General features: G+C 42.3%; 4 protein-coding genes across 4 annotated transcripts in view; 2 read left to right on the top strand and 2 right to left on the bottom strand.

The window, feature by feature from the left end:
- Positions 1-1085: 1085 nt before the first annotated feature.
- Positions 1086-10602, bottom strand: LOC137095648 (vomeronasal type-2 receptor 26-like). Its single transcript, XM_067462410.1, has 4 exons — positions 10213-10602; positions 4620-4844; positions 2528-2651; positions 1086-1993 (listed from the first exon to the last, which is right to left on the bottom strand). Exons 1-4 carry the CDS (start codon positions 10600-10602, stop codon positions 1086-1088), a joined length of 1647 nt encoding a protein of 548 aa, XP_067318511.1.
- A 10987-nt stretch (positions 10603-21589) lies between these two features.
- On the bottom strand, positions 21590-30152 carry LOC137095647 (vomeronasal type-2 receptor 26-like). Its single transcript, XM_067462409.1, has 3 exons — positions 29763-30152; positions 22620-22743; positions 21590-22494 (listed from the first exon to the last, which is right to left on the bottom strand). Exons 1-3 carry the CDS (start codon positions 30150-30152, stop codon positions 21590-21592), a joined length of 1419 nt encoding a protein of 472 aa, XP_067318510.1.
- A 1132-nt stretch (positions 30153-31284) lies between these two features.
- LOC137095646 (gilatoxin-like) lies at positions 31285-53044 on the top strand. Its single transcript, XM_067462408.1, has 5 exons — positions 31285-31327; positions 43958-44111; positions 50571-50851; positions 51301-51443; positions 52521-53044. Exons 1-5 carry the CDS (start codon positions 31285-31287, stop codon positions 52686-52688), a joined length of 789 nt encoding a protein of 262 aa, XP_067318509.1. The 3' UTR covers positions 52689-53044.
- A 5563-nt stretch (positions 53045-58607) lies between these two features.
- LOC137095449 (gilatoxin-like) overlaps positions 58608-60948 on the top strand; it is a 13529-nt gene continuing 11188 nt past the window's right edge. Inside the window, exon 1 of the mRNA XM_067462129.1 lies at positions 58608-58714. Within this exon, the coding sequence (XP_067318230.1) occupies positions 58663-58714 (52 nt within the window). The 5' untranslated portion in view covers positions 58608-58662. The remainder of the gene's footprint in view (positions 58715-60948) is intronic.

The raw sequence follows: 60948 nt of genomic DNA, 5'->3' as shown, positions 1-60948 counted from the left end.
TGAAATGATGAACAATTTTTACCAACATAAAAGAACATTATTGGGAATGGTGGGCTTGCTTTTGGCTGATAAGATAGTCAAGTTAATTCAGATTATTGTTGTTGTTTTTGTTGTTGTTATGTGACTTGAAGTTGTTTCAGACTTAGGTTGACCTTAAGTCTAAAGTTTAGACCAGGGGCCGCCCAGTTTACCTGTCCGAACGCATCTCTCCCTATGAACTATCTAGGCGCTTAAGATCGTCTGGAAAGGCCCTGCTCGCAGTCTCGCCCCCTTCGCAGATGCGATTGGCGGGAATGAAAGACAGGGCCTTCTCAGCAGTGGCCCCTCAGCTATGGAACACCCCCTCCCTCCTAACATTTTGAAAGAGAGTCAAAACCTGCCTGTTTGAGCAGGCATTTGCAGTCACGGTGTAACAGACTAATTGAGATCCACGGAATGATTGGACGATGGGACGGAAAATGACTTTAGTGATGAGACGCTGAGGACTTGTGTTTTATGGCTTTTATTGGTTTATTGTTATTATAAGGTTTATTTTATATGTAATGTTTTAAACTGTATTTTATGTTGTTTGGGGGCATTTACTGCCAACTGTAAAGCACCTCGAGTCACCTTCGGGCTGAGAGGGGCGGTATGTAAATATGGTAAATAAATAAATAAATAACCTTGGAGGGCCACATCTGGCCCACAGGCCTTAGTTTGAGAACCCCTGGTTTAACCCATTGCACCACCGGGGGCTCCTAGTCAATGAAATGAGAGTGGGAAAGGGAAAATGAGATATCATGACCTATCATGTCAATGTTTTGCTCCCACGTTGAGCTGCAGTGAGAAACAGTTATGACATTTCATTCACTTATAGCAGGAGATCCATATTTTAATTCAATTAAATGTGCAGAAGAAGTCTCAACAGCAATAAAACAATGAAACACATTTTGAAGAATTTGAAAAAAATACAGAGAACATTTTAAAAGCTTCACCACCATAACTGTCAAGATTTGAATGTAACTTAACAATTCACATTATTTGAACCTCTTTCCCCACTTGAACTTCATTACTAAATCAGAATGTTTCAGATCCATTTCTCTTTATTATTTGTGGAAATATTTGCTAGTTATTTGCACTTTTTGGTTCCTATCTAGATGCAGTAGAATGACATAAGACTTAGGTAGAAAGATGCAGCCAAGTAACCCAACTCCAGAGGTCAAAATAGAGAAGATCTCCACAGCCACCATATATTTCCCCTTAGTGCTGAGGTATGTTGGGATGAAGGCCATCCAGACAGTGCAGAAAACCAACATGCTGAAAGTGATGAACTTGGCTTCATTGAACCTGTCAGGGAGCTTCCTGGCAAGGAAAGCCACAATGAAGCTCACCAAAGCCAAGAGACCCATGTAGCCCAGAATGGAGTAGAGTGCAGCAGGTGAGCTTTCATTGCACTCCAGGATGATGTGTCCAGGCTCTGAGTAGAAATCAGCATCTGGGAATGGAGGGGAGGTTCCCAACCACACAATGCAAATGACAGCCTGAATAAGAGAACAGACCATTATAAAGAAATATGAAAGTCTAGGTCTCAGCCATTTCCGTGTACCGCTGCCTGGTTTTGTGGCCTTGAAGGCCAGAACCACGGTAATGGTTTTGGCCAAGATGGTAGCAAGAGAGACAGAGAAAATGATCCCAAAGGCTGTCTGTCGAAGAAGGCAGGTCATTTTCCTTGGTTGACCAATGAAGAGCAAAGAACAGAGGAAACACAGCATGAGGGAAGAGAGGAGGATATAGCTGAGATGTCGATTGTTGGCTTTGACTATGGCAGAATCCCTGTGCTTAATGAACATTGCAAGTACCAAGGCAGAAAGGAGGAAGGAATATAGAGCAATAGACACTGAAACTATTCCCAAAGGTTCTGTGTAGGATAGAAAAGTGATGCTTTTGAGTATACACTTATTTCTTGCTTTGTTTGGATAGAAGTCCTCTTTGCACTTCATACAGAAATCCATATCTAAAAGAAACAAATCAGATAACATTTGACCCAGACCTGTAGCCAGGATTTTGATTTGGGGAGGGGGGCTGAGTTTGATTTCAGGGAGGTGGGCTGAGGATCTACCCTAGCAAATCTTTTGTATCATTATCCCAATACCCCCATGCATATGGGATATATTGATCATGGTGATCAGATCATGATATGAATAAACATAACAGTTTAATAATGTACCAGTAAGGCCTTCTCATGGACCACCCTGAGAATTTGGGAGGGGGGTCTGAAGCCCCTCAAACCCCCCCCCCCCCCCCCCCCACAGCTACATGCATGTTTGACCTTTTGTCTTTGCACATTTCCCTTGGCTGAGATATTCACAATTACATATCACATCTATGTATGAAACTGTGTCATGTCTTCTTTGTCATGTTATTTGGTGGGAATTGTAATAATAATAACAATAACTATTTTTGTATCCCACCACCATCTCTCTGAAGGGACTCGGGGCGGCTTACATGGGGACCAAGCCCAATTGTAGCGCTCTCTAGTAATGCCTACCTGACTGGTTGGATATTGCTCCTTTAGGGCATTCAGTACACTGGAAGCAACACTTTGGGTTGGCCTTTAAAGGCATCTTGTGGAATCCAGGTAAGCATTTATTGCTGCACACAGAATGAGGTGGCTATACAGATTCAATATTAACAAGTTATCAAAAATATATAAACAATGCTTTTCATCCTAAACATGTTTAAAAGCAATGCTTTTGGGTTTAGAAAGATTAGCCGTTTACAAGAAACGGGGATGCCCTACTGTATTTACTCAATCTTCAAGGAGGCTCTTTCCGTGTCCCCCAGAAAGAGCCTCCTCTTCAGCTACTAGAAAGATAACCAGCTGAAGCCTAGCCTTGCCAAGACACAAGGGTGTGCTTTCCACCTATGGAACGTTGAAAGTTACCTGGGAAAGTCAAGAGACATTGTTACCATCGTAAATATCTTGGTGTCACCTTAGATCAAGCATGAACATTTAGGGAACACTGCATGAACACCAAGCACAATAACCAGATAACAATTACCAGATAACCCAGTATTGTGAATGAATATGGAATGGCTTAACGATGCAAATGGACATGGATTTTAACCCGAAAATCATTGATTTTTTTTTTTTAGTTTTAAACTGTTTTATTATGGGTTGTTGTAGATTTTTCGGGCTATATGGCCATGATCTAGAGGCATTCTCTCCTGACGAAAAACCTACAACAACCCAGTGATTCCGGCCATGAAAGCCTTCGACAATACATTGTTTTATTATGAATTTTATTATGTGATTTAACCTGTTTTAAATGATGTATTTATGTGTGTTTGGCATCTAATATTGCCAGTCTGTTTGCCACCCTGAGTCGCCTTCGGGCTGAAAAGGGCGAGATAAAAGTGTAGTAAATAAATAGTAAATAAATAACATCCTGTGGAAACTTACTGGCAGCACATAGGAAGTGGACCCAAAATAAGAACATCACCCTGGCCTGGTCTTGCTCAAATGCTAAGTATGGCTGCCTTGTTTGACACAAGTCTGTCCAGACGAGCAGGTGAACATAGCACTGAACAAAACATTCAGAATAAAAACAGGATGTCTCAAACCTACACCTGTTGATAGACTCTACAAGCTAGCTGGCATTGTCCACCACCTCTGACGGGAAGTTGCTGCTAACTGTGAGAGAAATAAGGTTGAACACTGTGAAAGCCATCCACTGCATGGCTATCAGCCTCTTCCCAGTAGACTCAAATCAAGGAAATGCTTCATAAGAACCACCACTCCTCTTAACGTACTCCCAGCAAGAGCAAGAGCATCCCTCTGGGCAGCTAAACCAAGAAATCCCAATTGGATGGCTCCTCACAAGGGTCTGTCTCCAAGGGCAAACCAAGAATGAGCAAATTGGAAGTTCCTGAACAGACTCAGAAGTATAGTGGGCAGATCAAAAAACAACCTGGCAAAATAGCAGTACCTAGAAGGATCCTCCACTTTGTGCGGCTATGGGGCAGAACAAACAACCCCACACCTGAATGGTTGTCCACAATCCCCTGGCTCATGTACAAAGGAAGAATTGTTTAAAGTTACAGATAATGCGGTTGCTGTTGCCCAGTTTTGGTCAAAAATTATTTAATCACTTGTGCTCTTTCTATTTTTATCAGTTTTATACTTCTGTATGCAATGATTTTGACACAAAATAAATAAATCTTTAACATTAAAACTGCTCCCGGACCAACACTTTTTTTCTGAGTGGTTTTGATAAGAGAAGTTCTTATGAAGGCACAATAGAAAAGCCCCTTTTATCGCATTTGCAATTTGCAATTCCTTCTTTAGCTATACATTTTGGCTACCACTGATGTATACTGTACTTTCCAGTGTCAACTCAAAATATTTTATTTCCTAGAGAAATTTAACTTATTTGTATCACCACATTGTGTGTCCTGCTGGTAGAGGATTTTAAAATCCAATAATGTTTATATATTTGTGTATCTAGTATTATTTTAATCACTTTAACATTGTTCCCCACTCTTAGACCCATTTTTTTTGGGTGAATGACATTACATTGTAATTTTAAAATAACCTCCTTCCTCAAAGTCTAATGGAGATTTTCTTGGAAACATCTCACCTGGATGAATTTGCCATTCCATAAAGTCATCTTTTCATTAATGGCGATACTATAGTTTTTTGTGGAATGGAGAGTGACTTCCCCAACGTTCACACTGACCAAGGAGCCATTATCAAGCTGGATCCAATTTAAAATATCATACATTGCCAATTCTCCAGTCCCATTTAAAAAGGCATCCTCAACAGCACTGTTGTTGAAATGTGTTTTCTTAAGGACACTGTGGATCTGAACACAACAGAGAATGTGAGAGCATGCTGTAATGACTAAACTGTGGCAAAACGAAAATCATGCATAGTTCACATCTTTAGCAATCCGCACACTGTCTTGCTAGAGAAAAAATATGCCACGCAGATGATCAGTAAAGAATAAAGTGTTTACTCTTTGTTATGCAGAGCAACATATATACAGTCATGAGAACAGTTGCTTTGACTCATACAATATCCTTTGAGAGAGATTCAAATGGTCCTTAGGTATCCAAGGATCTTCTTTCAGCAGCCAAAAAGCAAAAATACAAACTGTCTTGGCAAGCTCCTGCACAGAAAACTTACTCATGTAACTGTTGCCAAAATTCCTACGCTCAGCTAGCTTCTCAATATGGCCCAACCAGCCAACTTTGAGCTTTGCATTTTTCAGTTAACACACTCGCCAACTGATTTTTACATGCTCCAACATAAGCCATCATCAACTTTTGGTTGGAAGAAAACTCTTAGGTTCTCAAATCCCACATCTTTCTGGATGAAGAGATCCTTCTAGAGTTTCACTGTCTGGTAGCCGCCCAGAACCGTTTTGAAGGCATCCAGGAGAAGAGAACCCAGCATCTCTCTAGTCAATTGACTCCATTATGGAACTGCTCTTACCACCAATATGTTCCTTCTAAACTTCAATCAAAATATACATGTAACTAAAAATCTTTATACCTTCTCTTAACCATTGGAGCAGCAGATAATGTATGCCCTCCTTTCTGTGACTTCTCTGTAGATATTTAAAGAATTCAGTCATGCCACCCTTGTTGAAATAACCAAAACAGAGTTTTTGGTTGAAGACTTAGAGTAGCGTTTCTCAACCTGGGGGTTGGGACCCCTGGAGTGGGGGTCATGAGAAGGGTTTCAGAGGGGTCGCCAAAGACCATCAGAAAACACATATTTCTGATGGTCTTAGGAACCTCTTTGGCAGAGAAGGCTGAAGATCTCTCTTGTCTGTCCTTCTCTTCCTTTTTGAAAACAGACGACGAATCCTCCCACCAAAAGCCCTCCTTCTGCTGTGATTGTAAGTAAGCTATAAATCCCAGCAACTACAAGTCCCAAATGTCAAGGTCTATTTCTCCCAAACTCCACTAGTGTTCACATTTGGGCATGTTGAGTATTTCTGCCAATTTTGGTTCAGATCCATCATTGTTTGAGTCCACAGTCCTATCTGGATGTAGGTGAACTACAACTCCAAAATTCAAGGTCAGTGCCCACCAAACCTTTCCAGTATTTTCTGTTGGTCATGGGTGCTCTGTGTGCCAAGTTTGGTTCAGTTCCATCGTTGATGGCGTTCAGAATACTCTTTGATTGTAGGTTAACTATAAATCTCAGCAACTACAACTCCCAAATGACAAAATCAATCCCCCCTCCCAACCCCACCAGTGTTCAAATTTGGAGGTATAACAGATATTTACATTATGATTTCTAATAGTAGCAAAATTAAAGTTATGAAGTAGCAACGAAAATAATTTTATGGTTGGGGGTCACCACAACATGTGGAACTGTATTAAGGGGTCATGGCATTAGGAAGGTTGAGAAACACTGACTTAGAGCAATAGCAAAAAAGTAGGGGAAAATATATTGTAGAAAATCCAGCATATTAAGCAAATTGTCTTAACGTTTCACCTTGACATTTTTATAGAAGTACTAAAAGATGGAAAATAATTTCCTTCCCTCCAAAAAATAAAAATCATAGATCGTCGTCTGCTTGCCCGCAGAAAACTGTTTGTAATCATCTAGAACTGATGTGATAGTAGTAATCTTTTGTGGGTAGTCAGCCTCTCCCCTCCTGACATCCCCATTACCTCGGTACTATGGACCTCATCACACTAGAGAGAAAAATCCACTTAAAATCCAGCTTCAGCCTTCTGCAGAATTCTGGGGTCAGTAGTTTAGGGAGGGGCCTTTAACAGCCTAATTAAACTACAATCCCCAGAATTCTGCAGAAGGCAGAAACCAGATTTTAAATGGACTTTTTTCTCTAGTGTGATGAACTCTTATAAGAAGTTTTTGTGAGACTAGTCACTCTCGTTGCTGTGTGGTTTTGAGGCAATGGTGTAGTAATGGTGAGGCCATGGACCGTATTTTCGTTCTTGCGGACCACAGATTGGGAACCACTATCTTAGGGCAAGGGCTGTCTTGTTTCTTATTGCTGTTACATGTCAAAGATTCTGGAATCCTTTTCCCCCACAAAGGAAGGGGTAACATGCTTCAAAATAAACAAAATTTTCTGTGTCTACAAACTGCTAGATCAGGGATCCACAAACTTTTTAAGCAGAGGGCCAGGTCACAGTCCCTCAAACTGTTGGAGGGCCGGATTATAATTTGAAAAAAGCAGGAATGAATTCCTATGCACACTTAAAAACAATACAATAATTAAAATGAAGTACAATTTTAACAAGTATAAACTTATTAGTATTTCAATGGGAAGTATGGGCCTGCTTTTGGGCAATGAGATGGGATTGTTGCTGTTTTTATTGTGTGTTTTCAAGTCGTTTCAGACTTAGGTTGACCCTGAGCGAAGGCCAGGTAAATGACCTCGGAGGGCTCTATCCGCCCCCCGGGCTATAGTTTGAGGACCCCTGGTCTAGATCCCTCAACACACTGGCTCCCTGGCTTCAGGGATAGGGGTCCTCCTTTCCCTGAAGTACAGTGGTATTGTTGCAGAGAATGCACTCACCTGCCAGTGAGGGATGTTTCCACGTCTGAGGCTATGTCTCCTTTTTTTATGCTCTGACCTGCCTTCAGATAGATTGTGCAATGCTTTAGCCACCCCAAACACAGCTTTGCAGATACTATAGCTCAGAGGGATCATGTTAACCTCAAAGTGGGATACATCCAGCTTCTCTTCTCCAGTACACAACTTAGCTCCAAATATCCTAAACTGTGAATAGGGAGGAGGCAAGTTGCAATTAAATTCTTGACTCCAGAAATTCTTAATGAAAATGTCATTGGGATATTTATTCGGAGTCACAGACTGCAGAAAAAACTGGAATCCTGGAATCTCTTTCTTTTGAGAGCCAAAGGACAAAGCACCAGGGAACGGTTTTGTATCGATAGACATATCATTTTCCCATTTAGACATGGTTAGCCACACTTTTCCTGCCAATATGATGTGAGAATGTTTGTGTATGATGGTGAGGAATTTGCTGTCGCCATAGACAAAGACAACTTTGCTTGAGGACTTCCTCAACTCTTTTTCTCTCTGCATCAATTCCATTAGAAATTTAAACTGGTCCCGGAACAAAATTACGTATTCATGACAGACCCCACTCTTCTGCATTTCATCTTCCAGATTATGGATAAAGTTCTCACTTCTGCCATATATAGCAACCATAAGTCCAATCCAAGTCCAACCAAAGTGGAGAAGCAATTGAATGACACCTTCAAGTTGAAGATCATCACTTGGATATATCTGATACATGGAGGGGAATTTGATTCGATCACCTAAGACAGGGTCAGAGGAGCCATAACTGATCTGTGAAAACACAGAGTTCTCAGATACTTTAACAAAATTACTATAACAAGAATTCAGCAAGAGAGCCAGTTGTGGTTAGGTTTTAGGCCAGGAGGTGGAGTACAATAGTCTCCATTGAACCATGTATCTTGGATCAGTCACACACTCTCCATCTGATGTGCTTCACAGAGTTGTTTTCAGAATAATAGTAAAGGAAGGAGACTTGTGGCTACCATACAGGAGCATAAAAGGAAAGGTGAGATATAAATGTAATTAATAATAATAATAATAATAATAATAACAAAACAATAATAATATACTTTATTTATATTCTGCTTTATCTCCCTGAGGGGATTCAGAGCAAATTACAGAATATACATGGCAAGTATGCAATGTCGTTATACAAGTAACAAAGACAGACAGTACATAGACAGAGGCAAGGCTTCCCTCTTTTTCATCTCAGCATCTGGAGGCTGTGCTCGACTTTGCCATGGAGATGTGCTATTGTTCCATTTTTCCATGCCAAGGAGCCTGTTGTCCACGGACGCCTTCCTGATCGAATTGCCGGCATGTTTTTAGGGGCGCCTTTTACCTCCCCACCAAAGAGATACCTGTTTATCTACTCATATTGCTGGTTTTGAATAACTAGGAAAGCAGAAGATGGGGCTGGCGGTGGGAACTCACCCCAACCCATGGCTTGAACTGCCAACCTTCCAGTCAGCAAGATTTTCTGTAGCTGGTGGTTTAACCCGCTGTGCTAAGCTCTTAATAAGTGCATTCAGAGGAATTGCAGATCACAGGATTTCCAGAGCTTGCTCCAAAAGTCTGAGATTTTACAAGCGACAATAGATTAGAAAGCTATACCTCTAGTTTTTGCATAAGGAAGTAATTGTAAGACCTTGTGAAACAGAGAGAAATTTTCATCACACTAGAGTTGAAAAATCTACTTACCCCTATTTTGTATTTTCAGCAGCTGTGTGGAGCATTTATTTACCTAGCACGATACCACTATAAATAGCACTAAAAAAACTACCAACAATAAAATGCTTAGGTAATAAAAATAAAGCAATTCAAAATACACAAATAAAAGTCATCAGATACTACCCACCAGTAAAAAGTTTATTTTAAAAGCCACAAACTTTACTGAATTGAAATACCTTAGTTGGTCCAAAGAAACAAAAGAGTTAATTTCTTTTTTTGTGGTAGGAAATCCAAGAACCCAGAAGCCATCCCAAAAAGGCCTTCTGCAGTGTAATCATCTAAGGGCCATATAACCCAGGATATCAAGGCAGATAATCCACAATATCTTCTTTGACTGGATTATCTGAGTCCACACTGCCAGTATTTTCTGTTGGTCATGGGAGTTCTGTGTATCAAGATTGGTTCAATTCCATCATTGGTGAAATTTGGAAAGCTCTTTGATTGTAGGTTAACTATAAATCCCAGCTACAGCTCCCAATGACAAAAATCAATCCCTCCAACCAACCCTACCAGTATTCAAATTTGGGTGTATTGGGTACTAGAAATACATTCTGCATATCAGATATTTACATTACGATTCATAACAGTGCCAAATTTAAGTTATGAAGTAGCAATGAAAATAATGTTATGGTTGGGGGTCACCACAACATGAGGAGCTGTATTAAGGAGTCGCTGCATATAGAAATTAGGAAAATAGCTTGGAACAAAATTGCTTAGGGATATATGGCAGAGCAAAAGTGGGCAATATGTATGCTTTCCGATGTGGGACTGCAACTTCCACTCTCAATCAACAATATCTGGAATCCTATGGGCTGCCCATCTTTGGCATAAAGAGACGCCTTTAAAAGTATCTCCATGAAAGTCCACTTGGAATCATTTAAACAGAGATTTACATTTACTGAACTCTTACCTGTGGTAACTTGTAGACATCCAGCATGTTGGCCATCTGCACAGATGACTCTGATGTCAGCCCCCCAATGACAGCCACCATCTTCTTGTGGCCTTGGCAATTGTAGTTGGGAAATATTGTGACCTTCTCTGCATCCTCTGTGCCCATCATGTTATAAGATGGCTGCCCATAACCATAGTAGGACTCATATCCATAGAGAGGAGGAGGAATCAGAGTGAGCTTGTCCCTTTCAGACAGAAGGCTAATGACATTCTCATAGGTTTGGCCTCCATTATAATTGTTGTCATAGAGCCGGAATCCCAGTGAAATGTTGGGTAAGAAATGGGGATCCTTGTTGATTTTCTCCACAGCAAATACAAGTGCCAAGACTTGCTGGTAGTTCTTTGACATTAGTCTGTTGGGAGAACAGCAAAACATTTCTGCAATGAAAAACTACCCAGTACAACACACAGTGAAAATGCTTTAGTCAGAACTGTTCCCGGTCATTCCACCACTTGGATCAAAAGATGAAATAGTACTGGGTTGCTGCCAGTTTTCCGGGCTGTATGGCCATGTTGCAGAAGCATTCTCTCCTGATGTTTCATCCACATCTATGGCAGGCACCCTCAGAGGTTGTGAGGTCTGTTGGAAACTAGGCAAGTAAGATTTATATATCTGTGGAATGTCCAGTGTGGGAGAAAGAACTCTTGTCTGTCTGAGCTAAGTGTGAAGGTTTCAATTGGCCACCTTGATCAGAGTTTCTCAACGTGGGGGGTCGGGACCCCTGGTGGGGTTGCAAGTGAGTGTCAGAGGGGTCACCAAAGACCATCAGAAAACACAGTATTTTCTGTTGGTCATGTGGGTCCTGTGTGGGAAGTTTGGCCCACTTCTATCATTGGTGGGGTTCAGAATGCTCTTTGATTGTAGGTGAACTTTAAATCCCAGCAACTACAACTCCCAAATGTCAAGGTCTGTTTCCCCAAATTCCACTGATTTGGGCATATTGTGGATTTGTGCCAAGTTTGGTCCGGATCCATCATTGTTTGAATCTACAGTGCTCTCTGGATGTAGATGAACTACAGCTCCAAAACTCACCACCACCAGACCATTCCAGTGTTTTCTGTTAGTCATGGGAGTTCTGTGTGCCAAGTTTGGCTCAATTCCATCATTGCTGGAGTTTAGAATGCTCTTCGATTGTAAATGAACTATAAATCCCCCCAACTACAACTCCCAAATGAGAAAATCAACCCCCCCCCCCCCATCCCACCAGTATTCAAATTTGGATATTGGATACCCGTGCCAAATTTGTCCTACATATCAGATACCATAACAGTAGCAAAACTACAGTTGTGAAGTAGCAACAAAAATAATTTTATGGTTGAGGGTCACCACAACATAAGGAGCTGTATTAAGGGGTCGCGGCATTAGGAAGTTTGAGAAACACTTCTAGTAGTTCTTCACATAGTTCCCAAGCACTCCAGTAACATTTCCAGAATGCAAATTGGAGGCTGGTCCTACACTTTTAATGGCAGTATTGAATACTGAATTTTCAAAGGAGAAGCAGCCATTAACATGCAACACATGCTGAAATTGTTGTTTCTACCAGATTCATTTTGGCTGCCCTACACCTCTCTTTGTATCCAGGGTTTCTAATCGGTTTCAATCATCCACAGCCTGGACAAAGAAAACCTTAAGAACAAATCTAATCCTATGCACATTTTCTAGTTTGAACAACCTGCTGTCAACAGGCACCATCCCATCTCTCTTTATCCTCCCATTTTATGTACAGAAGAAACAAAATACTTACAATGTTTTAACCGTGTTAGGAGAAACCTTCTTAGGATGATCTTTATAATTACTCCTTGGAATAATTTGCTGAGACAGCGACAGCACTCCTCCAAGAATAAGATCCCCATCTTGGTAGTAACCTTCTGCATAGGATCTCTCCAGATGACAAAGAGATGTTGCCTCCTTGCCTGCCACATGGGGTAGAAGCAATATGATAAAAACCAGGAAGAGCATGGCAGGAGCATCTTCCAATGATGACAGCTCAGGTATCATCTTCTATTCAGATGAATTCTCATTTTCAATGTTGTGGAAGTCTGAAGAAAAGAAATGAACCAGAGTACTTGTACTTTGAGACCTTAATTAACCAAAGTACTTTCCCCAATTCCTTAAATGGAACTCAGATCGGAGAACACCTATGCACCTAAAGGATGTCCTAACTGCTCTGTTTTCCTGCTTATTTTTCAGGTGGTTGCACAACATTGCCCCAAGCACATGGACAAAGAATAATAATAATGATTGCACTGGTCCCCTGGCAGATGTTGATTTCAGAGGTTTTGTTCTGAACTTTTCTCTCCCAGGGGTTATTGACATGGACAAACATGTGGATGTTTGTCCATGTCGATAACCCCTGGATTTGCCCATCTGCTAGAAGTAAATGCATGCTGTGTGATTCCTGAATCCCTCTGTCTCTTTATGACTCCAAGGCACTAGGCATTCGTTCTTTTTTTTATGCTGAGTCTGGTCCTTGTCATTGTTTCTGTTGCACCTCAGCAGGAATTCACCTTGCTCACAGCACTCGCCAGGAAACCAGATGTGATAATAAACAGTTTATTGATAAAACTCATATAAGAAGGGGCCAAAGACACCTTAATCAAATAATAGGGTAAAAATCAAAGTGTGAATAAAGATAGCAATTCCCAAAAGCAATATATAAATCCAAAAAATAAGAGTTAAAACATGTTACAGTAAGTTGTAGCAGGAGCAAGTTTGTGTGTGTGTTGAAGAAAAACCTTATGATGGTAATTATTATGGGCAGCTGGTAATGTAGGTCAACCAGCAATCTTGGACCACACCCGATAGGGTATAACTGTATTGGTTTTTAGAATACAGTTCTGGAGAGCCTTTTCTCTGAGGAGATCTAATCTCAAAGGCTCTGCTCTGAGGAGCAGGTTGGAGAGAAGCCGTTATGCTGCTCTAAAGGAGGCTATGGTGGAATAGCTGTTTGCTCAAGGTTTATGTTTTGCTTTCTCATTTGAATTAAGATGAAGATGCCTTATTTTGTGTTACTTACAAAGACTATGTAAGTTTCTTGCACTGTTTGTTTTTGTATGCAACATTGCAAGTTTGTGTTTCATCTCTGCTATTAAGGAGTAAAGATTTTTCTGTTCATTTCTACTCGTGTCTGCGAGTCAAGTGCATGGGACATGTCTAAGATCCACTTGCTGTGCAACAAAACATAAACATTAATCTAGAAAACAAGGAAGAAAACAAGAGCATAGGTAAATCCATAAAGCCAGAAGCAAAAAGAAGAGACAAGTGGAGTGCCTCAGGGTTCCGTCCTGGGCCCGGTCCTGTTCAACATCTTTATTTTTTTTAAAAAAATATAATCTTTATTCAATTTTCCATACATAAAATTAAAAGAAATCGTTGCAGATAAAACCAATGGGGGACAGAGGTGAAAAGGAGGAGAGGAGAGAGTGTGGGTAAGGTAGGGTTGGGGACTTGGTTAGGGGGGGGGGGGAAGGTAATAGAGTATAGATAAAAGTAGGAGGTTAGATAGAAGTGCAGGAAAGATATATAAGTGTGTTAAAAAGGGTTAGGAGCCACAAGATGAGGTTCCCCTCTTCCTTCGGTCTGTCTTCCTGGTGTCTTTGGCGGGAGGCATCCTTTTCTTTCTTGCCCGTCTTCAATTTCTCTTTCGGTTCTTTTACTTCTTCTTTGGTCTGTGGAATCTTCTTTCCTTCCATTTTTAGTTCCGAATCATTTCTTTTTAAAATATTCCTCTACTAGTGTCCAGTCCGTTTCGTTTTCTAATTGTCCTTTATATTTTTTAATTAAGTACCCTAGTCTGTCCATATTTTTTACTTCCATAAGTTTTATTTCCCATTCATCCATCTCCGGGATCTTCTCATTTCTCCAGTATCTAGCGAGGCAGATTCTTGCTGCTGTAACGGCCAAAAATATAAGCTTGTCCATGTTTCGGTCCATTGTCTCTTCCGTTATCCCTAAGAGGAATACTTCTGGAGATAATGGTATTTTTATCTTCAAAATGTCTTGTAATCTTTCTTGAATCCCCCTCCAATAGCCTTTAACTTTTTTACATTGCCACCACATGTGAAAATGGGTGCCTTCAATCTCTCCGCACTTCCAACATTTGTTATTTAGGTGACTATAAATTTTCCCTAATTTTTGTGGTGTTAAGTGCCATCTGTAAAATAGCTTAATCCAATTTTCTTTTAAGTCGTATGCTTTTGTATATTTTAATTTCTTTGTCCATATATTCTCCCATTCCGCCAATCCTATTGATCTCCCAATGTTTTTGGCCCACTTTATCATGCATTCCTTTATTTTTTCCTCCTCCGTGTTCCATTCTAGCTGTTCAACATCTTTATTAATGACTTAGATGAAGGGCTAGAAGGCATGATCATCAAGTTTGCAGACGACACCAAATTGGGAGGGATAGCCAATAGTCCAGAGGACAGGAGCAGAATTCAAAACGATCTTGACAGATTAGAGAGATGGGCCAAAACTAACAAAATGAAGTTCAACAGTGACAAATGCAAGATACTCCACTTTGGCAGAAAAAATGAAATGCAAAGATACAGAATGGGGGACGCCTGGCTCGAGAGCAGTACGTGTGAAAAAGATCTTGGAGTCCTCGTGGACAACAAGTTAAACATGAGCCAACAATGTGATGTGGCGGCAAAAAAAGCCAATGGGATTTTGGCCTGCATCAATAGGAGCATAGTGTCTAGATCTAAGGAAGTAATGCTACCCCTCTATTCTGCTTTGGTTAGACCACATCTGGAATATTGTGTCCAATTCTGGGCACCACAATTCATTGACAAGCTGGAATGTGTCCAGAGGAGGGCGACTAAAATGATCAAGGGTCTGGAGAACAAGCCCTATGAGGAGCGGCTTAGGGAACTGGGCATGTTTAGCCTGAAGAAGAGAAGGCTGAGAGGAGATATGATATCCACGTATAAATATGTGAGAGGAAGCCACAGGGAGGAGGGAGCAAGCTTGTTTTCTGCTTCCTTGGAGACTAGGACGCGGAACAATGGCTTCAAACTACAAGAGAGAAGATTCCATCTGAACATTAGGAAGAACTTCCTGACTGTGAGAGCCGTTCAGCAGTGGAACTCTCTGCCCCGGAGTGTGGTGGAGGCTCCTTCTTTGGAAGCTTTTAAGCAGAGGCTGGATGGCCATTTGTCAGGGGTGATTTGAATGCAATATTCCTGCTTCTTGGCAGGGGGTTGGACTGGATGGCCCATGAGGTCTCTTCCAACTCTTTGATTCTATGATTCTATGAAAACTAGACCAGAAATCTTGGGCCTTGAGCTAAAGAATCAGTGAGGAACAAGACAGGAGTTTCTCTCTCCAGTAGCGACAATGTTGCTTGATCTAAACTCCCAACAGCCCTCTCTCTAATTTATGGGCTGCAAAACGTGAACACATTCCTTTGACCTTGAGAGATCAGCTTCTGCCTCTCTTTCCCATTGTTTTTCTTGCACCTGAATTGTACATGCCCCTGGGTCCCTTCATAATTATCAAGATTTGAAGCTGAAATTTAGTTTTTTAAGGGTCACAGATAATGGGGGCCCATTACCTGGTGCGATCTGCTAACTGCCAATTTTCTAGGGGGAGACTAGGACCCACCAGGTGAAGGCAAACGACAGAGGCTTTATTCAATCTGCAGAAGGGATGCAATGTACTGCAATGGATGCATAAATGTACAAGCATAAATAATATGGGATATGCAGTCAGTTTTATACAAAAGAAATCCCATGCATTGACATTGTCTAGTTTTGAAATTCCCTCTCCTTGCTCCTGATTGGCTTAGCACAAGAAGTCAGTTGGCACCTCCTCCACACCTGATTGGCTGAGGGTCAGGCTTAGGTGAGCTTGCGCTGTGGTTGGTCCGAGCCCCAATAATGTGGCTGGGAATCCCCTGCCAGCTGGGTGGGGAAGTCCTGGGGCTTCCAATCAGCTGTTGATGCATCTCTTGGGGTGGAGAGGACTTCCAGAAGCTGTACCCATTTCTGGGAGCTCAAGATGGAATTTTGGAGACAAGGTGTTGGGACTATTGGTGACAATTCCTTACATACATTCCCAGACTGAATAAACAAAGAGTGTGTTTCCAGATGTCTGTTGGTCTAGTAGAACAATCATATTTCTTTTGTCCATGTCTTTGTCTGTCTGATGTCTTGGGTCTCACTGGAAGTGGAACCTGGATGACCGTCATAAGAGCATATGCTGAGTTGCAGGAAGATAATGTCCTGATGATAATCGTCCTTGCTGCACCATTGGCTCGAGATGTTGGAGGAAATTCCAGGATTGTTGACTCTGCCCAAGAGTCTGTCAGAGGTTAAAATAGTTAATTGAAGTTTGCCCTTTATTTAATACTAGTTGTACCCGCCACACGTTGCTGTGGCCAACCTTCCCTCCCTTTTTCTCTCCTTCTTTCTTTCTTTCTCTCCTTCCTTCCTTCCTTTTTTTCCTTTCCTTTTCTTCTTCCTTCCTTCTCTTCCCTTCCTCGCCCCCCCCCCACCTTTTCTTTCCCTTCCTCTTTCTCCCTGTTCTTCCTTCTCTATCTATTCTTGGACTGCAACTCCAGGCAGTCCTCCTGATCAATCTACCTACCTACCTACCTACCTATCTATCTCTATGTAATCTATCTATCTGGAGGATTGCTGGGAGTTGCCGACAGGAATAGGAAATTGGAAATATGTGGGGATTGGGATGCTCTCAAAGAAATCCAAGGAGAAAAAAAGCTTGCATCTTGGAAACAGTGCATTTAGATCATCCTCCTCTCCTAAAGGGCCTGGTCTAGGAGAGGCTGGGAGCTATAGTCCAGAAGAGAGTGTGGATATGCTATTGTGTGTGGAGGTGTGTGGTTTTTTTGTTTTGTTTTTTGCTGGGGAACTCGTTTTTGCTCATGCGCTGTAGCATCTTTTTGCTTTTTTGGCTTTTAAGTCCCTTCCACTGTGTTTTTCAATATTTTATGAGTGGTGGTCATTCATTGGCCTGATAGGTGTATTGTGTCCAAATTTGATGTCAATTTGCCCAGTGGTTTTTGAGTTATGTTAATCCAACAAACTAACATTACATTTTTATTTATACACTAGCTGTACCCGCCACGCGTTGCTGTGGCCAACCTTCCCTCCCTCTTTCTCTCCTTCCTTCCTTCCCTCTTTTTCTTTCCCTTCTTCTTTCTTCCTTCTCTTCCTGTTTCTTTTCTCGCTTCCTTTGCTCTTTGGTTCCATCCTGTCTTGTCTCTTTCCTTCCTTCCCTCCCTCTTTCTCTCTTTCGTTCCTTTTCTCCTTCCTACCCTCTTTCACTTTTTTATTTCATTCTCTCCCTCCTTCTCTCCTTCCTTCCTTCTTTACCCTTCTGTCTTTCCTTCTTTATCTCCTTCCCTCCTTCTTTCCTTCCTTCTCTCCTTCCCTCTTTCTCTCCCTCCTTCTCTCCCCCCTTCCTTCTCTACCCTTCTTTTTTCCTTTCTTCTCTCCTTCCCTCCTTCTTTCCCTTCTTCTCTCCCTCTTCCTCTTCCTCTTCCTCTCCCTCCTTCCTTCTCTACCTTTCTTTCTTTCCTTCCTTCTTTCCTTCCCTCCTTCTTTCCCTTCTTTTCTCCCTCCTTCCTTCTCTACCCCTCTTTCTTTCCTTCCTGCTCTCCTTCCATCCCTCCTTCTCTTCCTTCCTTCATCCTTTCTGTGTATGTGTTTTGTGTGTGTGTATGCATATATGTGTGTTTGTGTATATATATGTGGTTTTGCACATGCATTGTAATGTTGTTGTTGTTTTGTTTTTAAGTCCCTTCTGCTGTGTTTTTCAGTGTTTTATGAGTGCTGGTCACGTGTTGGCTTGAGAGGTGTCTTGTGTCCAAATTTGGTGTCAATTCGCCCAGTGGTTTTTGAGTTCTGTTAATCCCACAAAAGAACATTACATTTTTATTTATATAGATAAATATTTACAGGAATAAAAAGAAATAAAATAACATAAGATGAAATCAAACACAATTCATAGCCAGGAGAGAAGCAAGGGTCTGGGGTGGTCAAAACGACTGCACGGTGGTCATGCATGAGAAGGGTTATTTCCTTTTTCTTTTCTATTGCCTGGCCCGTGAGCCATGTGCATATCAGCACTGGAAAAGAGAGAAATTGAGACATAGAGTAGAATCAGGGAAGGAAGGTGTTATGAAGTCCTTGAAGAGAGATACATTGTAGTATCATAGGATATGTTTTATTTGAGTTAGCATGTCTCTAGAGACACCTCTCACCGTAGCAAGGGTCTATGAAACAAGCACTGGCATGGACTAGTGCTGGTTAAAGAGCCAGGGCTGGTTCCATGAGATCAAAGCCGGCACCAGGCGCCTGTTAAAGATTCCTGGATCCAACAAGAGAGACTCTCAGTTAGACCCAAATCCATGAGATCCATAGTCGACCCTAGCAGGTGCACACTAAAAAGGACCTGGCTCCCTGCAAACATGTGCTGATCCAGAACAGCACAGATTAAAGCGTGTGGTCAAAAAGTGTAAAATAGGAAAATGGACTTCTTGGAAATATGGTTGCTGCTGGTCCATGGCAGGCTGGGGTGGGGAGACTTCATGTACAGGGAAGGGCACTGCTGTAATTCATTTCTGCCCCTTGCCCGTGGAGAACTATACATCCTTTTTATTTGATGCGGGGGTTACCGTGTACAATAACAATTGCAAGGTTAAAGAAAGATAAGAGAGAAGTGTGTCAATGGAAGTAATGCTGGAGGGTAAGAATGGGGTAAAACAATAAAATGAATTTTTTAAAATTTATTTATTTATTTATTTATTATTTAAACTTATATGCCGCCACTCCCCTGGGGCTTGGAGTGGCTTACAAGAATGGCTAAAATCTATCAAAATTTAAAAGCAATTTAAAACAATTTTAAAACAGCAATATCAAACATTAAAAGCCTGTCGAAACATGGAGGTAATGCCAGAACTATCAATCAATCAAAACTTTATTACAGCCCAAAGACTCAATTGGCTCAGTGGTAAAAGGTGCACAACTACAAACAGAATAATAAACTGATAAAACTAATTAAACATAGGAGGACATGCAATACAAGATGCAAACGAACAAGGGTAAGGACACACTGGACAAGTTTCAGCCTGTGTCTAATATAGGAAGTTGTCTTATCTTGGCTACTTCAGAGAGAAACTTGGCAACAGACAAGGTCACATCGGGGAATTGGCTCCTAGTAAAAACTTGACATGAAATTGGGCTGATCTATGGGATAAGTTTCTCAGTAGTGAGTTTGTAATATGTAGCCAAGCCTGTAGGATGATAAGTTGTGATAAGTAAAGGTAAAGGTTTTCCCCTGACAATAAGTCCAGTCGTGTCTGACCCTGGGGGTGTGGTGCTCATCTCCATTTCTAAGCCGAAGAGCCAGCGTTGTCCATAGACACCTCCAAGGTCATGTGGCTGGCATTACTGCATGGAGCACCGTTACTTTGCTGCCGGAGCAGTACCTATTCCCTAAAGAAGTAAAAACAGCCCCCATCCTCCTTTCCTTTAAGAGACTTCTAAAACACACCTATGCACTTTAGTGTATGGAGAGGAGGAGGACTAAGACACTTTAACTACTTGGAATGCTGGCAGGTCCCACTTGTACTATATAACTGCCATGTTACATTTCTAATGGCGCCAGCCATTTTTCACATAACTGTATTTTAAATTGCTTTTGGGGTATTTGTTGTAATGTTTCCTTATGCTTTAGTTAACTATGTCTTATTGGATTGTTTTGTTTTATTTTTTCATCACAACGCTAAATTCTTTGTCGTAAGCTCACTGTTATTACTGTTGCTTTATAGTGTATTATTTTGTTATGGAGCGCATAGTGGTGCAATGGGTTAAACGCTTGTGCCATCTGAAGATTGACAGGTCGGAGGTTCGAATCTGGGGAGAGCACAGATGAGCTCCTTCGATCAGCTCCAGCTCCCCATGCGGGGACATGGGATTAGCCTCCCACAAGGATGATAAAACATCAAAACATCCGGCCATCCTCTGGGCAACGTCCTTGCAGACGGCCATTTTCTCACACCAGCAGCGACTTGCAGTTTCTCAAGTTGCTCCAGACACGAAAAAAAAATTGATATGTTTGTACTCACCTGAGGCATTGAATGCTTGCCATTTCGTATGTGTAAACCATCCTGAGTTCCTTCAGGCAGAGAGGGTGATCTAGAAATATATTATTATTATTATTATTATTATTATTATTATTATTATTATTAGAAACACAACAAGATGAGTCCACAGCAAACAAGTTCACTATCCTGGGTGTTGTACTGGATCACACGTTGGACACTTCCCAAGTGTCTAGGACTGTGTGATGTATCGGCGAATAATGTGTGCAGATCCCAGTAGGGTGGCCTTTTGCAGCTGGCAGATGGTAATTTTGTCAGCGCCGATGGTGTTTAAGTGCAGGCCAAGGTCTTTAGGCACTGCACCCAGTGTGCCGATCACCACTGGGATAATCTTTACTGGTTTGTGCCAGAGACTTTGCAGTTCGATCTTTAAATCCTCATAACGTGTCAGCTTTTCCAGTTGTTTCTCGTTAATCCTGCTGTCACCTGGGATTGCAACATCAATAATCCATACTTTGTTTTTTAACACGATCGTGAGGTCAGGAGTATTATACTCCAAAACTCTGTCTGTCTGAATCCGGAAGTCCCAGAGGAGTTTGGCATGTTAATTCTCTGTAATTTTTTCCGGCTTGCGATACCATAGGTTCTTTGTCGCAGGCAGATGGTATTTTTGGCACAAGTTCCAATGAATCATCTGAGCAACGGTGTTAATGCCTCTGCTTGTAGTCTGTCTGCACAATCTTCTTGCAGCAGCTGAGGATGTGATCTATTGTTTCATCTGCTTCCTTGCAGAGTCTACACTTGGGATCTGTCATCGACTTTTCGATTCTGGCTTTGATGGCATTGGTTCTAATGGCTTGTTCTTGGGCTGCAGGAATTATTATTAATATTATTATTATTATTATTATTATTATTATTATTATTATTATTATTATAAACACAACAAGATTAGTCCACAGCAAACAAGGTCACTATCCTGGCTGTTGTATTGGATCACACATTGGACACTTCCCAAGTGTCTAGGACTGTGATGTATTGGCGAATAATGCGTGCAGATGCCAGTAAGGTGGCCTTTTGCAGCTGGCAGATGGTAATTCTGTCAGCACTGATGGTGTTTAAGTGCAGGTCAAGGTCTTTAGGCACTGCACCCAGTGTACCGATCACCACTGGGACCACCTTTACTGGCTTGTGCCAGAGTTTTTGTTGTTCTTGTTGTTGTTGTTGTTGTTGTTGTTGTTGTTATAGTCTATGCTTTCTGTCCTTTTATTATCAGTGGAAATATTTGTTGCTTATTTGCACTTTTTGGTTCTTATCTAGATGCAGTAGAATGACATAACACTTAGGTAGAAAGATACAGCCGAGTAATCCAGCGCTAGAGGCCAAAATTGAGAAAATCTCTACAGTCACCATATATTTCCCCTTTGTGCTGAGATAGGCTGGGATGAAGGATACCCAGACAGTGCAGAAAAGCAGCATGCTGAAAGTGATGAACTTGGCTTCATTGAAGCTGTCAGGCAGCTTCCTGGCAAGGAAAGCCACAATGAAGCTCACCAAAGCCAAGAGGCCCATGTAGCCCAGAATGGAGTAGAGTGCAGCGGGTGAGCCCTCATTGCACTCCAGGATGATGTGTCCAAGCTCTGAATAGAAATCAGCATCTGGGAATGGAGGGGAGGTTCCCAACCAAACCATGCAAATGGCAGTCGGAATGAGAGAACAGACCATTATAAAGAAATATGCAAGTCTAGGTGTCAGCCATTTTCGTGCACCGCTGCCTGGCTTTGTGGCCTTGAAAGCCAGAACCACCGTGATGGTTTTGGCCAAAACTGTAGCAAGAGAGGCAGAGAAAATGATCCCAAAGACTGCTTGCCGAAAAAGGCAAGTCATTTTCCTTGGGCGTCCGATGAAGAGCAAGCAACAGAGGAAACAGAGTATCAGAGTGGATAAGAGAATATAACTGAGATGACGGTTATTGGCTTTGACTATAGGATGCCCTCTGAACTTAATAAAAGTTCCTAGCACCAGGGCAGCAAAAACTGAGAAAGAAAGAGAAGTGGAAGCTGAAATAATTCCCAAAGGTTCTCCATAGGACAGGTAGATGATGTTTTTGGTGATACATGTATTTCTTGCTTCATTTGCATAGAGATGTTCTTCACACGCCACACAATGGTCCATATCTGAAAGAAGGAAATCAGTTCACCCTATTACTTTTCAGGTTTTATAGGTTAACTTTGGCTGAAACATTTGCACCATCCATACATTAGGTTAGGAAAACAATGTGGGCTTTTCTCATCCTGCCTACCTGTTTGGTTGGAGATTTCCCCATTGGGACATTCAGTGCAGTGGAAGCAACAACTGGGTTTGTCATCAAGAAGGACTTTCCGTAATCCAGGGGGACAGTTATTGCTGCACTTAGAATTAGGTGGCTATGAGGAAGCAAGGAGGAGAAATTTAAAGTTTATTACAGAATATGTTTTTAATCATAAAACACCTTTATTACCTATCTGACTATTAATATAGAATATATTAATTCAGAACAACATATTTACAATCATGCTATCAGTTGCATCGACTCACATGTCCTTTTATGAGAGACGTAAAATGCTCTTTCTTTGTCCATGTGGATAATCTCCTTTAGCAGCTCATGAAGCAAGAGTACACTCCAAACTCTGTTTGCTTGTCTCCTGTTTCTCTGCAAGCACATGCACAGCTCAAGCCTGATAAATGTAACAGTATCCAAAAGTCCTAGGCTCAGCTATCTCCTCAGGTGTTGTCCAGCCAATCAGCTTCTTGCATCTTATTTTACAGTTGACACACACACACTAACTGACCTCTTGTATGCTTCAACAATTTACCTGGCACCAGTTAGATTGCATGTTAATAAATTTTATATGCTGGTGAATTTTATATGTTTTTTTTCTCATTGCTACATGTCTTTCACATTATGTTATTGTTTTGGCAATTGATAACCTACTCTTTTATCACACTAATTGTTTTGAATAATCTATTATTTTTAGTGCTGACATATAACCTTTTATTATGGTATAGAACCACAAGAACCATCCTTATATATTTAGTAGAGCAGCAGTGGTGCAATGGGTTAAACCCTCATGCTGACTGAACTGCTGACCTGACGGCTGGCAGTTCGAATCTGCGAGATGGGGTGAGCTCCTGTCTGTCAGCTCCAGCTCCCCATGCGAGGACATGAGAGAAGCCTCTCACAGTATGGTAACACATCCCCTGGACAATGTTTCTGCAGACAGCCAATTCTCTCACACCAGAAATGACTTGTAGTTTCTCAAGTCACTTCTGACACAATATATATGCATATGTGTGTGTGTGTGTGTGTGTGTGTGTGTGTGTATATATATATATATATATATATATTCAGTACACTAGTTTTAAATCATCAAAATAAAATACCTTCTGGATGGGACTGCCTTGTATGCACCTTACCTGGGCAAATTTTACATCCCATAGAGTCATCTCTTCTTGGATGGTGACACAATGGTTTGCTGCATGATGAAGGGTTACCTCCCCAACTCTTATGCTGACTAAGGAATGATTGGGGAGCAAAATCCAATTTAAAATCTCATAGGTATTTGTGTCTCCAGCCCCATAAAAAAAGGCATCCTCTGCAACACTGTTATTGAAAAGTACTTTTTCAAGATAGTGGTGATACTGCACAAAAGAGAGAGTAGATTTTAATATGATTACCATTTCATATATTATATATTATATATATATATATTAATAATTTATATATTATTCATATATATATATATATATATATATATATATATATATATATATGGCTGAAGTCTTAGGATGCTTCCTGAGAAGCATATTATCATCTAGTTGAGTTTTGTGGATTGGGGGCTACTTTTCTCCAAATGTGTGTAATATTGTTTAACTAATAGCATCCCACTGGAGCACTGCAGCACACCCAAATACCCAGGAGTTACCCTGGACCGTGCTCTGACCTACAAGAAGCACTGCTTGAATATCAAGCAAAAGGGGGTGCTAGAAATTATCCTATGAAAGCTGACTGGCATAACCTGGGGAACACAACCAGACACAGTGAAGACATCTGCCCTTGCATTTTGCTACTCTGCTGCTGGGTACACATACCCAGTGTGGAACACATCTCACCATTCTAAAACAGTGTATGTATCTCTTAATGAGACATGCTACATTATGACAGGATGTCTACACCCTACACCACTTGAGAAATTATACTGTTCAGCCAATATTGCCCCACCTGACATCCATTTGGAAGTAGTAGCCAGTAGGCCTGGGTAACAACGGAAAAATTTGTTTCTAAAATCGATTCGTTTTTTGGGGTTTTTTGCGTTTCGATATTTAAAAGAATTCCAATTTTTTTTTTAAAAAAGATAGATATTTACAAAATTTCGTAAATGGTAAAAAAAATTACAAAACAATAACAAAACAATAACGAATCAATTCGTTAATGGCGGACGCGACCGCACAATACTCTAAAAAACCTCCAAATGGGACAGGGGGAACTTCTGAAGCTTCCCTTTCCCTCTGTTGTTGACTGTTGGTGTGATATTATATTTTTTTTCACTAATTAAACAAAAAACAACTATAAAACTTGCCCCAGACATGCGGAAATAATAACGAAACGACCTCAAACCAATAACAAAACGAATACATAACGAAATACAAAGCATTTATGAAACGAATTGAAAAATTCGTTTCGTTTTTAAGTTGCTCCAGAATGGTTCGTTATCGCTTCGTTAACAAAAAAATAACGAATTTTTAACGAATTATGAATTAACGAAACGAAACCGCCCAGCCCTAGTAGCCAGTAATGAAAGGACCAAAGCAGTGACATTTCTGGCCCATCCTCTGTTCGGATATCAACCAGCATGTCAATGGCTTAAATCAAGAAACAGCTTCCTAAGATCAAGAAAGATACTTGCAGAAACACCTCAGCAAGCAAGAATCCAAAAGTGGCAGGTTGAAACCCAGCACCTTAATCAGTTGCTGAGACCGGATGAGAAACTCTCTCCTGGGCACACAGATGATTGGGCCACCTGGAAGGTGCTGAACAGGCTGAGCTCTGGAACCATGAGATACACAGGCAACCTTAAGAAATGGGGCTACAAAGTGGAGTCCACGACATGTGAGTGTGGAGAAGAGCAAATCACAGACCACCTACTGCAATGCAACCTGAGGCTTGCCACATGCACAATGGAGGACCTTCTCACAGAGACACCAGAGGCACTCCAAGTGGCCAGCTTCTGGTCAAAGGGCATTTAGCATAATGTCAAGTTTTTAAATTTGGTGTTTTTAAATACATGTAGACTGCACCCTCAACTCACTTCTGACAGGATAAATAAATAAATGGAATCTATGATGAAATTAATTTTAAAGATTAGTTGAGAAACCTTTTCTTCATTAGGAATCATGAACAGAATCATCAACATCCACACCAGGTATATTTCATGGTAGTCACCGAAATAGAAACATATGCAGCAATAACATAATATTTACCGACAGCAACCGATCAAAATAAACAAACATAAAAACCAAAAGTAATAACAAAAAAAATATTAAGCAGCAAAAGTATGGGAAGGGAGAATTATGAGGATATGTGGTATGACTGTGGGAGTATCAATCAGCAAATGGCATGAATGGAGAGTGATGCTATATTGGGGGTGTTCATGTTGATATGTAGCCGTTATTAGTAATTGCGTACCTGTTGTGAAATGGCATTTTGTGTGATTACCTCATCACAAAGGGGCTAAATTTGGTGAAATGGTTTAGCCCAGGTCACCCACAGAGCCCACTTGATCCTATCAAATGATGCTGGTACAGCTCTGTAGGTGAAGGAGGACGGAGCTGGTGCATGCCACTGCTATGGCAACATGGGAGGCATCTAAAATGGAGTGCAACTAAAATGATCAAGGGTCTGGACAACAAGCCCTATGAGGAGCGATTTAAAGAGCTGGGCATGTTTACCCTGAAGAAGAGAAGGCTGAGAGGAGACATGATAGCCATGTATATGTGTGTGAGAGGAAGTCATGGGGAAGAGGGAGTAAGCTTGTTTTCTGCTTCCCTGGAGACTAGGATGTGGAACAATGGCTTCAAACTTCAGGAAAAGAGATTCCATCTGAATATTAAGAAGAACTTTCTGACTGTTCAGCAGTGGAACTCTCTGCCCTGGAGTGTGGTGGAGGCTCTTTCTTAGGAGGCTTTTAAACAGAAGCTGGATGGCCATCTGTCAGAGGTGCTTTGAATGTGATTTTCCTGCTTCTTGGCAGGTGGTTGGACTGGATGGCCTACGAGGTCTCTTCCAACTCTATGATTCTATGATTCTATGATTCTATCCCATGCTGTCATTACAAGAAATGGGGGAACCACACATTCTCCACGTTTTCCTCTATGGGATCAGCTGGGTGACAAGGTGGGTGATGTGGGACATGGGGTGCCAAATTCCCCACACCGCCTGACAACACGGAGCAACAACACACAACTCCGACAACACCATATGACAAGGTCAAAAGTCAAGAAAACTCAAATTACCTGCCAGAGAGGGATCTTTCCAAGCCCTAGATTGTTTTTCTTTTGTTTGTGTTCCAAACTGTCAAGAGTTAGTTTGTGCAGCGCTTTGGCCACTTCAAAGACCGCTTTGCAGATACTGTAACTTTGGGGACTCATGTTCATCTCAAAATGGGAGACATATGGGCCGTCCAGGTTTTCCTGCCCAGTACATTGCCTGACTCCGAGCATTGGTGGCCGCGAACGGGGAGGAGGTAAGTTGCAATGAAATTCTTGGCTCCAGAAATTCTTAATGAAAATGTCATTGGGATATTTGTTCAGAGTTACAGACTGGAGAAAAAACTGGAATCCTGGAATCTCTTTTTGATGGGAACCAAAGGACAAAGCCCCGGAGAATGATTTTGTGTTTATATGCAGATCAGAATCCCACTTTGCTGTGGTCAACCACACTTTCCCTGTCAATATCCCACTAATGAGGTCGAATATAATTGAAAGGAACTTGGCATCACCATGCATAAACACTATCTTGCTTGAAGACCATGACAACTCTTCTCTTCTCTGTTGCAGTTCAAGGTAAAAAAATGCATAGGGTTGGTACAATAGTGTGAATTCCCAACAAATCCCATTCTTCTGCATTTCATCTTGTAGGTTAAGGAGGACGTTCTCACTAGTGCCATATTTTGGAGCAACAAGACCAATCCATAACCAGTCAAGGTAAAGGAGCAACTGGACAATACCCACATGCTGGAGATCATCACTTGAATGTATCTGATACAAACCAGGGGATTCAATGTTGTTGCCTAAAACAGGATTATACGTGCCGTAACTAACCTGTGAAAACAGACACAATTCCCCAATGTTGTTACATAGTCAATGCAGTAAGAATTAAAGAAGGGATAATTACCGGTTAAAAATGAGAGAGGAGTTACAAAATTGTGTTGGGCATTTGTGGCTATTTAATAGTATGTGACTGCGCTGCTTATTGCACAACATCATGGCACACTGGGGTTGCAATCTTTTTTGTGTGTGTCAGGAGCGACTTGAGAAACTGCAAGTTGCTTCTAGTGTGAGAGAATTGGCCGTCTGCAAGGAAATTGCTCAGGGGATGCCAGGAAGTTTTGATGTTTCACCATCCTTGTGGGAGACTTCTCTCGTGTCCCCGCATGACGAGCTGGAGTTGACAGAGGGAGTTCATCTGCACTCTCCCTGGATTCAAACCTGCGACCTGCCAGTCTTCAGTCCTGCAGCACAAGGGTTTAGCCCATTGTTCCACTGGGGGCTCCATCATATAATAATGGAAGCACAGAGTTGGAAGAGACCATGAGGGCCATGCAGACCAACCTGCTTCCATGCAGGAAAACAGAATCAAAGCACTCTGACAGGTAGTCCCTTGTTTGGAGACAGCTTTTAATCCAGGAGGGAAATCCATGAACAGATTCCTAAAAGTGCTTTATTCCACTGTTGAAGTGGAGCAGTAAGTAACTAGCTCTGCTGCCATGATGTTGAGTGGAGCCACGTGGTGGCGTGATTGTGTCGTGGGCATATATTTTCAGCACTCCACTATTCTGTTCCCAAGCTGTGGCTATTCAGTTTCTGATAACCATATAGAGAGGATATCCAGTTGCTTGTAGTGCAAAATAGACTGCTGAGATATAGAATAGAATAATAGAATCATAGATTTGGAAGAGATCTTGTGGGCCATCTAGTCCAACCCCCTGCCAAGAAGCAGCACAATCGCATTCAAAGCACCCCTGACATATGGCCATCCAGCCTCTGCTTAAAAGCCTTCAAAGAAGGAGCCTCCACCACACTCCAGGGCAGAGAGTTTCACTGCTGAAAAGTTCTCACAGTCAGGAAGTTCTTCCTAATGTTCAGGTGGAATATCCTTTCCTGTAGTTTGAAGCCATTGTTCCGCATCCCAGTCTCCAGGGCAGCAGAAAACAAGCTTGCTCTCTACTTCCTATGACTTCCCCTCACATGGCCATCATGTCTCCTCTCAGCTTCGTCTTCTTCAGGCTAAACATGTCCAGTTCTTTGAGCCACTCCTCACAAGGCTTGTTCTCCAGATCCTTGATCATTTTAGTCACTCTCCTCTGGACACATTCGAGCTTGTCAACATCTCCCTTCAGTTGTGGTGCCCAGAATCGGACACAGTAACCCAGGTCTGGTCTGACCAAGGCAGAATAGAGGGGTAGCATGACTGGATCTAAACACTATACTCCTATTTATGCAGGCCAAAATCCCATTGACTCTTTAAACCACTGTATCATTGTTGGTTCAAAAAAGCCATATCTTTTGAAAATGTTACTATTTCATGTGTTGCCATTTCATCCTTTATAGCAAGTAACAAAATAGCTTGGATCAGAGCTACCCATGGATATTTGGGAGAGCAGAAGTGGGAAATATGTAGCCTTTCAGATGTTGGACTGCAACTTGCAATCTCATCAGATGGGTGGTTTCCCATCTCTGCACACTGCCGACATTCTGCCAGGATGGAGTCCGCCAGAGCCCATCTAATGACGCAGGCCTACTTCCGGTGGAGCTCTGTGCTGGCAATGTGTCAGTAGAATGCAGAGACAGAGCCCTGAGGAGTCGGGTGACTAACTGACTCCTCATAGAAGAAGCTGAGGACAGCATGGACCGAAGTCAGGGACAGTGGGGAAATATTGTTGGATGGCAGCCAATGACCCACGATGCTAAGGGAAGTGGAACGCTTTCCCACAATTTCCCCCACTGTCCCCCGCTACCCCTTGGCTTCTGGACCTCCATCTGATAAGGTCGTTCCACACTTTATCAACAATATTTGGAAGCCTATGGGGTTGTCCATCTTTGGCATAGAAAGACCCTTTCAAGAGCATCTCAATGAAAGTCCACATGGAAAAGTAAAAGCCAGGATTTACATTTACTGAGCTCTTACCTGTGGTAACTTGTAGATCCCCAGCACGTTGGCCATCTGCATGGAGAACTCTGATGTCAACCCTCCAATGACAGCCACCATCTTCTTGTGGCCTTGGCAATTGTAGTTGGGAAGTATTTTGACTTTCTCCTCATTCTCTGTGCCCATCATGTTGTAAGATGGATACCCATAACCATAGTAGTACCCATATCCATAGGGAGGAGGAAGAATTGGAGTGAGTTTGTCCCTTTCAGACAGAAGGCTAATGACGTTCTCATAGGTTTGGCCTCCATTGTAATAGTTATCATAGATACGGAATCCCAGAGAAATATTGGGTAAGAAATGGGGATCTTTGTTGATTTTCTCCACAGCAAATACAAGTGCCAAGACTTGCTGGTAGCTCCTTGACATTGGGCTGTGTGAAAAGAACAGAGGAAACATTTCCCATGCCTCAATTACCTAGAAAGGTGGATTAGCTTCAGATGACATTTAGCCCCAAACAATCTGCTGTTTGAGACAAAGGACAACATGACACTGTTATTAAGAGTTTCTGAATGACAGCGTTCCACCCTAAGAGTTGACAATAAGTAACTTTATTAAAAAATGAGGAGAAAGAACATACAGGGAGACATAGCTTCCTGGTATTGATGAAATGATAATAATATATTGATAATTAAGTTTAAATTAGAGAAAAGTAGCCCCACCCTACATTTGAGTGGTTGTAATTTGGTTGAGACACTAGCACTCTTTGGTAGAAACAGATAAAAACTTGTGAAACTACAACTCCTATAGCTTTGAGCCATAAAATGGTGTCAAGCTGCATTACATTTGTAGTGTAACTCTACCCCTACTCCATACATGAACTCTTTATTGGCAAGCTTCTTACAGAATTAGAAACATAAAGTTTGTGGACATGAAAAGAGATTTAAAATGGGCTTAAAGCCAATCTTAAAACTGTGGCATAGACACCGAGAAATGGGAAGCACTCTAACGGGAGGTCAGCTGTGACCAGCAGTGCTGCAGAATTTGAAGAGGGAGAAACGCGCCAAGAGGAAGGTGCATCAAGCCAAGCCTGACCGGTACCACCTTCCACCTGGAAACTGATGTTCTCACTGCAGGAGAACAAGTGGATCAAGAATAGGGCTCCACAGCCACCTATGAACCTACCGCCAAGACACCAGACTTGGAGGACCATCATCCTTGGGCTACGAGGGCTCACCTAAGTAAATCTTACAGTTATATCTAAACTGGTTCTGAAGTAATAGTATTTCAAATATCAGAAACCATCAACTACAGGACTTCCCTTTCTAGTGAGTATAAAGTTCCACACAATGACCCACATTTGCTCCAACAGCCAGAAAAAGATGAAAAAAGAGGTTTAAGGCACCCTGGGCTTCCACATTTGATCAACTGAAATCCAAAACAAAAGGGAGCAATTCAAGGAAGGTCAATATCAATTAAAAATAAGAATAATGCATTTAAGAGTGAACCTCCTTCCATAAGTGATACTCATTTGTTATGGCACAGCTTTGCCCTGTAGACCATGGCTGGCTGGTCAAAAGTACAGAGAGCTGTTGGCAGAAAAGGTAAGCCATCAAATTTGGATATTTCCATTTTTCTTGGCATCTTTTCAGTTTGTCCGCTAAGAAATAGGGAGCTTACGTTGTTTCAGAGTTGTATGGGGAAATCTCCTTAGGTCGAGCTTTAAAATTTTTGCTAGGAATCTCTTGTTGAGTCAGAGATAACACTCCACCAAGAATAAGATCCCCATCTTGGTAGTAGCCCTCTGTGTAGGTTCTGTCCAAATCACACATTGTCCTTGCCATCCTACCAGCAGCATGTGGGAGAAGTAATGTGATGAAGAGCAGAGAACACATAGCAGAAAGATCTGAGGATGATGATGATGATGATGATAATAATAATAATAATGTTTTATTTGTATCCCGCCTCCTCTCCCAAAAGGGACTCAGGGTGGCTTACAACAAAAATACAATATACATAGTAATAATCAGAAACCAAAGCAACACAAATCTTCAGATGATGATAACTCAGATATCAACCGCTGGTTAGAAGGATTGTCCTCTTCTGAAGCTCTGCTCCTCTGGATGTGACATGCAAGACAGTGGCCAATAATGAAATTCATTCTCTGTAGCTATTCCAAGCATCTCTTGTAAGAGACTCTGTTCTTAATGACAGATACATATCTGTAGAAAATCTCAATCATAACTATTGTTAGTTTTTGTTTCAGAGTGTAACCACAGGCAAGCATAATCATAGTAATTGCTCTAATCCCCTATTGTCCTCCGCGCTGTAGTTCTTTGCTGCTCCCCAGTTGGGGTTATTGACATCATACAAAGATGACAAATATTTTTGTACTGCCTGTTTCACTTAGTGGTGAGCACTGATTGTATGCTGTGCTTTTTCTAAATGCACACGTGTCAAAAGCACCATCCTGTAGTTTGCCCTTCTGCTAGGACCTCTTGATTCCTCTTGACTGTTTTATTGATGTTACTTACTTACTTAGGTGATCTCTCGTTATCCAAATAGGATAGTCCTCCAAGGTCAGTGTACTGGTGGGTCCGTAGGTGACTGTGGAGCCCTATTCTTGATCCGCATCTTCTCCTGCAGTGAGGGCATTGGTTTCCAGGTGGAAGGCAGTCTCGGTCAAGATTGGCATGATGCGCCTTCCTCTTGGCACATTTCTCTCTTTCACCCTTCATTCATGCCGCTTCAAATTCTACAGCACTGCTGGTCACAGCTGGACCTCCAGCTGGAACGCTCAAGGGCCAGGGCTTCCCAGTTCTCTATGTCAGAGTTTTTAAGGTTAGCTTTAAGCCCATCTTTAAATCTCTTTTCCTGCCCACCAACATTCTGTTTTCCGTTCTTGAGTTTGGAGTAGAGCAACTGCTTTGGGAGACGGTGGTCGGGCATTTGGACAATGTGGCCAGTCTAGTGGAGTTGATAGCGGAGGATCATTGCTTCAATGCTGGTGGTCTTTGCTTCTTCCAGCATGCTGACATTTGTCCGCTTGTCTTCCCAAGAGATTTGCAGGATTTTCCAGAGGCAGCACTGATGGAATCGCTCCAGGAGTTGCATATGACGTCTGTAAACAGTCCACGTCTCACAGGTGTATCGAATGGTTGGGAGGACAATAGCTTTATAAACAAGTATCTTGGTGTTAAATTCAACATTTAAATATAGAATCATAGAGTTAGAAGAGACTCTGTGTGCCACCCAGTCCAACTCCCTGCCAAGAACCAGGAAAATAACATTAAAAGCACCCCCAATAGATGGCCATCCAGCCTCTATTTAAAAGCCTCCAAAGAATGAACCTCCACCATACCACAGGGCAGAGTGTTCCACTGCTGAACAGTTCTCACAGTCAGGAAGTTCTTCTTCATGTTCAGGTGGAATCTCCTTTCCTGTAGTTTGAAGCCATTGTTCCGTGTCCTAGTCTCTAGGGTAGAAAACAAGTCTGCTCCCTCCTCCCTATGACTCCCCCTCACCAGGGGCAGCTCAACTCATTATGCAATGTAAGCATTTGCAGTATAGTTGATTTTGCCCAGGGGCGCTCTTGAGGCTCTCTTGGGGGAAAATAGACCTTAACATATGCGAGTTGTAGTTACTGGGATGTATAGTTCACCTACAATCAAAGAGCATTCTGAACTCCACCACTGATGGAATCGAATCAAATATGGCACACAGAACTCCCATGATAACAGAATATATATATTAGTGAGTGGTTGGGAGGGGCGCCAAAATACTGATTGCTTACCATTGAAAATTATCTAGGGCCGCCTCTGCCCCTCACATATTTATACATGGCCTTCATCATGTCTTCTCTCAGCCTTCTCTTCTTCAGGTTAAACATGCCCAGCTCTTTAAGCCACTCCTCATGGGGATTGTTCTCCAGACCCTTGATCATTTTAGTTGCCTTTATATGGACACATTCCAGCTTGTCAATATCTCCCTGCAATTGTGGTGCCCAAAACTGGATACAGTATTCCAGGTGTGGTCTGACCAAGGCAAAATAGAGGGGGAGCTTGACTTCCCTGCATCTAGACACTAGACTCCTACATATGCAGGCCAAAATCCCATTGGCTTTTTAAGCTGCCGCATTACATTGGCTCACGCTCACCTTCCTTTCCACTAGGACTCCAAGATCTTTTTCACACGTACTGTTCTTGAGCCAGGAGTCCCCACTCTGTATCGCTGCATTTCATTTTTTCTGTCTAAGTGGAGTATTTTGCATTTGTCCCAGTTGAACTTCATTTTGTTAGTTTTGGCCATTCATCTCTCTAATCTGTTAAGATCATTTTGAATTCTGCTCCTGTCTTCTGAGATATTGGCTATCCCTCCCAATCTGATGTCACCTGCAGACTTGATGATCATGCCTTCTAATCCTTCATCTAAGTCATTGATAAAGATGTTGAACAGAACTGGGCCCAAGACGGAACCCTGCGGCACTCCGCTCGTAACTTCTTTCCAGGATGAAGAGGAAGCATGGAATATGTTGCTTTCCTTCTCTCCACATGTACCAAATCAGGGACTTAATTTATAAACAACAAAGGAGTACACTTATGAACAATTCTTACACATCACACCAAATGACTGTCTAGGAGAGGACCTACACTAATACAATAAACCAGGGCCAGTCAGGCATGCCTTATGCTGGATGAGCCCCAGGATGGATCAGGCAAGTAAGTGTTGCAAACAGTAAGGAAAAGTTTTCAATTTATAAAAAGTAAAGATGCACTGTGAAATTACTAGCCTTTTCCTATTTTGTGCATTCTGCAAAGAGGGAATGTACTTTTGATTGGTAAACCTTGTTTGGGGCTCCACAGGCATGCGCAAACTTTATTTTTTGCCAAACAGACAGAGGAAGTATTGCAAACAGTAAGAAAATGCTCAATCACGAGCGGGAAATCCCTATCAGTGCCTGAATTATGCTATCAGTGCCTAATTCAACTAACTGGGCAGTTATCTGAATTTTTTAAAAAGCAGAAGCAAACAAGGCAAAAGCAGGAAGCAAGTTCTTGCTTTGCAACCAGAGGTATTCTTGGGCTGCGTGCTTGAAGTAGCAAGCAAGTCTGGAGATGGGAAAGTGAAGTAATTGAAAGTGATGCCTTCAAGACTCCCACAGTCACATGTCACTGTCCCCAAACTTGCTGCAGAAGCTCTTTGAACTTATGGCAGGATTGGAAGAAGATCTTTAGAAAACATTGATAAAGTCAACAGAAGACATTTAACTCTTTGAGATGCTTTCTGAAGCCTAAGAACAAGAGTTTCCCATTTATGAAAAAATACAGCCTACAAATAACTTTAAGTGCTTTGAGGTGGCTTGACAATGACAATGACATAAGCCCTAAACGGTTCCGGCCCAAAATACCTTGCAGACCGCATCTCGGCCTATGAGCCCACGAGGGCCTTGAGATCGTCTGGGGAGGCCCTTCTCTCGATCCCGCCTGCTTCACAGGCACGTCTGGCGGGGACGAGAGAGAGGGCCTTCTCGGTGGTGACCCCCCGGCTGTGGAACGCCCTCCCTGTTGACATCAGACAAGCGCCCTCCCTTATGTCTTTCCGTAAGAGCCTAAAGACATGGCTATTTGAGAAGGCATTTAACTGAGTGCTACATTAACTGGTAACGACAACTGGAACGGAATATGGTTTACGAGATTTGTTATGATTCTATGATATGACGGAGCGGATCATTTAGTGTAATTATATTATTGTGTATTAGTGATATTGCTTTATTGTAAATTGTTTTTATATGTTGTACACCGCCGTGAGTCGCCCTAGGGCTGAGAACGGTGGTCAACAAATGCAGCAAATAAATAAATAAATAAATATGACTTCATCAGAATGTATTTATTTGTTTGTTTATTTAAAGCATTTATATTCCGCCCTTCTCACCCCACAGGGGACTCAGAGCGGAGCACAACATATATACGGCAAACATTCAATGCCGGGACATAAAACCATAAATATATACAAACATTAAAATCACTTATATTCACATTAAAAGTTGGTTAAAAACCATCTCAGGACACCATTTTGCCTCATTGCACTGCTCCAAAGGAAATGGAGCCCTAAACACCTGATGAAGTCACATATCATTGTCATATCACCTTGAAGCACTTGGAAACAGAGCCCCATGGGAGTCCCATAGAGGCCATCACATGATGTAAGGGTACTTCTGGTGGGACTCAATGGGCCTCAGTTTTCACAGAACATGGAAACAGAGCCCTAAACAGGTTCTTGTGGGGGGGGGGGGTTCGGGCTATATGGCCATGTTCTAGAGGCATTTTTCCTGACGTTTCGCCTGCATCTATGGCAAGCATCCTCAGAGGTAGTGAGGTCTGTTGGAATTAGGACAATGGGTTTATATATCTGTGGAATGACTGGGGTGGGGCAAAGAGCTCTTCTCTGCTGGAGCTAGGTGTGAATGTTTCAGCTGACCACCTTCATTAGCATTTGAAGGCCTGGCTGAGCCTGGAGGAATCTTTTGTTGAGAGGTGTTAAGATGTGCCTGGTTGTTTCCTCTCTGCTGTTTTGCTGTTGTAATTTTAGAGTTTTTTAATACTGGTAGCCAGATTTTGTTCATTTTCATGGTCTCCTCCTTTGTCCCACCCCAGTCATTCCACAGATATATAAACCTATTTTCCTAATTCCAACAGACCTCACTACCTCTGCGGATGCTTGCCATAGATGCAGGCGAAACGTCAGGAAAAATGCCTCTAGAACATGGCCATATAGCCCGAAAAAACCCACAAGAACCTAGTGATTCCAGACATGAAAGCCTTCGACAATACAGAGCCCTAAACAACTTCTGATGAAGTCATATTTCATTGTCATACCACCTTGAAGTACATGGAAACAGGGCCCCATCGGAGTCCCGTAGGACATCACATGATGTAAGGGTACTTCTGGTGAGACTCCGTGGGGCTCAGTTTCCACAGCACATGGAAACAGAGCCCTACACCTGTCTTCAAGAGTCATATGTTATCCATCTCCAAAGGAAGAAAAATGGGAGACGGGTAGGGGGAGCACATCTACACAGTAAGGATGTGGGATAGCTGGCCATCCCACAAGACAGAGAAAGAAAGTAAGCAACGGTGTAAGACAGTTCGCTCTGCTTTCCTCATGCTCATGGAATGAAGTTCCTAGTGCAGTGATGAGTATTTCAATTCATTGTTAAAGTGCTCATAATTCATGCTGCAAGCCTCATGTGATTGTTGTCTTACTGATACCTCAGAACCCTCACCAAAGTATGAGAAACAGCAAACATTTAGGTTCTTGTGGGTTTTTTCGGGCTATAGAGCCATGTTCTAGAGGCATTTCTCCTGACGTCAGGAGAAATGCCTCTAGAACATGGCTCTATAGCCCGAAAAAACCCACAAGAACCTAGTGAGTCCAGCCATGAATGCCTTCGACAATACAGCAAACATTTATTTATTTATTTATTTATTTATTTATTTACTATATTTATATCCTGCCCTTCTCTACTCCAGAGGGGACTCAAGGTGGCTTACAGTTAGGCAATAATATACAATTAAAATTAAAATCAAAATTAAGTACATTAAAACATTATAAAATATTATAATCATCACTTCCCCCCTGAAATATCCCTTCTCCGTCATTTGAAAACACCACATTTCTGAAACTATAGAAGTCACTGAAAATTACAGTAGGACCCTAAACTGGGATTACCCATATATACTCAAGTATAAGCCGACCCTAATATAAACCGAAGCACCTAAGTTTACCACAAAGAACTGGGAAAACTTATTGACTTGAGTATAAGCCAAGGGTGGGAAATACAACGCTACTGGTCAATTTCAAAATAAATATAGATACCAATGAAATGACATTAATTGAGGCATCAGTAGGTTAAATGTTTTCGAATGTTTACATAAAAACTGTAATTTAAGATAAAGACTGTCCACAATGTGCTTACCTATCCTTAAAATAATCACCATAGTTTATTTTAACTATACATTTTGGGGGAAATGCTGTATGTGTGTATGAATAAGAAAAAGTGGGAAAGACTGGCACTAGGAAAGGAGGAGAGGAAGGCACGCACTGTGCCAAGAGAGGAGGAGAGGAGGAGAAGAAGGAGAGCTGAGTTGCTGTGTAGGACTTTTTCAGCCTTAAAAAGGGTTGAAAATTAGGCTTATACTTGAGTATATACAGTAATTTATCCCTTGTTACATTGCTGTTCAGATATAATATTATAGCCACATTGTATACTATAGCCATAATATTGCATAAATCATGTAATAAAACTGTAATGTAGCATACCTTATATTGCCATAATATAATCTACCTCAATCAGTATTAGAAGAATTATTGCAGGTGATAAATTAGATGTAATTAATTCTGCAAGTTCTCTTCCACATTTGTCTGCTGATTGGGGGGCATCAGATGGAAAGCACCAAACTGAAGTGTTACCTAATTCATTTTTATTAGTAAGTCCAGTTCTTTATATATAACCAGACGGTTAGGTAATGGTAAAGGTTTTCCCCTGACATTAAGTCCAGTCGTGTCTGACTCTGGGGGTTGATGCTCATCTCCATTTCTAAGCTGAAGAGCCGGAGTTGCCTGTAGACACCTCCAAGGTCATGCGGCTGTCATGACTGCATGGAGTTTTGTTACCTTCCCGCCTTGATCTACTCACATTTGCATGTTTTTGAACTGCTAGGTTGGCAGAAGCTGGGGCTAACAGCAGCAGCTCACCCTACTCCCCGGATTCAAACCGCCAACCTTTTGGTCAGCAAGTTCAGCAGCTCAGTGATTTCACCTGCTGCACCACTCGGGGACTCCAACCAGATGGTTATGGTATCTAAACCTTCATATGCTGTTACTATTTTTGTACATTCCCATGAATGTGGTCAACCTTCCATGATTGCCTCCTGCATAAGGCAAATAGAAAGTACTTAGGCAGATTCAAATATCCTAAATTCCTGGGTGAAATGCATCTATCTCTTAGGTTCATTGGCCTGCCAACCCTCCTTCCCCACACCTCAGTTTCAAGTTAAAATCCAACCATTGGAGATTTGGGTTTAAAAAGAAATAGGAAACATGTAACAAATCACAATTTAACTCAGTAAGAATGTTGGGTACCTTTCTTTTTCTTTTTAACCTGAATGTCATCTTGACCTAAGGTCAAAAGAAGCAAAATTATTGCTGGATTGTAAGCCAAGTATATTACTCATTATAGGAACTGAGGACAGGGATGGGGAAGTATAATTCAACTCTCCAGGAAGAAAAATGCACTCAATTTTACAATACACACCCATCATCATCAACAACACAAACAAGAATTGTACTTTTCCCTTACATGAGCCCATTGTGTCTTTTGTATAAAACCAGAATCAAGGATTCCACACTGTAAATATGCTGCTGAATAAATGTATATCTAAGTCGACTCATGCTTGACTTTCCTTATAGAACTTGTGTCTAGAAAGGATTTATAAGGTCAGATAGCTCACTGATAATCATCTGTTGAAATGCTAGAGAATTGCTATTTCCTGCTGTTTAGATAGTGCTGGTGTTCAAATCTGTTGTAGAGGAAGAGGCCAGAAAACAGAGCAGTTCCACCCAGGTCTTCTTTGGCCTGACTGGTCTTCTTGTGAGTAGACTGCAACCCCAGGCACATTCCATCTGGATGTGACCTAGGGCCCTTCCACACAGCCATATAACTCAGACTATCAAGGCAGAATAACCCACACTCAGATAATGTGGGATTTTCTGTCTTGATATTCTGGGATGTAGGGCTGTGTGGAAGGGTTTTCAGCAATCTCCAAAGAGGGAGTAATATAAAACACATTAGGTGGATACTGGTTGATATTCTGAGATATAGGACTGTGTGAAATGGCCCCCTGTGGACTGTGTGTTGTGTTGTTGTATTAATGTCTTACAATGTGTCTTTTTTTGTTTTCAATTTAGATAACCACCAGATTTATCAATGTTTTCTAAAGATCTTTTTCCAATTTACTCACTCTATGTCATCCCTAATCCACCCATAATTTCTGTAAAAACCTACTCTTCAAGCGTGATACTTAAGTCCGTTGTGTCTGCCGCACATTGTACACCAAGATCCCTTCCACACAGCCCTATATCCCAGAATATCGAGGCAGAAAATCCCACATTATCTGAGTGTGGACTCATAACCCAGTTCAAAGCAGATATTGTGGTATTTTCTGCCTTGATATCCTGGGATATATGGCTGTGTGGAAGGGCCCCAAGAGAACTTTGGAAATGTTCTTCAAAAGCAGACCCAATAATGGAGATACAATTAGTTGTGTCATTTGGTTTAGTTGTAAAACCACAAACCATCCTACTTTCTTCTAGACGATATTGACTCTGCTTCTGTTTGCATTTGGGTTCAACCCTGATTTCGTTCCACGTGGCTTTGTGTCCAATCCTATTTTCCCTCTCCGCACGGCTACCTGGTTAAACCAGGTGTGGAATGGTGAGAACTTGGCACATACAGGACACCTTCAGTCTGACCTTGGGGTGAAAATAAAACAGGAATCAAAGTGTTGAGCCAAAAAATTTGCATTGTGTTTTCTTAATCGCCAAACCCGCCTGCCACTTTAAAAGAACGGAAGGACACTTCACCAGGAAGGACACTTCACCAGGTAGCCCTGCCACCATGAAAGTCACCAAGTTGTTGCCTACCTTTCTGTTGCTGCAGCTGTCTTTTGGTAAGAACCTCCAATTTCATGTTAGTCATAATGTGAAACAAAGATGTATGAAGAGTTTGTATGCTTTGTTTCTTTTTATTCCACCTGGAGTTATTTGTGTGAATATTTGTATAACAGCTTGTGTGTAAGTGGCCGATATATTTAGCTTAAGGGTTGAATCTCTTTTTATCCCAAATTCAGTTCCAGAGAGCTATATTGATGGATGATTCCACAGGCAGAAGCACAAGCACAAAAATACCAGTATAGTTTTGTTTTTTGCTCTTACTGTAAATAACTAAGCATTTTGAGAGACATTCCAAATTTTTAGATGCAGGTGGGTGAGCAAAAGCTGTGGAACCACTGGTGATAGTCTAATGGTGAGGGGGACATGGCCACTTTGAGATCCCATGAGGACAGGCCGGAGTTTTCCCACCTTTGTCTTACATTCTGACATTTCTTTTGAGCTGCATATTATCTGGTTTCTGGTAGGAATTTGTGAATGACATGTGGTAGGCGGATAGGTCTGCCATCAGTGCTAAGACTAATTGCAAATTTCTACTGGAGGAATCTCAATTTTGCCTCAAGGCAGTCTTCTTCTTGAAGAAGGCCAAATAGGACACACACCATATGTACATGCACCATGGCCAGCACCTTCCCTCACCTGCTGCTATCTAGATGTGTTGGATTATGTGTGAGTCCATGTCTTCAAGACAGCTGTCAAAATATGGCAACCAAATGAATTTCACAAAGTTTTCTTAGGCAAGGAATATTTGCCAGTTCCTTCCTCTGAAATAAAGCCAACAGCACCCGGTATTTCCTGGTAGTTTTCCATCCAACTACTAATCAGAACTAACCACACTTAGCTTCCAAGATCAGGTGGTAACTTGTGCCTTTTCGGTAGTTAGGTGATTATATACTTTCAGAGATTCCCTAGTCAGTTAGCTGTGACATTAGGAAGATTGAAGTCAAGTATGTCTGGAGGGCTGTTGCCTGGGAAAGACTATTTTGACAATAATTGCTGCTTTATCCAGGCATTAATTCTTGCTTTCCTCTCCCCACATCCTTCACAGTCATGGTGCCTGCTCTCAGACAACTTTCAGTGGTACAGTTAGGTACATCTAGACCAGGCATGGGCAAACTTTGGTCCTCCAGATATTTTGGACTTCGACTTCCAAGATCCCTAACAGCTGGTAAACTGGCTGGGATTACTGGGAGTTAATAGAATCATAGAGCTAGAAGAGACCTCTCAGCCATACTGTCCAACCCCCTGCCAAGAAGTGGAAAATTGCATTCAAAGCACCCCCGACAGATGACCATCCAGCTTCTGCTTAAAAGCCTCCAAAGAAAGAGCCTCCACCACACTCCATCAGATAGTTCCACTGCTGAACAGTTCTCACAGTTAGGAAGTTCTTCCTAATGTTCAGGTGGAATCTCCTTTGATGTAGTTTGAAGTCATTGTTCTTCATTCTAGTCTCCAGGGAAGCAGAAAAGAACCTTGCTCCCCTCTCCCTATGACTTTCCCTCACATATTAATACATGGCTCTCATCATGTCTCCTCTCAGCCTTCTCTTCTTCAGGCTAAACATGCACAGCTCTTTAAGCCACTCCTCATAAGGCTTGTTCTCCAGACTCTTGATCATTTTAGTCACCCTCCACTGGACACATTCCAGCTTGTCAACATCTCCTTTCAATTGTGGTTCCCAGAATTGGACACTGTGTGATTCCAGGTGTGGGTTGGCCAAGGCAGAATAGAGAGGTAGCATGACTTCCCTGGATGTAGACACTATACTCCTATTTATGCAGGCCAAAATCCCATTGGCTTTTTTGCTGCCGCATGACATTGTTGGCTCAAGTTTAACTTGTTGTCCATGAGGACTCCAAGATCTTTTTCACACGTATTGCTGTTGTGTGAAAAAAATTGAAGTCTTTAACACCTGGAGGGCCGAACTTTGCCCATGCCTCATCTGAACTGTGGACTTTGAAAGTATGCTTGTCTCATTCCCTTCAAATGGTCTTAAGAAGGAGCAGAACTGGATTCTTTAGATTGTAATATGTCTTACTTCCCTGGCCTCAAAATGTGGTAAGCCAAGTTGTCCTCTTTCCTGTTCATGCTGCAGAATGGGAACGTGGACATCTGCTTCGTAGTCCTGTGCTGATCTTGCCATTGGCTCCACTCAAGATGGGCTTCCATTGCAATTTCAAATGGGATATTTGAGTTTATGCATTTATGATGATGGCATTGGGAAGCTCTATATACGTCAGAGTTGCACTTTCCTCCCAAAGTGTTGAACTTCCACAGACTTTTTTTTAAAAAAAAGTACCTCACAACTTCTGAGGATGCCTGCCATAGATATGGGCAAAACGTCAGGAGATAATGCTTCTGGAACATGGCTATACAGCCCGGAAAACTCACAACAACCCAGAAACTGTATTGATCTATTTTCTTTTAAGACCAAATATTCACAGGAAAACCATGAATAAAATACATGGTTGTCCTATATGTGCTGTTGCATGCTGGGCCTGTGCATAAGACTGTAGACAGGACATAAATTCTGTGTGCCCAACGGGACACCGGGGCTGCCTCAGATTAAAGGCCCTTGGATTTCCTTAAAACAGAGTCTTTAGATTGCTTAAAGGTTCAACAATGTTCTTTATTAATGAAAACATACAGGTACTTTAAAGCTTTCTTAACAGTCTATTGGCTCTCTCTCAATCTTGTCCACAGGGAACAGGCACTATCTTCATAAACTGTATTTTAGCTAATAGGGAGATCCTTAACTTCTAATCTGGGCAGTCTGTCTTTGCCTCTGTTGGCATGGAGCCCCTGCACCCGGTACCAACTGCGCCTGGCTTCCGCGAGCGACCCTTACCAAGCAGAGCTTTGTAGACTTCCAGGGAAAAAGCAGTTCAGGTTTCAGTAATGGCTGATTGAAGTCCCTCAGCAAAGGAGCTGTAAGGCTGTATATCTTCCGGCCAAGCTGTGGGGCTGTATCTCCCCGGCCAAGCCGTAGAAGACAAAGCTTTCTACAGGAGCTCTTGGTATTATGTACTGCATGAAAGGCTGCTCTGTGTGGACTGAACCCAAAAAGGCTCCTATTCTCTCCAAAAACCCAAAAAGGGGTGGGACCAGGGAACCTAACTTTAATTGACAGGTGGCTTGCCCTATGATTGCAGCCAAAAGAAGCCACCTATCTGCAAAGTCCCTGAAACTTGGGACTACAACAAACATTCAATGCAAAGCAAACAAAATTGGAGCTCCTGGTACAGTTGTACCTGCACACTATATCTTAATAGTAAATATGTGTTCCCATGTGTATGTATGTGCCTTCAAATCACTTATTAACCTATGTTGACCCCATGAAATTAATAGGATTTTCTTAGGCAAAGTTTGCTCAGAAGAGGCCGGGTTAGTCCCTTCCTCTGAAACACAGCCTGAGATAATCCAATGTAATTGGAGGAGAGATGCTGTTGTGTATTTAAGCATTTTGGATTGTGTTTCATGGTGCATTTTGTTGGTCTGTGTTGCAGCATTGCGAATTCATAACCGAATCATTGGAGGCCAAATATGTGCTGAGACTGAGCATCCTTGGCTCGTGTGGATCTCTGACTCCAAAAGGTCCTACTGTTCAGGAGTAGTGATCAATCAAGACTGGGTTCTCACTGCTGCTCACTGCTATGTAAGGTGAGAATTGTTACCAGTTGGAAACGTTTGGCAATGCTTTTGTCAGCTTTGCCCCAGAGCCTAGAAAAATCATTTGCTTTGATCTAGACTGTCAAAACGTTGGCAGGAGGATTCTGGGATGTTTCATTTAACATGTGAAGAAAATGCATTATACAACCTCTCCCAGGCAAAACTTGGGAAAATGTATGTTTTGGTGTGCAGCTTTCCCTTTACTCTGTGTTTCTTGGGGTTGTGAGAGGGGCTGCAGACCACATGATCAGATCTTACACTCCATTTTAGAACACAGAGATGCAGAGGCGGCCCTAGGTAATTTTCAATGGTAAGCAAACAGTATTTTGGCGCCCCCCCTCCCCCAAAACCAATCACTATCTATCTATCTATCTATCTATCTATCTATCTATCTATCTATGGGGGCATGGACAAATTTTGGCCCTCCAGGTATTTAGGACTTCCTACTGGCTGTTTGGAATTGTGGGAATTGAAGTCCAAAACACATGGAGGGCTGAAGTTGGCCCATGCCAGCCATACATACACACACACACACACTAGCCATCCCCTGCCACGCGTTGCTGTGATCCAGTCTAGTGATCTTGAAAAGAAAGTAATAAGAAAGTTGGTTTCTAATATATGTAATTTCTTAATGCTTGTGGGTAAATAGTATTTCTTGTTGTTTCTTTGTCAGTGTTGATGTAGTTCCAACACAAAATACTGAAGGGATTTGGGGAAAATAGACTCTGATACTGGAGGGGTTTTGGGGGAGCATGTACAATAATTTAGATTTGCAGTACCTTCAGTCACTTCCGTTCATGAAGAAACCTCCTTGCCGCCCTGAGAGGGGTGATGGCACAGCTGCCTGGAGAGACACTTGCAATGCTGCCCCTCTTCACACAGGAGAAGAGGCCCTGTGCTCCATCGGCTCCTGGGTATGCGCTTTGCATTCTCTTCCCCCACACGCTTTGCAACTCCGGGAGAGGGACACGCGCCGGCATTACCAGGCGCACGGAAAAAGAGCCCTCATGCAGGGAGCATGCTCTCCCTCCATCCTTCCCTCACAAGTGCGCACATTGTCCTCCTCTCCTCCTCCTCCTTGCAGGCCAAGGGAGACAACAACGCCAGTGTGCATCCTTCTCCCAGCGTTAGGAAGTGCATGGAGAAGGAGGGAGATGCAGGGCGCACATTTCCTAATGCCGAGAGAGGGATGCGCAGCGGCATTGCCGGGCACGAGGAAAAAGAGGCCTCGTGCATGCCTCTTTTGTGTTTCATCTTGGGTGCTATCTTTGAAATGTGTCATTGTGTATGTAAACAGCTATCCCATAATCCCAAACATTTTATTTATTTATTTACAGTATTTGTATACCGCTTTTCTCACCCTCAGGAGGACTCAAAGTGATTTACACACTTCTAGTTCAAAGCACTTTGGATCAGGGATACTCAACCTGTATTACATTACAAACTGCTAGACCGGCTGTTAGGTATTGTGGGAGTTGAAGTCCGAAACACCTGGAGGGCTGAGGTTTGCTCTTGCATGTGTTTGACCCAGAAGCAGATGAAGAGCCCTCCTTCCATCCAACTGCCACTGCTTTGGCCTTGGAGAAACAGGTGGCATGTGAAGCCATGGAGCCCTTCCAGACAGGCCCTATGCCGCATTATCACAGGGTGTTTACTCCCTACACCACTGGAAAAATTACACTGTCTACCCGGTATTGCGCCACCTGACATCCGCCGGGAAGTGGCGGCCAATAGTGAAAGGACCAAGGCAGAGACATCTCCAGCTCATCCCCTGTTTGGGTATCAGCCAGCACGTCAACGACTTAAATCTAGAAATAGTTTTCTAAGATCTACAGAGACACTCGCTGGAACACCTCAGCAAGCGAGAGTCCAAAAGTGGCAGGCTCAAACCCAGCACCTCAGCCCATGGCTGATACCAGATGAGAGACTCCCCCCGGGAACACAGAGGACTGGGTGACTTGGAAGGCGCTGAACAGACTGCGCTCTGGCACCACGAGATGCAGAGCCAACCTTCAGAAATGGGGCCGCAAAGTGGAATCCTCGACGTGCGAGTGTGGAGAAGAGCAAACCACTGACCACCTGCTGCAATGAACCATGAGCCCTGCCACATGCACAAGGGAGGACCTTCTTGCGGCAACACCAGAAGCACTCCAAGTGGCCAGATACTGATCAAAGGACATTTAATCAACTACCATACTCACAAATTTTGTAATCTGCTTGTTTTGCTTTGTTCTGTTAGAAATGTAACATAATTTGACTGGTTGTTCTGACAAATAAATAAATCCCAGGTTTTCAGCTTTAAACTGGATCATATGAGTCCACTCTGCCAGATAATCCAGGATAAACAGAAAACCTGCAATCACATCCTGGGATATAGGGCCTGTCTGGACAGGCCCTTCATCCCTTCCCACACTGGCATCCCTTTGCCTTTGTGTCATGTTTTAATTAAATTATACACCTAAGGGCAGGGGAGCATTTTGTTGTTGCTTTACTCGTACAGTGACAGTGTTACACAGTTGGTGTTCTGCAACCACTGCTTCAACCATCCATGGTTTGAAAACATTTTTTTAAAAAAATCCCAAAGCAGTCTTTGATTTTGCCACTTTGTACTGTGGAAATATAAATATAGAGCTCCATAGTGTCTCGTCCAACAGCAGTTGGGATTGAGCCCTGGAACTGATGGAAGGATAAGGGGAAGGACAAGGGTTAGCAACCCAAAAGACACTGCTGCAAAATGTAATTGCTAAAATATCAAAGTCAAAATATTATCCAAACTATTCGGCCAGCAATGGAAAGGAATCACACAGGATCATATTTTTGCAGTCCATTAAGTGTGTTGATGACAAATCAGATAAAGGAATACTGGGGAAATTAATATAAAGCAGTGTGTATAAAGGGACATTGCATTTGGTAATCTAATGCAGGCTTTAAAAGGTTTTAAAGATCAAGTCAGGGTCTGCCGCAGTTTTTAGTTTTGGATATGTTTTTTATGGATTTTAACTGAATTTTTAAAATACCAATGATATTTAATTCCATTTTAATGTTTGCATATTTGTGGATTTTAAACTGTACTGAAATGTTTTTAATCTAAGCCAACTTGAGTCTTCGTGGGGAGAGAAAAAGCAGGGTATAAATAAACATAATAATGTGTTGTGGAAGGCTTTCATGGCCAGAATCACTGAGTTGCTGTGAGTTTTCTGGGCTGTATGGCCATGTTCCAGAAGCATTCTCTCCTGACATTTTCCCCACATCTATGGCAGGCAACCTCAGAGGAACAAAATCTGGCTACCAGTACCCTCTAAAATAACCCTCTAAAATCAGAATAATAAATAAAGAGCAACACTAAAAAAGGGGGGGGGGATTCCTGACATGAAACAATCAGGGCCAGTTAACCGCTCCCAACAAAGGATTCCTGGGCAGCAACTAGCTCGGCTTCGAAGCTGCAAGGCCATTAAATGCTCATCAAGATGACCAATTGCAACATTCACACTTACCTCAAGCAGACATGAGTTCTTTTTCCCACCCTGGACATTCCACAGATATACAAACCCCACTTGCCTAGTTACAAACAGACCTCACAGCCTCTTGAGGATGCCTGCCATAGATGTCGGTGAAACATCAGGTGAGAATGCTTCACCAAGCACCAAAGAGCATTCTGAACTCCACCAATAATAGAACTGAACCAAACTTGGCATACAGGACTTCCATGACTAACAGAAAATACTGGAGAGGGGGTTGGGAAAAATAGACCCTGACATTGGGAATTGCAGTTTACCAAGCACCAAAGAACATTCTGAGGCTGGATGGCCATTTGTCAGGGGTGATTTGAATGCAATATTCCTGCTTCTTGGCAGGGGGTTGGACTGGATGGCCCATGAGGTCTCTTCCAACTCTTTGATTCTATGATTCTATGATTCTGAGCTCCACCAACAATAGAATTGAACCAAACTTGGCATATAGGACTTCCATTACCAAATACTAGAGGGGTTTGGGGGAGGCATGTACAAAAGATGACATTTGCAGTACCTTTTGACGTGGCCTCCTTGCTGCCCTGAGAGGGCTCCAGGCTCAGCTGCAGGGAAGGAAAGGGAAAGAGAAAGAGCCTGGCTGGCTGCCTCCCTCCTGGCAGCACGTGGAGGGAGGGCTTCCCTCTCGCCTAGTGGGCGGGGCCTGCGCTTCTCCATTAGAAGGCTGTGCCTCCCACCCTCAATCCTCTCTCTCTCTCTCTCTCTCTCCCAGGACCCTCCGTGCTTCTCTCTTTCTCCTGCACATGTGGCGAGGCCTCCAGGCTCCTTGCGGCTGCCTTCCCTTCCTGGCTGGAGGGCCCAAGAAGAGCGAGTGGGAGAAGAGGCCTTGGGAGCATGCACGCAGGAAGGGAGGGAAGGCAGCCGCATGGCGCCAGGAGGCCTCGACACATGTGTAGGAGAGTCAAGCACGGAGGGCGGGGGTGGGGGGAAGCACAGCCTGCTAATGGAGAAACGCAGGCCCTGCCCATTAGGTGAGAGGGAAGCCCTCCAGGTGCAAGGAGGCCTGCAGCTAGGCTCTTTCTCTCCTCTCTTGCCTTCCCTTCCCTGCCTCTCTCTCTTACACGCTGTTGAGGGCGCATGGGGCCTGCAGGAGGAGGCGTGGCCTAAGGAGACTCCGGTGCCCGGCTAGCAGAACAGCGCCCCCTGGCAAAAAAAGTATTCCGCGACCACTTACTTCGCGTAATGGACGGGCCGCCCCTGCAGAGATGCTATTAGACTTTGAACTGTTAAGAGCAAACCCATGTTGCTGTTGATTATAAGAAAGATGTCCTGTGTTATCTGCACAGAGAAACTACTTCAAACCAATCAATGCTGAATACATGAAGGTTGTGAGTAAACCAGATATGTTACTTTTAATGAAATCTACTTTATTTTTTGTCTCTTGAGAGCATGATATAGAAACAAGATGTTTTATGGGAGAGTAGATGATTTTGGGCACTGAAAATAACACTTCTGAAGAACTGCTATATTTTGTGCAGTGGCATAATCTCTGTTCCTAACAGATCAGAAACAACAAAGTTATCAGTCTAACAACCGAAAACCAAATTGACTTGCATAAGAACATGTGGATATATACGACTGAAGAGAAGATTTTACTCAAATGAGTTTTTGGCTCTTCTCTGGAAGATCATACTTTTACAAAAGATTATGATTTTCAAATGGTTGTGAGTGCCTTTTTTCTCCAAAAGGTTATGGACATTCTAGTTTTCCAAAAGGTTATGATTTCTAAAAGGTCATGCCTTTCCAAAAATAATATCTAAGACTTGAGACTGATATCCCATCTACACTGATAATTTAATGCAGCTTCAAACTGGTTTTGCTGTGCAGGTGATTACATAGGAAATCTGAAAACACACTGATGAGCATTAAGGGCTTTCTTTTGCACACTTTTATGGTAGTTTGTTGTCTGGTTGCCACCATTTGAAGTGAGCTTTGAATTGCATTAAATCAGTGGTTCTCAACCTTCCTAATGCCATGACCCATTAATACAGTTCCTCATGTTGCGGTGACCTCCAACCATAAAATTATTTTCATTGCTACTTCATAACTGTCATTTTGCTACTGTTATGAATCACAATGTAAATATCTGATATGCAGGATGTATTTTCATTCACTGGACCAAATTTGGCACAAATACCCGATACACCCAAATTTGAATACTGCTGGGGTTGGGCGGGTTATTGATTTTGTCATTTGGGAGTTGTAGTTGCTGGGATATATGGTTAATCTACAATCAAAGAGCTTTCTGAACCCAACCAATGATGGAATTGAAACAAATTTGACACACAAAACTCCCATGACCAACAGAAAATACTGGAAGGGTTTGAGGGGCATTGACTTTGAGTTTGAGAGTTGTAGTTCACCTGCATCCAGAGAGCGCTGTGGACTCAAACAATGATGGATCTGGACCAAACTTGGCACAAATACTCAATACATCCGAATATGAATACTAACAGTGTTTGGGGGAAATAGACCTTGACATTTGGGAGTTGTAGTTGCTGGAATTTATAGTTCACCTACAATCAAAGAGCATTCTGAACCCCACCAATGATAGAATTGGGCCAAATTTCCCACACAGAACCCCTATGACCAACGGAAAATACTGTATTTTCTGATGATCTTTGGAGTTCCCTTTGACACCCTCTTATGCCCCCCCTCACGGGGTCCTGATCCTCAGGTTGAAAAACTTTGCATTAAATGCTCGGCGCAGATGGGGCCTAAGAGACAGACCCCGAGAGTTGGGAACCCCATTCCAAACCTATTGTTGGATTAGACCTCCCAAAATTGGCCATGCAGATTCGGGGTTCGGAGAGCTGAAATTCAAACATATGGCAAGCCAAGGATAGGAAGAACTAACATAAGAAACCTACCTACCTGTGCCCTGTTTCAAGAGCTCTGTAATGTCTTTGCTCTCTCTTTGTAGCTCTGGAATGCATTTGAAGTTTGGACTACACAACAGAGAGGTGCCAAGAGAGGGAGTGCAGTTAAGAACCAGCACAGAGGCCAAATGCTATCCGGATACTGCCAGCTCTGACTCCAACAGCTGTGCACGTTCCACCATCACAGATGATATCATGCTGGTCAAACTGAATGCCCCTGTTGACTACAATGACAACGTTCAACCTATTATCCTGCCCACTGCTGTGCCCGAAGAGGGAACAGAATGCAAAGTGATGGGCTGGGGCTCCATCACCTCTCCTGAAGGTAAGACGTGGTTGCACATGGTTCTTTGCATTGTCAGGTGTTTGTCTGATTCCAGAACAGAGCTGGATACCTGCCTATGAGCTATTTCACACTACACAATTATAGTACTTTAATGCCACTTTGCACCGCATGGCTCCAACCGATGGCATCCCAGCATTTGTACTTTTATGAAGTATGTTAAATCCTCTTACAGAGAGTTCTAGAGGCTCTCCAGACTACAGGAATCCGTTGGATGGGACCATGGCATTTAAAAGTGTAATCCTTCTCTGTTTCTACACACTTCAAAGATGGTTCAAAGACGGATTCCCACTGAACATGCTTAATTTGAAGGGCTCCATAATCCTGGAAGTGGACATTTTGCATGGCTAACCTTTGAAAAATACAGACATCTCCATCCATTACAAAATAGAGCCATTGCAAAGTTCTTACTGTGCCCTTTTTTTCCCCAGAGACTTATCCTCTTGTTCCCTACTGTGTTTACATTGAAATATTCAACGATCAGGTGTGTGAAGCGGCTTACGAACCTTGGTGGAAAACAAATGGTAAAGTGCTGTGTGCTGGAGTTCTGGACGGAGGCAAGGATTCATGTCGTGTAAGGATCTTTCCTTTGGAGATAGACTTTCTAAGAAACATAGTTTTTTTTCTGAAATACAGGCGTAGATGTTCAATTCGTAAGTCTCTAGAATCAGTATTAAGAAAAAGTGCTGCTTTGGATTATAGCTCTCAGAGTCCCCAATCCACCGTTTTGAGAGATGGAATCCAAATATTTTCTATGCTCTGTCCAACATTTCATTTGACCTACTTTGTAACTGGAATTCACCTGATGGAGACATATTCACAAACAAAAACAGGCAAGTGTACAAGCACTAAAGTGGCAAGAAAGGAATTACATATACATAGGTCAAGACTTTAAATAGAATATAAAAATAGAATTTTGGTTGCTGTGAGTTTTCCGGACTGTATGGCCATGTTCCAGAAGCATTATCTCCTAAAGTTTCGCCTGCATCTATGGCAGGCATCCTCAGAGGTTATGAGGTCTGTTGGAAACTAGGAAAATTGGGTTTATATATCTGTGGAATGTCCAGCACTCTTGTCTGTTTGAGCTAGGTGTGAAGGTTTCCATTGGCCACCTTAATTAGCATTGAATATCCTTTCAGCTTCAAGGTCTGGCTGCTTACTGCCTGGGGAATCCTTTGTTAGGAAGTAGTAGCTGGCCCTGGTTGATTTGTGTCTGGAATTCCTCTGTTTTCTGTTCTTTATTTACTGTCTATTATTTAGGTTCTAGAAAATGACTTGATGGATTACACTGGTCACTGAGTGGATTTCCATGGCTCAGTGGAAAATCAAAGCCTTGTCTCGAGAGTCACAGTTCAATACTCAAGCCAATGGCTCTCAAGAATTTAGCTAATCCTAAATGCCACTCCATAAGCCACAAATCCTAGGATTCTGTAGAATACATTTGTGATACCAAAAGCAGAATAATAAAAATGCTTTATATAGTTTACTATGTCCCTTACAGTAAATCATATTTAAACATTATTGTTTATTATTGTTTAAATGTGTCATCTTACTGAGAGCTTCCTTGAGCTTCATTTCTGGGAGGAAACTGATATAGACCCAACATTATAGGTATGTATCTGTCTAAATGCCTGTTCTGTTCTCTCCACAGGGTGATTCTGGAGGACCCCTGATGTGCGGTGACGAACTTCAAGGCATCCTCTCTTTTGGAAGCTATCCTTGTGCTAAACCCCTTGAGCCTGGTGTTTATGCCAAGGTCAAGAGTTACCTTTTTTGGATCCAAAGCATTATTTCAGAAAATACACCAGAAACTGCTTAAATTAAATCAGTGGACATCCCACTAGCGTCTCCCTGCAGTCGTAAAATCTATATGCATATCTTCCTGGGAGCAATCCTCTTTGGACACTCTGGAACTTACTTCAAAACAACAATGGAAAGGATGGTATAGTAGCACCCTAGATCCTTATAGCTTCCTAGATTGATTGCTCCAGTAGTTTTAGTAAATTGAATGAGATCTCTTGCCTATGCCAGTTAATAGTCTTGTTCTATTAACATAAATCTCTCTCCCCTTGACCCCCAGCATTAGAATCATAGTCTTAAGGTGAACTTCTAGCTGTAAAAGTTAGAACATGGAAATAAAATAGAGGCTTCAGCATCTCGAAAATTTCATCATTTATGGGTCTACTGCTTGTTTTCTGATCTTGTGGACAGTACACACTGGGAATAATCATCTAGGTTTTTTTCCTTATGGGTGCCCACCCCCATTGGGATTACTTTTAATATCAGTACAGCAGCCTGATTTATTTACTTCTCATATTTACTATCAACCTTCCCTCCAATGAACTCATTACAGTGTTTGTATATACCATACATAGCTCACTTCCTAAGCATTTTCAGAACACTAAAGAATGTTGTAACTCAAAGTGTTACTTCTTTCTTTTTGACCATATGAAATTCTTTTGTGCTGTGATGTTTAATAGGTCTGAGGTGCTTTCTTTTTTCATGAAGAAAACAAAGTAGGTGAAATGATCAGGCAGTAGGCAGAAAAGGTCAGGTTGAAACAGAACGACTGGTTCAAGCTCACCCAGTGAGTTTCATGACTGAATAGGTACCAAAACCTTATTTACTTAGGTGATCCCTCGTTGTCCAAATCAGAATAGAGCAACTGCTTTGGGTCAGGCATCCGGACAATGTGGCCAGTCCAGTGGAGTTGATGGTGGAGGACCATCACTTCAGTGCTGGTGGACTTTGCTTCTTCCAGCACTCTGATATTTGTCCACCTGTCTTCCCAAGAGATTTGCAGGATTTTTTGGAAACCAGTCAAATACTAACCGCTGCAGTTATTAATAATCTTCTGTAAAACAGAGGAGCAAGTTGAGAGACCCTTTTGTATAGAATGTTATGTCATGAAGTGAACAACTTATTCATGCACAGAAGGTATCTAGATATGACTACTTGGATCTACGTCCTAGGTTTAGTGGTTTTATTTCGCGTGTAAGGGCAGCCAGTCAATTATATTACATTTCTAACAGAACAAAGCAAACAAACAGACAAAATACAGAATTTGTGAGTTTGGTAGTTGATTAAATGTCCTTTGACCAGTATCTGGCCACTTGGAGTGCTTCTGGTGTTGCTGCAAGAAGGTCCTCCATTGTGCATGTAGCAGGGCTCAGGTTGCATTGCAGCAGGTGGTCAGTGGTTTGCTCCTCTCCACACTTGCATGTCGAGGATTCCACTTTGTAGCCCCATTTCTGAAGGTTGGCTCTGCATCTCGTGGTGCCAGTGCGCAGTCTGTTCAACGCCTTCCAAGTCGCCCAGTCCTCTGTGTGCCCAGGGGGGAGTCTCTCATTTGGTGTCAGCCATTGGTTGAGGTTCTGGGTTTGAGCCTGTCACTTTTCGACTCTCGCTTGCTGAGTTGTTCCAGCGAGTGTCTCTGTAGATCTTAAAAAACTATGTCTGGATTTAAGTCGTTGACGTGCTGGCTGATACCCAAACAGGGGATGAGCTGGAGATGTCTCTGCCTTGGTCCTTTCACTATTGGCTGCTACTTCCCGGCAGATGTCAGGTGGTGCAATACCGGCTAGACAGTGTAATTTCTCCAGTGGTGTATGGCGCAGACACCCCGTGATAATGCGGCATGTCTCATTAAGAGCCACATCCACTGTTTTAGTGTGGTGAGATGTGTTCCACACTGGGCATGCATACTCAGCACAGCGCAAGGGCAGATGTCTTCACTGTATCTGGTTGTGATCCCCAGGTTTAGTGGTGCTAGTTCCTCAGTAAAACTTCATAGGAATATATTGTTGAAGGCTTCAGAGGAATGCTTGTACAATCTCCAGCAGTCAAATTTTTGGAACTTGATTACTTTTTTAAATTAGTTTACTATATGTTCCTTTTTAATAAGAAGAGAACTTAAAAAGCAAATCCTAGTAAATTCAATTGATCTTGCTCCCAAGTCATTAAAACTGCTCAAGCTACTTTCTCCTTCATCAAAGGTAGTGAACTATTGTAACCTATGGTAACCTATGGATGCAAGAGCTAGACCATAAGGAAGGCTGAGCAAAGGAAGATAGATGTTTTTGAACTGTGGTGCTGGAGGAAATTTCTGAGAGTGCCTTGGAACGCGGGAAGATCAAACCAGTACATCCTCCAGGAAACAATGCCCAACTGCTCACTGTAAGGAAGGATATTAGACGCAAAGATGAAGTACTTTGGCCACATAATGAGAAGACAGTTAGGTAACTGTAAAGGTTTTCCCCTGACATTAAGTGCAGTCATGACCGACTCTGGGGGTTGATGCTCATCTTCATTTCTAAGCTGAATAGCCGGAGTTGCCTGTAGACACCTCCAAGGTCATGTGGCTGTCATGACTGCATGGAGTGCCGTTACCTTCCCGCCAGAGTGGTACTTATTGATCTACTCACACTTGCATATTTTCGAACTGCTAGGTTGGCAGAAGCTGGGGCTAACAGTAGGAGCTCACCCTGCTCCCCGGATTCGAACCACCAACCTTTTGGTCAGCAAGTTCAGCAGCTCACCGATTTTACCCGCTGCACCACTGGGGGACTCCAACCAGATGGTTATGGTATCTAAACCTTCATATGCTGTTCCTATTTTTGTACATTACCACGAATGTACAAAACCTTCCATGATTGCCTCCTGCATAAGGCAAATAGAAAGCACTTAGGCAGATTCAAATATCCTAAATTCCTGGGTGAAATGCGTCTATCTCTTAGGTTCATTGGCCTGCCAACCCCCCTTCCCCACACCTCAGTTTCAAGTTAAAATCTAACCATTGGAGATTTGGGTTTAAAAAGAAATAGGAAACATGTAACAAATCACAATTTAACTCAGTAAGAATGTTGGGTACCTTTCTATTTTTTTTAAACCTGAATGTCATCTTGACCTAAGGTCAAAAGAAGCAAAATTATTGCTGGATTGTAAGCCAAGTATATTACTCATTAGAGGAACTGAGGACAGGGACGTGGAAGTATAATTCAACTCTCCAGGAAGAAAAATGCACTCAATTTTACATCATCAACAACAACACAAACAAGAATTGTACTTTTCCCTTACATGAGCCCATTGTGTCTTTTGTATAAAACCAGAATCAAGGATTCCACACTGTAAATATCCTGCTGAATAAATGTATATCTAAGTCGACTCTTGCCCGACTTTCCTTATAGAACTTGGGTCTAGAAAGGATTTATAAGGTCAGATAGCTCACTGATAATCATCTGTTGAAATGCTAGAGAATTGCTACTTCCTGCAGTTTAGATATTGCTGGTGTTCAGCACTGTGTCAAATCTGTTGTAGAGGAAGAGGCCAGAAAACAGAGCAGTTCCACCCAGGTCTTCTTCGGCCTGACTGGTCTTCTTGTGAGTAGACTGCAACCCCAGGCACATTCCATCTGGATGTGACCTAGGGCCCTTCCACACAGCCATATAACTCAGACTATCAAGGCAGAATAACCCACACTCAGATAATGTGGGATTTTCTGTCTTGATATTCTGGGATATAGGGCTGTGTGGAAGGGCTCTCAGCAATCTCCAAAGAGGGAGTAATATAAAACACATTAGGTGGATACTGGTTGCTCTGGGACTGTTACAACAGCTGTTGATAAGAGAGCTAGCTGAAGAACTGGGTAGTAATGAGAGGGCTACCCAGAACCATCTAGTTGGCTACTATGGGCCCTTTCACACAGCCCTATATCCCAGAATATCAAGGCAGGAAATCCCATAATATCTGCTTTGAACTGGGTATCTGAGTCCACACTCAGATAATTTGGGATTTTCCACCTTGATATTCTGGGATATAAGGCTGTGTGGGAGGCCCCAAGGCAGAGTCCTAGTGAGGGTAGAGTTTTCCTGGACTAGCTAACTAATCAGTCTAGCGCCCTGCCACACAGCCCTATATCCCAAAATATCAAGGCAGAAAATCCCACAATATCTGCTTTGAACTGGATTATCTGAATCCACACTCAGATAATGTTGTTCTGTCGCCGCTGGGCCTATAGTTAGTTGACTTTAGATATAGGATGTGTAACCTTTACCCAGCGGGAAGCCAAGGGCCCTAGGAAAAGTTCTCAGAGGCTTCCTTTACAAAAGGAATCTTCAAATGGCTTAAAAGGTACAACAATGTCTTTTATTAATGAATCAAATAGGAATTGTAAAGCTTTAAAGTATCAGTTCTCTCAAACTTGCCCGCAGGGAACAGGCACTATCTTCAATAACTTTCTTCAAAGGAAAATTCCCCCTTTTAACTTCTCCCAAGGCTAACTAAAATCCAACCCTCACTGGTGTGGACTCCTCTGCCAGGCCGAACTGCTTCTCGAAACACTGAGAGGACCTACCAGACAGGCGATGGATGTTCTTTAGAGTTGGCTGTCTTCCTGGAAACTCCCAAGGCTGTAGGAAGGAATCCCTGGAGTTCTTAGGAGACCCTTAAAGCTGTGGGAATGCTTCCCTGGCGTTCTTTCCCTGGAGCTCTTAAAGGTTGAAGCTTTTGTACAGGGGAAGTAAACACATCCTATATGTATTCGTTAACCTTGCTGTGACTGACTGGAAAAGGCTCCCTTCCCTCCAAAAAGCAAAAAAGGGGCGGGACCAGGGATCCTAACTATAATTGGCAGGTGGCTTACCCTATACATGCAAATTATAACAGGAAACCCCCTGCTGCAAAATCCCAAGCATGGGATTGCACACAAACATTTAAACACAGCAAATAAACCTGGAGCTCCTGGAACAGCTGTTCCAGAACAAATGTGGGGGGTTTTTTGCCTTGATATTCTGAGATATAGGGCTGTGTGAAAGGGCCCCTTGTGGACTGTGTGTTAAGTGTTGTTGTATTAATGTCTTACAATGTGTCTTTTTTGTTTTCAATTGAGATAATCACCAGATTTATCAATGTTTTCTAAAGATCTTTTTCCAATTTACTCACTCTATGTCATCCCTATTCCACCCATAATTTCTGTAAAAACCTACTCTTCAAGCATGACACTTAAGTCTGTTGTGTCTGCCGCACATTGTACACCAAGGGCCCTTCCACACAGCCCTATATCGCAGAATGCTGGATGGATTATGGATTTATGAATTGACGAACGTTGACCACAAGATGATTTTATTGCTGCTGTTGTTTTAATTTGACTGTTTTAATTAGTTATAACTGTTGTTGTTATATTGTAATTTGTATATTGTATTTTGTGAATTGTTGGGCATCGAATTGTGCCTTTTGTAAGCCTCCCTGAGTCCCCCCTAGGGGGTTGAGAAGGGCAGGGTAGAAGCATTCCAAATAAATAAATAGATAAATAAATATTGAGATAGAAAATCCCACATTATCTGAGTGTGGACCCATAACCCAGTTCAAAGCAGATATTGTGGGATTTTCTGCCTTGATATCCTGGGATATAGGGCTGTGTGGAAGGACCCCAAGAGAACTAATGGAGACACCATTAGTTGTGTCATTTGGTTTAGTTGCAAAACCACAGACCATCCTACTTTCTTCTAGAAGATATTGACTCTGCTTCTGTTTGCATTTGGGTCCAACCCTGATCTCGTTCCGCATGGCTTTGTGTCCTACCCTATTTTTCCTCTCCGCACGGCTACCTGGTTAAACCAGGTGTGGAATGGTGAGAACTTGGCACATACAGGACACCTGCAGTCTGACCTTGGGGTGAAAATAAAACAGGAATCAAAGGGCTGAGCCAAAAAAATTACATTGCATTTTCTTAATCGCCAAACCCGCCTGCCATTTTCAAAGAACGGACGGACACTTCACCAGGCAGCCCTGCCACCATGGAAGTCACCAAGCTGTTGGCTACCTTTCTGTTTCTGCAGCTGTCTTTTGGTAAGAGCCTCCAATGTCATGGTAGCAATTATGTGAAACTAGGGTGGATGTATATGTATGAAGTTTGTATGCATTGTTTCTTTTTATTCCACCTGGAGTTATTTGTGTGAATATTTGTATAGCAGCTTGTGTGTAAGTGGCCCATATATTTAGCATAAGGGCTAAATCTTTTTTCATCTTAAATTCAGTTCCAGAGAGCTATATTGATGGATGATTCCACAGGCAGAAGCACAAGTGCAAAAATACCAGTATAGCTTTGCTTTTTGCTCTTACTGAAAATACCTAAGCATTCGAAGAGACATTCCAAATTTTTAGATGAAGGTGGGTGAGCAAAAGCTGTGGAACCACTGGTGATAGTCTAATGGTGAAGGGGACATGGCCACTTTGAAATCCCAGAAGGATAGGCTGGAGTTTTCCCACCTTTGTCTTACATTCTGACATTTCTTCTGAGCTGCATATTATCTGGATTCTGGTAGGAATTTGTGAATGACATATGGTAGGCTGATAGGTCTGCCATCAGTGCTAAAACTATTTGCAAATTCCTACTGGAGAAATCTCTACTTTGCCTCAAGGCAGTCTTCTTCTTGAAGAAGGCCAAATAGGACACACACCATATATACACACACCATGTCTAGCACCTTCCCTCACCTACTCCTATCTAGATGTGTAGGGTTATGTGTGTGTCCACGTCTTCAAGACAGCTGTCAAAATATGGCAACCAAATGAATTTCACAAGGTTTTCTTAGGCAATGAATATTCAGAGGTGGCTTTGCCAGTTCCTTCCTCTGAAATAAAGCCTACAGCACCAAGTATTTTCTGGTAGTTTCCCATCCAACTGCAAATCAGAGCTGACCACACTTCGCTTTCAAGATCAGATGGTAACTGGTGCCTTTAGGTGATTATACACTTTCAAAGATTCCCCAGTCAGTTAGCTATGACATTAGGAAGATTGAAGTCAAACATGCCTGTTGCCTGGGAAGAGCTATTTTGATAATAATTGCTGCCCTATCCAGGTATGAATTCTTGCTTTCCTCCCCCCACACCCTTCACAGTCATGATGCCTGCTCTCACACAACTTTCAGTGGTACAGTTAGGTACATCTAGACCAGACATGGACAAACTTCGTCCATCCAGGTGTTTGGACTTCAACTCCCACAGTTCCTAACAGCTGGTAAACTTTCTGAGATTTCTGGGAGTTCATAAAATCACAGAATCATAGAGCTGGAAGAGACATTATGGGCCATCCAGTCTAACCCCCTACCAAGAAGCAGGAAAATCATATTCAAAACACCCCTGACAGATGGCCATCCAGCATCTGTTTAAAAGCCTTCAAAGAAGGAGCCTTCCACACACTCCAGGGCAGAGAGTTCCACTGCTGAACAGCTCTCACAGTTAGGAAGTTCTTCCTAATGTTCAGGTGGAATCTCCTTTCCTGTAGTTTGAAGACATTGTTCCTCATCCTAGTCTCCAGGGCAGCAGAAAACAAGCCTGCTCCCTCCTCCCTATGATTTCCCTTCACATATTGATACAGGCTAAACATGCCCAGCTCTTTAAGTAACTCCTCATAGGGCTTGTTCTTCAGACCTTTGATCATATTTGATATTTGGACATATTCCAGTTTGTCAACATCTCCCTTCAGTTGTGGTGCCCAGAATTGGACACAGTATTCCAGGTGTGGTTTGACTAAGGCAGAATAGAGGGGTAGCATGACTTCCCTGGATCTAGACACAATACTCCTATTTATGCAGGCCAAAATCACATTGGCTTTTTTAGCTGGTGCATGACATTGTTGGCTCATGTTTAACTTGTTGTTCACAAGGACTCCAAGATGTTTTTCACTCATGGTGCTGTTGTGTGAAAAAGTTGAAGTCCAAAACACCTGGAAGGCCAAAGTTTGCCCATGCCTGGTCTAGACTGTGGAAAGTATACTTGCCTCATTCCCTTCATGTGGTCTTAGGAGGGAGCAGGGCTGGGTTCAGTAGATGGTAATATGTCTTACTTCCCTGACCTCAAAACTTGGTGATCCAATTTGTCCTCTTTCCTGGGAATGTGGACATCTGCTCAGTAGTCCTGTGCTGATCTTTCCATTGGATCCATTTAAGGCAGGCTTCCTTTGCAATTTCAAATGGGATATTTGAGTTCATGCATTTATGAGGTTGGCTTTGGGAAGCTCTAAATATGTCAAGAGTTTTACTTTCCTTTCAAAGTGTTCAACCTCGACATATTCCTGTATT

This window comes from Anolis sagrei, chromosome Y (genome assembly GCF_037176765.1).
Source record: "Anolis sagrei isolate rAnoSag1 chromosome Y, rAnoSag1.mat, whole genome shotgun sequence".
Classification (NCBI taxonomy): domain Eukaryota; kingdom Metazoa; phylum Chordata; class Lepidosauria; order Squamata; family Dactyloidae; genus Anolis; species Anolis sagrei.
This window is presented reverse-complemented; position numbering and strand designations above follow the sequence as displayed.

Excerpts from the sequence above, each read along its gene's own strand:
- LOC137095646 (XM_067462408.1), top strand. The coding sequence starts at position 31,285 with ATGGCTGGCTGGTCAAAAGTACAGAGAGCTGTTGGCAGAAAAG. Across the intron at positions 31,328-43,957 it reads GAGAGCTGTTGGCAGAAAAG|CATTGCGAATTCATAACCGA; the intron begins GTAAGCCATCAA and ends TCTGTGTTGCAG. Across the intron at positions 51,444-52,520 it reads GAGGCAAGGATTCATGTCGT|GGTGATTCTGGAGGACCCCT; the intron begins GTAAGGATCTTT and ends TTCTCTCCACAG.
- LOC137095647 (XM_067462409.1), bottom strand. The coding sequence starts at position 30,152 with ATGTCAAGGAGCTACCAGCAAGTCTTGGCACTTGTATTTGCTGTGGAG. Across the intron at positions 22,744-29,762 it reads GGATCTACAAGTTACCACAG|CCACCTAATTCTAAGTGCAG; the intron begins GTAAGAGCTCAG and ends GCTTCCTCATAG. Across the intron at positions 22,495-22,619 it reads GGAAATCTCCAACCAAACAG|ATATGGACCATTGTGTGGCG; the intron begins GTAGGCAGGATG and ends TCCTTCTTTCAG.
- LOC137095648 (XM_067462410.1), bottom strand. The coding sequence starts at position 10,602 with ATGTCAAAGAACTACCAGCAAGTCTTGGCACTTGTATTTGCTGTGGAG. Across the intron at positions 4,845-10,212 it reads ATGTCTACAAGTTACCACAG|ATCCACAGTGTCCTTAAGAA; the intron begins GTAAGAGTTCAG and ends TGTTGTGTTCAG. Across the intron at positions 1,994-2,527 it reads AGCAATATCCAACCAGTCAG|ATATGGATTTCTGTATGAAG; the intron begins GTAGGCATTACT and ends TGTTTCTTTTAG.